General features: G+C 45.9%; 2 protein-coding genes across 8 annotated transcripts in view; both read right to left on the bottom strand.

Moving 5' to 3' along the window:
• zak (sterile alpha motif and leucine zipper containing kinase AZK) overlaps positions 1-20,787 on the bottom strand; it is a 34,322-nt gene extending 13,535 nt beyond the window's left edge. The window contains exons 1-11 of one of the 3 annotated variants that reach the window (XM_036545757.1): positions 20,675-20,787; positions 17,009-17,198; positions 15,469-15,556; positions 11,122-11,223; positions 10,125-10,190; positions 9,828-9,856; positions 9,270-9,407; positions 7,508-7,594; positions 6,193-6,267; positions 5,439-5,545; positions 1,823-1,958 (exon numbers count right to left, since the gene is read on the bottom strand). In XM_036545757.1, the coding sequence (XP_036401650.1) occupies positions 1,823-1,958; positions 5,439-5,545; positions 6,193-6,267; positions 7,508-7,594; positions 9,270-9,407; positions 9,828-9,856; positions 10,125-10,190; positions 11,122-11,223; positions 15,469-15,556; positions 17,009-17,167 (987 nt within the window). In that variant the 5' untranslated portion in view covers positions 17,168-17,198; positions 20,675-20,787. Of the gene's footprint in view, positions 1-1,822; positions 1,959-5,438; positions 5,546-6,192; positions 6,268-7,507; positions 7,595-9,269; positions 9,408-9,827; positions 9,857-10,124; positions 10,191-11,121; positions 11,224-15,468; positions 15,557-17,008; positions 17,199-17,577; positions 17,720-20,674 lie in introns of those variants that run through there. The other 2 variants (XM_036545758.1, XM_036545759.1) reach the window with 2 other exon arrangements.
• A 2,170-nt stretch (positions 20,788-22,957) lies between these two features.
• On the bottom strand, positions 22,958-71,243 carry rapgef4a (Rap guanine nucleotide exchange factor 4a). Of its 5 annotated transcripts, XM_036545012.1 has the most exons (31): positions 70,942-71,243; positions 65,927-66,069; positions 65,339-65,427; positions 64,021-64,167; positions 48,196-48,268; positions 46,705-46,760; positions 42,677-42,727; positions 42,445-42,551; positions 41,786-41,907; positions 40,449-40,632; positions 39,835-39,919; positions 39,684-39,744; positions 38,874-38,950; positions 38,135-38,281; positions 36,588-36,703; positions 34,266-34,351; positions 33,696-33,774; positions 32,779-32,929; positions 32,246-32,334; positions 31,038-31,068; positions 30,088-30,166; positions 29,486-29,632; positions 28,353-28,450; positions 27,883-28,008; positions 27,010-27,188; positions 26,466-26,556; positions 26,071-26,121; positions 25,562-25,649; positions 25,142-25,206; positions 24,992-25,046; positions 22,958-24,478 (listed from the first exon to the last, which is right to left on the bottom strand). In XM_036545012.1, the coding sequence occupies exons 1-31, from the start codon at positions 71,022-71,024 to the stop codon at positions 24,351-24,353; spliced, it is 3,084 nt and encodes a 1,027-aa protein (XP_036400905.1). In that variant the 5' UTR covers positions 71,025-71,243; the 3' UTR covers positions 22,958-24,350. The 5 variants fall into 5 exon arrangements, with proteins under 5 accessions (XP_036400905.1, XP_036400906.1, XP_036400908.1 ...); XM_036545013.1 differs by lacking the exon at positions 42,677-42,727; XM_036545015.1 differs by lacking the exons at positions 64,021-64,167; positions 65,339-65,427; positions 65,927-66,069; positions 70,942-71,243 and adding an exon at positions 61,852-61,997.
• Positions 71,244-72,089: the final 846 nt, after the last annotated feature.

Here is a 72,089-nt window from a genome sequence, read left to right as displayed (position 1 = left end):
GAGAGAAAGAGAGAGGAGAGAGGGAGAGAAGGAGGCAGGGAGAGAAGGAGGGGAGAAAGGGGGAGAAAAAGAGGGAGAGAGAGGGAGGGAGAGGTGGAAAGAGAGACAGGGTTAGGTTCAGACCACCAAGACCAGGAGGAAAATCAGAGGTTGATTAGTTTTTCTTCTGCACAGATAAAGTGATGATTTGGAGAAAAAAACACCACAGGACAGTGGTAAGTAAGTTTAGGAGAAAAGGTGAAATGAAATGTGAAATGAGGAAGAGCCCTGAGAAACAGCTGGAGAATGGCACCCTCAGTCTAAAACATACTGATATTTACAAATAGGCTAAATAATGTTAGCATTGAATACTGGTGTTACGTAATTAGACTAGATTATTTCAAATCTTGTATGTACTCTGGCGCAGTTTAGGAGTTCCTAATTCATCGTAGTATCCACCACATAGCCATGGGTTTATACTTGGAATTCCAACCAATGAAGATTTTGAGGTCAAATGAAACTAAGCAGACTGTATTCCTGCAGTTTCTCACTCCTGGTGTGGGTTAAAAAACACAAAAGATTCAGCAACCGTACAGCATGCTCCCCCTGTTCTGGGGGTATATGGGCAAACTTCAGTTTTGGCCAGTGTAAAACTGAAGAGCATGTAACACACCATGCACTACAAAGAAAGACAGTACTTGCTGGTTTTATATAATTACTCAGTGCCAATAAATGACACGAACGCAGCTGCACTCAAAACACGTGAGTCGGTGAAGAAGAAGCCATGTTTACCAGCATGTAAGAGCCAGTCTGGATGCTACAGAACCAACCCACAAGCCTCAGCTGAGTCTTTTCCCCACGTGGGTTGGTGTAGCTGTATTTCCCATAATTCCCATCCAACGTCACTCTCCGCACTTACAAATGCAGGGGTAACAGCGGTGCAGCAAGCCATTCGGTTGCATGTGCATGTGTGAGCGCGCAGGCACTGCAGCAGCGAATGCCAGCTCGTCTTGCTGTGACAGTGTGCTGTCTGCCGCATAGCAGGCTTTTTACAGAGGAACGGCAGAGTCCCTGAGCTCAAACTCACATGGCCACCTGTGATCTCACACGGTCACCTGCAATCTCACATGGCCACATGTGATCTCACATGGTCATCTGTGATCTCACACGGTCATCTGTGATCTCACACGGTCATCTGTGATCTCACAGTTTCACCTGTGATCTCACATGGCCACCTGCAGCAGCCCTGGATTGCAGCAGTGCGGAGCAGCCCTCACATCCACTGCACCATCCAGCACATCACCCCAGTCTCATAAACACAGAGGCTCCATCCAGCACATCACCCCAGTCTCATAAACACAGAGGCTCCATCCAGCACATCACCCCAGTCTCATAAACACAGAAGCTCCATGCAGCCACTCCACTCTCTGCAGTCAGAAACCCCCTTCAGCTGTCCCAGATCTCCGCCACGGAGAACTGTTGGCTCATGCATCAGCGCAGAGTGCAGTGCTACTGTGCGATGTGACAGGCAACGTGGGGACTTCTTTATGACAAGGTGACAAGGCAGAGATGGAGCCCGGTGACTGCATGTGCAGGTGAGGCACAGTGTGGTGACTCTCAATGCATTGGTGCACAAGTGTTCAGCATGTCTCAGCATGCTAGTGTTCAGTGTGCCAGTGAAGTCTGGTGTGATAGTGTTCAGCTTAGGCTCACGGGGGGTGTTGAGTGACTCATGGGGGTTTTGGACTGCTCCATCAGGGATGTGCTGTGAGTGTTGGTGGTGCAGTGTGTGTTGGTGTTGCAGCAGTGTTGGAGGTGCTCAGGGCGGTGTTGAGTGACTCACAGGAGTGTTGGACTGCTCCATCAGCTTGCGCTCCCACATCTTGAGGCGCCGCTCCCTCTCCTTCAGCTCCTGCTCCTTGGTGCTCAGGTCTCTCTCCAGCTTCTTCAGCCTCTCCAGCGTGGCCTCGATCTCACACCTGCAGAGACCAGACCGTCAGTCTCAGACCCGCACTCTCAGAACCCATGCTCTCAGAACTGCGCTCTCAGAACCACGCTCTCTGAACCACGCTCTCAGACCCACACTCTCAGACCCACACTCTCAGACCCACGCTCTCAGACCCACGCTCTCAGACCCATGCTCTCAGACCCGCACTCTGAGAACCACGCTCTCTGAACCACGCTCTCTGAACCACGCTCTCAGACCCACACTCTCAGACCCACACTCTCAGACCCACGCTCTCTGAACCACGCTCTCTGAACCACGCTCTCTGAACCACGCTCTCAGACCCACACTCTCAGACCCACACTCTCAGACCCACGCTCTCTGAACCACACTCTCAGACCCACACTCTCAGACCCACACTCTCAGACCCACGCTCTCAGACCCACGCTCTCAGACCCATGCTCTCAGACCCGCACTCTGAGAACCACGCTCTCTGAACCACGCTCTCTGAACCACGCTCTCAGACCCACACTCTCAGACCCACACTCTCAGACCCACGCTCTCTGAACCACGCTCTCTGAACCACGCTCTCTGAACCACGCTCTCAGACCCACACTCTCAGACCCACACTCTCAGACCCACGCTCTCAGACCCACGCTCTCAGAACCACGCTCTCTGAACCACGCTCTCTGAACCACGCTCTCAGACCCACACTCTCAGACCCACACTCTCAGACCCACGCTCTCAGACCCACGCTCTCAGAACCCACGCTCTCAGACCCATGCTCTCAGAACCATGCTCTCAGACACACACTCTCAGGCCCACGCTCTCAGAACCACACTCTGAGAACCACGCTCTCAGACTCACGCTCTCAGACCCACACTCTCAGACCCGCACTCTCAGAACCACGCTCTCAGAACCACACTCTCAGACCCGCACTCTCAGAACCACACTCTCAGAGCCAGCTCCTCTGGGACCACTAATGCCAACCCTCCAAAACATAGACCACGCCAAGGACATGTTCCATGAGACCTCAAACTTTTACGAAATTATGCCCTGGTCAAAAGAGAGCTGGCACAGCCGAAAAACACCCCACTCTTCCACAGCCTGTAACCTTAAATTATGGTGAAATTAAACCAGAAACCGCTGCCTAATCAAGATCAGGAAACACTACATTGTTAATTGACTTGGGCCTTCCCCTGCTGGCAATCTGAACTCTCTTTTTCATTGAAAGACTGGAGTGAGAGAGCAGCAGGAGTGTTGAAAACCAGGCCTGTCACAGCCCTAGATGCATGCTAGACTGCAGGCAACATGACGAGACTTGACAGGCTGAATTACCTGTTCTTGTTATTTAACTTCCTACGTTCTTACGAAAAGAACATATTAAACGAGGGCCCAAGACTCGGAGAAGGTGGCACATACCCTGCTACACGCGGACGAGGGAAAACGAACCAGTGAATGTGTGGGCGGGTCTAAGGGACACTCTGACAGACTAGCCTGACTGACACATTTGAGCACAGCGCGTGGTCTGCTTTGCCCAGCAGGTGGGGCTGTGTGGTGCATGATGGGTACCCAGCTCCCACAGTGGCTATTTTTAAACAGGAATGTGACGCAGCCTGAACCTCCCGCCCCCATCTCTCCAGTCCACCCCCCCTCGCCCTCCCCCCCCCTCCCCTCACCACACACACACACACACACACACTCACTCACAATCTTTCCACTCATGCTCGAAACTTCCCTCGTAATTGATTTTCATGCTCGCCACTTTCCTGACAAACACTCTCGGAATTTCTCATCCTCCTTACTTTCTCCTTGCCCCCCTCCTCACCAGCATCTAACATCCAACATTTCCTACAGACCCTTGGTCTTTCTCCCTTCTTCCTCCCTCTGTCTCTCTCCTACCCCTTCTTTTCCTTCTCTGTCCCTTTCACGTCTTTATTCCTGCCTCCGTCCACACCTGCAGCTGCACTTGCTCATTTTCTCCCTGTGCCCCTCGCTCTCTCCCTCTCTCTTTCCCTCTGGTTTAGACAGCTGCAATGGAAACAGTGGGGGAGAGCAGGAGTCTCCTGGCCTCTTTCCAGACACTGACAGGCTTAATATAGCCCGTAACCAGAACCTTCTGGGCCCGCGTCTCAGCTCAATGAGCAGGCCTGGATGTTCTGTTTTTCCGGTGGGAGAGGCCAGGGTGTGAGCGTGCACGCAGAAGCAGCACGTGTGTCTTTGAGGAAGTTTTCGGCCAACGTTCCTGAGAATTTTGAATTTGGAAAGATTTCAGGAAACACAGGCTAAGGCCCCTTAGGTTCCTGCAAAACCGGTTGGGTAAAATGCGGAGCTGATAGGTGGGTGTGATATGTATGTGGCAGAGGTATACCCACGCAGCCCTCTCTACCCCCCCCCCCCCCCCCCCAACCTGCTGCAGTGGCCATTAGTGTGCGATCAATCCACATCAGCAGCCTACCAAGGGGCCCTGATGAACGTTACAGAAACAGCCTGCGAGGAGAGCTACTCAATGTTACAGGGGTGACCTGCAAGGGGAAAGGACGAATGTTACAGAAGCAGCCTGCAAGGGGAGCTGGGTAATGTTACAGAGGTGGCCTGAAAGGGGCAATGATGACCACTGCATCAGCAGCCTGATGTGGCACTGTAGTGGCACTGATTAATGTTACAGGGCAGCCCTGATGAATGTTACAGAGGTGGCCTGTAAGGGGAGCTGGTCAATGTTACAGGGGTTGCCTGCAAGGGGCAAGGATGACTGGCAGGCTGGGAGAGGCCTCTGAGGAATACTGCAGAAGCTGCCTGCTAGGGGCCCTGAGACACACAGCCAGAGTAGAACAGCTGCAACAGCGCTTTCAGAGAATCAGGCTCATAACTTTTCCCGGCAACACCTGCTTCCCGCAGGTGATCCTGAGTCTGAACCCCTCTTGGTGTGGAAGGTGTGGGGGGTGGGGGGGGCTTGCTCTCCTGTGAGAGCAGTTATCTCCTCCAGCTGTCAGCTGAGCGATCCTGCCCCCTCCCCCCACACACACACACACACACACACCCACACGTGTGTGACACATCTCCCCGATTCACGGCCCATCCACAGGCCCCGCTGCGTGGGCCGAGGTGTCACACCGGGGCCCTCGTGGCGTGACAATCCTGGGGGGGAAACGGCCATGCCACGCGGGCGCCCGCGACGGGACGCCACAGGCGGTAGCAGCTGCTCTGCAGGCTCCGCCGGTTCCAGCCCCTCCCACCCCCGCCTGTGGCTCATTAAGCACTTTCCCCGGAAAAACCATGCGGCTTCTTTTTAGCCGTGATGTATGGCGAGAGGAAGCATCTGCAGATGGAAGACTCTTCACGCCTTGTCTCTATGCATTACACATCTATATCTGTTTAGATTGCACCATCACATTCATCCCACATTCTGTCGTTTTTGTTATTTTTTCTTGACGCAGCTGCAGAATCAGCCAAGGTTGAGCCTGTATCTCCTGTAAGGTTGTGCTGGTGTGGAAGCATCAGACAGCAGCCGTACCTCCACTCGGCCTTGTTGTGTAAGAAGGAATTGCACTGGTCCGGCAGCTGGCTGTCATTGGACATCGACTCCAGGGTCATCAGGATCTGTTTGAACATTGGTCTTTCCTAGGACAGAAAAAAAAAAGACGCAAGATCATTTCTGTCTGAAGGAGAGTCCTGTTGGCTCAGCCAACGTGATATCATACACCAGCAATCCTGGACACAGCACAACTAAACATAAGTACTATTTCTTGCATGCCTGACAGAATATATTCACTTTTATGTAATCTTTTTTTTTTCTTTCTGAAATATACATTGTGTTCAAACTAACTAAAACTAAGGCTGAAGTCGTCTGAAGCAGAAGAGGAGGACCCAGCAGCTGGAGCACTTCCAAACAGAACTTTCTTCCACGCAGAATACTAATATTAATGATATGAACGATAAGGTCCTCCAGGCATAAATTACTACTCTCTGCTACATTAAGCACATTAAATGCAACTATGTCATTTGACATGAACGCTAAAACCTTCAAAACCTGCCCCGTGTTTATGTTCCCTCCAAAACATTCGCCAGTCATTATCAGGAAGCTGATGCTTTGTTTAGCCTGAGCAAAGCGCACCCCTCCAGCAGGTCCTTCACAGAGGCGCAAGACCTTTCCATCACCTCCTTATCTCTGCATCTGGAGCCGCCAGCTCATCCTGCTCCACCTTGAGCGTGCACAGCGGGCTGATGTGGACCTCCTGTCCCACAATGCACTGGGAGGGGACCCTTACCTTGGGCTCGGTCAGCCAGCACTTCCTCATCAGCTCGGCGAAGCTGGCGGGGCAGCTACTGGGAATGGTCAGTCTCTGCAAACACAGGGGGGGTCAGAGTGTGAGGGGTCACAGCGTAACGCCCCTCATTCACGCCGTGTTACAACACGAGCAACGTTCTGCATTACAACACGAGCAACCCTCTGCATCTCTCAGCTTCACTCAGAGGGCCAGTGGCAGGAGTAGCACGCGGATGGACCCGCAGTGTGACGAGTTTAGCCACGACAGTGTTAAACTGCAGGGTGATTACAGTGACAAAATCCTTTCTGGATCTGAATTTGGCTCTAACTATTCCACACTGTCTAAGGCTGGTCAAACTCTGCACAACCCATTAACTCTGAGAACAGCTCAGTTTGTTTTATAGCAATGGAGCTGCAGACCTCCCTTGAAGTCAACGCACTGGCAGACCCCTCACCCTCTTTCTCTCACTCTCTTGTTCTCTTTCTCCCTCTCTCCTGCTCTCTCCGTGGCTGGGTTATTTCGGGAAAGGTCTCGAACTACGCCGGGGAGTAACGGTGAACGCACATGAACCACGCAGCCTGATCTACCACAGATCACTTGGCAGGGACTTCAAAAAAAGGGTGAGAATGCGCTGTTACAGAACCGCTGTGTTACGAGTCACTCCTGATTTTTCTGCATAAACATGCATGCCGGACAATGGATGAGACATGCTAACGGAGTGTGGTTCCAGAGGTTTCTATAATCTGCAAACACCGTATACCGGCTCTATGAACATGTGTCCCGGTGGGAACAGAGCACGAGGCCTGACATCACCCCCCTAAAAATACCTGGACTGACTTCACCGCGGAATTCATGAGCGCATCATATTGTTCCGTTCACTAAAGAAAGAAGTTTATTTTCTCAGAAATGAAGCCCCTGGAAACAAAGCTGCCCGTCTCCCACACTAATGTACAGCATCAAGCCTGACAAGACATAACACTGGCCTATTGTAATATAGTGTAAAATAAAAGGTGACCTTTGCTTTTAAAGTTTCTCCGGATAAGAGAGTCTGCCAAGTGACTAAATGCAAATATATGTGAATATGTGAATACACTATGAATAATGTGAACATACTATAAAGATGTTACAAAATTAGTAACTAATGTTACTAAATTTTTAAACAAGCAATTTTTCGGATTTTTTTCTTTAAGGCAAACAGCTGCAAAGTGTTCATATCAAGTTCCCTTGTGTAAAATGTTTTGTCAAATTCGGCTCATATTGTGGAAAACTAAACCTTTTTGAAAAAGGTCACCTGGATCAGGTGAGAGTACCGTACCTCGCCCTTCTCCACCACCAGCCAAGCCACCTGCAGACCCTCCAGCCCCTTAAACGGTATCTCCCGAGTCAGCATCTCCCAGAGCACCTGCGGGACCAGAGGAGGGGTGGTTACTTACAGGCCACGGGGGTGGCTATGAGAGAAAACAACGGGGAAAGTGTCTAGTTGGACAACGCTATCCATTACTACAGTTTGCTTTGGTTAGTTTGGCAAGTCCAACACATATAATAAGTATGGACATTTCCCATATAACTTTTATAGAGATGTTCTTGCTGTGTTAGTTAATAAAGGCTCATTTAATTTCCTACACGTGTGCTTTGGACAAACAGAATACACAGGACTTTTTGATACAAAGAAAATCATATATGTACTGTTAACAGGCAGCATTTCCATATATTTTATTTTTTTGCCAGAGTTTGATAGTGCTCTTCTCACAGCATTATTTTGCATTCCTGGGTGCATTTTTAAAAAACAACTGCTCCAGAGAATTCTGAGCTCAAATGAAATCAACATATTAAATGAAAAATGTGGGGTAAAGCACAAGGGATTTTTCAGAGGAGCCTAGCCTCAAACAGCAGGCTAACAATGATGAATGATACAGGCGGTGGGAAGTATCTCGTATTGCACAGGGATGTCTTACTGATGTTTTATCTTGAAAATGTTCCTCTTCTGAGTGAAATGTTTTAGGGAATTTCAGTAAACCCTGTGGAGGAGTACCAAACAGGCAGGGGGAATGGGAGGTGCCGTGTAAACACTCTGCCCTCTCGGCAGGGGAAAAACGTGGCGAAGAGGAGCGGAGACTGTGAGCGCGACCGCCGGACGTGTCCGCGCAGCCGCTGGCCTGACCCTGACCCCGCGCTGCCTGTCCGCTGACAGTTTGGCACCTGGGAGTCGGGTCTGTATGCGGCCGGGTGACACAGAGCATGCCCGTATCACTCTGTCACCATACACTCCACACCGCCTCCCTCACCACCGAGGAATGCAGGCAGGGTAACAGCACAGCATGCATACACACACACACACACACACACACACACACACACACACACACACACATACACAAATACAGATATATACACACTCATCCACACACACACACACACACACACACACACACACACACAAATACACACACACACACACACACACACACACACACACACACACACACACACATACACAAATACAGATATATACACACTCATCCACACACACACACACACACACACAAACACACACACACGTTTACTGGAATCTAAGAGCTCTTTACTTCATCTCTCAATATGGCAACCACAGTTAGCCTGCCACTAATATACTGTAGGTGTACCTCTTAATAAGAGAGAATGTGCAGTAACAACCTTTGGGATGGCAAACATTTCAACTGAAGGTCTGATAAATGTGAAAGGTGGCAAACTGGCCCCAATCAGTACAAATGCCCACACTGATCTCTGTGCTCCTTTAAACAGGAGTGCTAACTGGCACAAAGTTACTGTCTGTCTGACTACCGCTGTGTTACTGACCAGCCATTGTAAATCACTGCGACTGTTTATGTGACTGACAGGCAGCTAAGTCCTTCAGACTTCCAGCCCTCCAAGGTTTTCCCGAAGAGATCCCTTTTGCCTATGTTAAGTAAGGGCCAAAGAAGAGCTGGCTTTTTGCAATGTATCCTGGTACTTTGTAGAAGCATGAACATGTATTACAGGAGATGGTGCGTGTTTAATGGACATCCCTGCTGCGTGGGGTGTATCAGTGGGCCACTCACCACCCCGTAGGAGTACGTGTCACAGGTCTCAGACACTGGCAGGCTCTGGATCACCTCGGGGGCCATCCACGGGAACGTGCCCACCAGGGACATGTGCGTCGTGTGGGAGTGGAACCTGGAGGCCCCGAAGTCACAGATCTGTGGGTGACACAGCGAGGAGGCCCTTCAAGTTTAGCATAGCAGGGAACTTTTGCATACGCATAAACAATCCAGACACGCATGTGTTACCAAGAGAGCAGTTAACAAATGTACTGAAACTATGTGAAGGGGTGGCCATGTCAATGCCACAGCGAGACGCACGGTCATACATGAGGTAGAAATTTAAACAATTCTCACTAAATACTGTTGAAGCTTGTCTAAATATCAGTTCTTGCAGATGCAGTCATGATGGTGCAGTTCGCTCTCTCTCTCTCTCTCTCTCCCCCTCTCTTTCTCTCTTCTCCAATGGGCCATTTTTAGTAGTCTGACCTGGTAACATCTCTCTCTTAGCATGACTTAACATCTATATAAGGTCTGTCTAGGAATTCTTTTTTTTTAATTGCACGCTGTATACCGTACCTTTAGTACTTTGTCCGCGGTCATCACCACTACAACAGAACACAAGGTTCACAGGTCAGCAACATCAAAGATCAGTTCTGAGATTGTGTGTGCTGTTTACAGATGAAACGACATGATTCAGCATAAAGAGACTTTGGTCCATCTTTATTTAGAGGTACACCCCTTTCCCAGACTGTAAAACCACAGCTGGTTACCAACATTGCCATCATGGCTTTGGTCTACCCGCTGCTACACTGCTCATGGGGGAATCAGTCAAGCCAAGGGAGATGGGAGAAAAGACTGGTAAAGACTCCTTACCATTGCGGGATTTCAGGTCTCTGTGAATGACCCTCACCGGGGCCTCAGAGTGTAAATAGTGCATTCCTGGAGGGAGCAGGGAGGACAGAAACTCAACGAGGAACCATACGACAGCACACACAAAACTCACTGTGTCTCCTGTCTCACACACCACCTGTCCCACCATTTTTCACCATTTCAATAAACACATACAGGTAAATAACCATGATAAACAGGGGAATTACTTCAAAAAGCCAGTGACCATTTGGGTGAGTCTGTTTGTTCCAAAAAGGCTTTGGAATTAGGCTAACTTCTCCACAAGAACAGACGGAGTTAAGAGTTAAGTTTATCTCTCACGCAAGAACTGTCATCCTGATAGCCACTCCTTAGACATGGTATTGTACCAGATGCTGTGTTTTGATGGTGTATGTTCACAGTTTGAGACATCTGACTAGGAAGCGTTTATTAAAACATTGCTTTGCTACAGACACTGACATGTGCCAACAAAAACATTTTGACTCCATTTAAAAAAAAAAGAATTTCCAACACCACCTTCTACCCCACTCCTAACACAAACTTCTGTTTCCGTATACATGCAATCAAGCTTTGTGGACTTTGGTCATTTCTGATTATTCTTAGAGAGACCTGTGCAGAGAGAGAGAGATCCACAGAGACAAGCCCACACAGAGAGACACTGCCACAGAGAAAGACAGACACAGAAAGAGAATGACATACAAAGAAAGACCCTTACAGACACAATCATGCAGAAACCCACACAGAGAGACTCATGCAGATAGAAACCCCTGCGCAAAGAGAGACCTCTCCGAGGGAAAGACTTAAAGAGGGTGAGACACACGCAAAAAGAGACTCGCACAGACAGAGAGGCCCATGTGGAGAGACTCACAGAGGCCTTTGCAGGCAGAGACTCACAGAGAGAATCTTTCACATGCAAACAGAAGCTCACAGACAGACTCGTTGAGAGAGACACACGCAGACACAGAGACTGACACAGCCCTACCTTTGGCTATCTCCATGGCCCAGGTCATGACTTGACCCATGTCCATCTCCTCACTCTCCTCACTGGACAGGTATTCGTACAGAGACCCTCCGCTGGCATACTCTGCAACACAACACACGCACACACACACACACAGAGTCACACAAGTACCTGTGCTCACCATGGGAACGCAACAGGAATAGAACACATGGAGACAAAGCATCAGAGAGCAGGCCGCTACACGCCTGTACCCCCCTCAGTCATCTCTCTTTCACACGCTCAGAGGAGCCGGACGACACTCGACGGACACGCACGCAACCTTACGAGTTTTAAAAAACAACGAAAATTTCTGAAAAGGGTTTATTTTTCCGCGGTACGAGGGAGGATAGCGGCGTGCTTGCAGGAGCAGCCTGTCAGTGAGCCGTCACTCAGGAGATGAGCTCATTTATTACAGTGACTCGAGGAAACCCAGACACAGCTTAGCACCCTGAGAGAGAGTCTATCACCCTGTTCAAAGCAGACAGGACCTGAGCCCGCACCAGCCTACTGCACCAAGCCCGGCAGGCCGTCACTGGCTTTGCCAAAGCGACGCCTTGTTTGCTGTGAGGTTTTTTTAATCTTCCAGTGGGCAGAACTGTTGATTGCCATTCGGGGTTAATGCCCGGCCAATGATCACATCAAGCAAATGTCATCTCTCGTTTAATCAGCACAACTACACTAATTACCCTGTGGGCAAATCCGGGCAGCTGCTTCAACACCCATATACACTGTCCTTACAGGACAAGGAAGCGCTGGCATGCTGTTTCCAAATGATCGACTGTTATTGTACCAAAAACGCCCCACGGATTGCTAATTCTCATTTCGCTTATTCGCGAAGGCAGTCATGACTAAACGTCACAGCGCTTTCATGTTCCGAAAATGTTTCTGAAACCATGCCGTCCGTTCAGTGAGCATGACTCGTGTGCACTGACAGGAAGGATGAGGCAGACCTTTGAGTGCTGAACAAGGCCGAGAGGAACACGCCAGCGTCTAAGAATACTCTGCTATTTATCAGGGGCACAATGTGAACGGTGATGCATTAGAGTGACATGCTCAACCTCATAAAAACATCCTGGGTTGTGTTACAGGGGCTGTGCCAGGAAACACAAGTTTACATCAGGAACAGCCGCAACAGAGAGATCAAATTATAGACTGATTTTACACAGAGCCTCTGAAAGGATCTCAAGAGGTTTTACATGTTTGTATGTGTGTGTGTGCGTGCGTGTGTGGGAGGAGGGAGATTGGGGGGGGGGGGGAGGGGGGGGGGGGTGTTAGTCACCACAAACCACACCAATGTGTAGCCCACACCTGGGTGATGCATGGCAGCCATTTTGTGCCAGAAGGCTCACCACGCCATCAGCTGAGGTGGAGACAGAGGGGGATTCATTAAGCCTGCTAAACTGGAGGATTACAAGATGGCTAGACTGTGAGAGCCATATTGGGAATCGGGCCAGGATGCAGGGGAACCCCCCTACTCTTTGTGATAAATGCCATGGAATCTTTTATTACTGCTGTGACTCAGGACCCTGTTTATCTCAGATGAAAGATGGTGTCTTCCACAGCAAGGTGCCCCCGTCACCGCACCGGGGTATTGGTTTTTTAGCTAGGTCCAGAGGGCAGACTGCCCCCTGTTGGCCCATCAACATCACTTCCAGCAGCAACCTGATTCTCCACTAAGGTGTTCACCAAGCCTCCATCTGTGTTCTTCCATAAATGTTAGTGCCAAATGATGATCTCACTTTTTGAGATTCTAGTCTCCCAAAGACATAAATTGCCAAACCGTCGAGGCCCTGGTGTTTTCCTTCTTGGAACGACCGGGAACTTTTTTTAGCTTCTCTGCACTTGCTGTCAGTTGCCTAAATATGATTGGTCACTGCGCTGCCTGACCACTCCCTCTCTCACCTCTATCTGTCTACCTGTACTCCAACACTTTCTGCTGCTCTCTGCACGCTCCACTGATTACCAACTGTCGTTTCAAATCACTTCAACACTCCGGCACGCCACCACACCCCAACAGCAGAGATCCGACAGCACGCACCTCCAGAACTTCACTCCTCCTCAAACACCCACCCCCTGCTAAATCTCCCCAGATTTGGCCATTTTTAGTTATCCTCAAAGGCTTTTCGTGCTTTAACGTTTTAAGCGATGGAAAAAAATGTTATTTTTAGTTGTGCTTTGTACATTGCACATTGTAAATTCTGTTTTGGTTTTGGAGGCTGAGCTCATATGCCCCTGTACTTCTTTATTTCCAGATATTCACTGTGTGCTCGTTTAGAGCATAAAACAACCAGCACTTTCCAAACAGGCCAGCACTTCTTTCAAAGCTCCTGCAATGCAAAATTTTACAGTCTCCAGACAGTTTCTGGACAGTTCTCTCAGGGAGCCACACTGTTTCAGTGAGGCTTCAGAAGGAGAGTCAGGAGCTTCGATCACATTCTCAGTGTGTGACATTGCTACTCTTCTCATGAACGCCTTTGGAATCTTGGCCCTCTTCCACTTCCACAGCTCTGATTAACAGAAACAGCCTCGGGGCTTAGCCAAAGGGCAGCGATAACCCTTTGAGTAAACTTGTGTAAACAATGGTTGTAAAACTCCTCCCGTGATTAAATTAAAACAACGGCAAAAGGGCATATCAGGTTATATACTACATCAATATTTGGTTGTAGCCCAGTGCACCTGGCCGGTAAGTTGGCAGTAATTATTAACAGACGGCATGTCGGACGGTGGCGCGGGCGGCGTCTGGGAGGGGGTGGATGACAGGGGCCGGCCTGGCGAACGCGGCTCATTGCGATGGGAGAGAGAGAGAGCGCAGGCCCCTGATAAATACACAGACAGGGGAAATTTATGACACTGCTGATGAATGTGGAAACGTCGGGGTCAGGCCAGCCACCAACAATTTTCCTTTACCTGGTGCTAATTAGCTGCTGCTTTGATAAACAGAGACGGCAAGCGCCTTGACGACCGGTCAGGTCTCGCGCAATTGTACTGCAGCTGTCAGAAGAAGGACAGGGGCACATGACCTCGGAGGGCCTAGCACAGAGCTGGGTATACCTCTTTTACTGCTCCTGCCGGAGATACGCAACACAGTCCCGGCATGAATGCCAGCTTGGGTTAAAAGGCGATAAGAGCACGCATTTCAGTCTTTCAGGGACAGTGCAGTCTAACTGAGATCTTTAGGTGATTTGAATGCGCTCCTCTTGCTCCTAGGCCACACCCAGATCACTCACTGAGAGACTGTGTGACCTTTGCCCCTCACACTGTTCCGGGGCGTACGTACTGCATCACCTCCAGCAGGGGTCACACACTAGAGGTGTGACTTTTCCAGGCCGTGCCATCCCCTCTGTGTGTGTGTGTGTGTGTGTGTGTATGTGAGTGTACAGTATATGCTGTGTACATCCTATCCACTGAAATTCCTGAATAGGCAGCATGCTTTATTTTATTTCACTGCTACATCTATCCAAGATATGTCATGGAAGCCACATGTAACGAGCCCTCCACACCAACAGGAAATTTTCACTGGGTTAAAAAAATACAGTCATATTACATCATAGTAAATGGTAACTTCTATACAGCAGCTGCCATGCTAAGCTACCATGCTAAGAGGCCGTTCAGTAGCCTTGCAGGTAACCCCGCTAACCAGCCCTAAAACGATTCTGTCATTCTGGCGCAGAAACATAACTGCAAAGATCGTATCTATGTCAGATGAACTTCTCTCCGATTCAGTCTGGTTTGGAAGACAGCTTCCTGTTCTCTGATAGCAGCTTGATCAGTATTTTGCACCGATCGCCAAAACAGATGTACGCCACCCAGCACTGAGCCACCCTGAAAAGTCTCACAGGTCACCCTGCCCTCTGGTGCCAGTCTGACACTCCAGGGACAGAGACGCTGTTTGGGTGTCACCCGCCACTCATCATCTCCACCGCACCAGAGAATTACAATCATCAGCTCATTCTCTTATCATGGCATTCTCTGTGCCTAGCCAGAGAGGGCACCCCCTGGGTGTCACTGAGTGAAACTGCACACACAGTTCACGTTGGCTGCAGGCTGCCTCTTGGTTTGAAACATCATAATTAGTGCTGACCGCTGACCTCACACAGAAGAGCCAAGAAATTGCACTTACACCACTTATACACACTTACCAAAGGCACACAAACAGGGACTTTCACACTTTTCAGCAGGAAAAACACAACAAGGCTGTGACACAGGCAGGCAGATAGCATTAACCTACAGCATACGCAGCTCAAACAGTTGCCCATCGCTACCTGACTAATCCCTGCAGCCGCAAGCAAACGGCGAACTAGCCAGGAGAGTCTCCGGTTGCGGTCTTACCTGTGACGATGCCATAATTGGGCGCCTCCAGGACCACTCCGAAGAACTGAATGATGTTTCGGTGGCTGAGGACACTCAGGATTTCAGCCTGATAAGGGGAAACACAGAGGCCCACAAAGCTGTACGTCAGCAACACGCTCTGAGTGGACGCAGCATCTCATTACATCACATTACACTACTGTCATTTAGCAGACGCTCTTATCCAGAGCGACTTACATAGCTTGCAACTTTACATGTTACCCATTTATACAGCTGGATATTTACTGAGGCAATTCCGGATTAAGTACCTTGCCCAAGGGTACAGCAGCAGTGCCTGAGCGAGGAATTGAACCTGAAACCTTTCGGTTACAAGCCCTGCTCCTTACCGCTATGCTACATTGCCACCATACAGTACATGTCTCACATAAAATGTGGTGACATGATGACACTGGCTGGCCTGGGAAGTCTCTTCCCTGCATTTGTTCCCATTTCCTGTTGTGTCTCATCTCTGGGCTTAGAACAATCTGCAATAACGCCTACTGATCACGTTGAGCGCAGGAGAGAAAGAACCAACAGTCAACAGTCACTCATGACTGAACACACACTTAACGGGCACTTAGAGCTCAGAAAGAGTAACTGTAGCTTGTCTTATGACAATCGTACAAAAGGACAATTTGAGCTTAAAGTTACATCAGATTTTCTTTGGAAAAGTCAATGGGATATTTGTAACATAAGGGAAGTGTTTAGTTGGATTGAACAAGCACACACCAGATCTTGATTCTCAGCTGTGGAGCTTCCAACCAAACACTTTCCCTAGGTATGACTTTCTCATAAAATCACCCTGCATGTTTTGTAATGTAGAAAGACAATAATTAGCCATTAGCTAGACTGTAAAAGAATTTCACATAAACTGGGTTCCAAGAAATTTTAATTGATTATAAAGTTACAGGAATCCTGTGGGCAAAGAAGCCTTTGAACCGAAAGTAAACTGAATGCATGAATCAAATTGCCTTGAGTCCCCAAATGATCTGGCACAAAGATCAAGATAATTTTACAATTTCAATAAGGCTCTCACAAAGCAGTCTGTTTTACTGTTTTACTCCAGCAGAAATAATGATTTTGCCACATAACCTGTACAGCATGTGAACACAGACAGAATCTGACACGTGCATTGGAATCCTACATAATAGAGACAAAGGACATACTCACTGAAATAGTGTTTGAGATGTGTTTTTTTTTTTATCAAGACAATAAAGGTATCATTTCACAATTATTCCCAGGCTCAGAACCCATGCTTTAATTGGGTCTAATATGATCTCATTTGCCAATAATTCTGCTCTAAAGGATATGTTCCCAGCGTGAGAATATCTCTATATGAAAAGGCAACGCTCAAAGACAAGCGCTACCTCCTGCGAGCAGGAAGGGGGTGTATAATGACTGTGTGAGCGACTGACGGGAACAAAAGTCACCACAACCCACTAAATGGGAGAGCAATTAAAAACGTTATTATACAGACAATTAAAAAGTATATGAAAAGCGGCGGGGCAATTATGACTCCTACCTCATTTTCAATCTTCAGCAGCTTTTTCACCGCCACCTCTTTGTCCTGCGAGATCCACTTGGCTCGGTAGACGCTTCCGAAGCTGCCCCCACCGCAGTTCTCGTAGAAGTGGATGTCATCGAACTTGATTTGCACGAAGGAGGCTCCGAGAGACGACATCTCATAATGGCACTCGACACCAGCTCAGGTTCTGGAGGGCCGGAGAGAAAAGGAGGGAAATTGAAAGAGAGAGACAGAGAGAGGGAGAGGGAGAGAGGGAAAGGGAGAGAGAGGGAGAGTGGAAGAGAGAAAGGGAAAGAAAAGTCAAAGCAAAGCTAAGGGGAGAGAGAGGGAGAGAAAAGTCAAAGTAAAGCAAAGGAGGGAGGGGGAGAGAAAAGTCAAAGCAAAGCAAAGGAGATTGAGAGAAAAGTCGAAGCAAAGCTAAGGAGAGAGAGTGAGGGAAAAGTCAAAGCAAAGCTAAGGAGAGAAAGGGAGACAAAAGTCAACCCAAAGCTAAGGGAGGGTGAGATAAAAAGTCAAAGCAAAGCCAGGGGACAAAAAGCACTGCTGCGTCACACAAAAAACGCTACCGCGAACAATCTGAATCCGAGAGATGCCCCTTCCGCGCGGCCTACCCTTAAAATGCACACCGACGGACCGCTTTCAGACCGGCGCCCGCTGCTCGTGGCTGTAAGTGACGGACAGGTCCCGGCGAGTCCCCCCGGGTGTGACTGTCTGCAGCCCCCCTCCCCCGCCCCCCCACGGCGGAGCTGCTCTGTGATATGCCCGACCCGGGTCTGTGATTTACGGTACGATCCGCCCGCCCCGGACCAACAGCACTGAGTCACCGCCGACAGCGTGCCACCGAGAGGACGAGTATCCTCTGTCAGCTTGTATAAGGCCTCTGGCATGCCCGGCATGCATTCTCCCTGCGCTGTGATCACATCGCACAAAATATACATGGCCCGAGCCACCGAATATTCTGGCACACTGTGGAACGGACTAGGCGTACCCCGGCCGGCCAGATCTCCATGGCACTCATGGGGACGTGCACTGAGCTGTCCCCTTCTGAGCAGAGATCAGTCTTCCGCTGTACATTACCGGCCCATTTGCTATTTGCGTTCAGCCCTGTAACTTCTAATATTCTGTAAATTCCATCTGGGTTATAATTAATAATATGTGAGAGGCTGAAACAAAAACACCCAGCTGTTAACAAATCGTTATTCAAACAGTCATGCCTTTTTTTTCAATTAAAGAAAAGTCAAGGATAAAAGGGACTATAATGAAGATGAACTGCTGCATACTCAACTGACCCTAATCTGATCTATGACACACACAGCACTGTCAAGAGCAGAGTATTCCAAGGTTTTCAGAGGATTTCTGGACACAAGCAGGGTTAGGCCTGCCTCTGATTAATAGCTGTGGGTAACAGACCACTGCACACACGGTGCAAATGCAAAAATACGATATACATTATAAAATAACTTCCCAAATTGCTATACAAAATTACTCCAAAAAAATCCCATGAAGAGCACTACAGAAATTTAAAGTGAAATCCTCCAACGAAGTCCAGGTAAGCAGAACAGGTGAGTGTCAAGGCCAGATTTGAGATACAGTTGCAGCTGCTGTTGTGACGCAGCTTGGGACAGTCCCAAAGCTGATGCGCAGAAGCGCTGAAAGCATGCCTCGCTCCCGCTTTAGGCACCTCTGAGGGAACACCAGCAGATCGTCGCTGGGGAAGACGGGAACCACCAACGTGCGGCGCGGAGATCGCCACCGGCTTCTCAGCAACAAGCATGTCTTTTGTTTGTACATAACAATCCAAATACCTTGTAAAAAAATAATCCCTGTATTTCAGGAAATTGTTGTTCGGTTATTGCATCATACGGCTCATATACGCCGCTAAGCAATTATGGCTTTTAAGAAGCAGTTACCTGGATCTGAATTGGAACTGTTATCCAGAGCAGCAGGAAATGCTTCCATTGTCACAGAGGGGAGCCGGTGCTCTCTGGTGACTTATCGCTATTCATGCTATATTTAGTTTCCCACCACCATGCTCCAGCGCTAGAAAGGCCCCGTCGGCTTTCTGCAGCCACTCGAAACGCCGGGGTTACTGCGATGTGGGAAAGCCGAGGCGCTCCTTTCCGCTTGCTCCCGATCAAAAGTAAACACAGCACGTCCACCGCTCAAATAACAACTCCCGATCGGCCTCTCGGAGAAAGCAAATAATTTAATGAAAAAATGTACTGCAAGGCCACAAATGATTAACCCCGTGTATGAAAGCGTCTATATAAAAAAACGCTTGCAAGAGGAACACGCGGGCGACATTATGCCTTTGTCTTAACCGCTTGGCCCTCTTCCCATTTTGTTGCTAAGGGCCGTTTCACAAACCAACTAAAAACACAGTTTTTGCTGGAATGGCTCATATACCCGACTCAACAGGCTGTCCCAGTGACTGGGATCTGTCTTGGCTCTCTGGCCTCATCCAACAAACACTGTCACCTCATAAATACCGACCACAAATATAAAAAGATGAAATTAAAACCACCACCTTCTGGGATCCTGACCCAAACTGCAAATCTCAGGATCTTTCTCTAAAATGACAGCACACAACACAGAATAACAGGCTGCAGGTGTGACAAAAAAACATACTCAATGTATGCTATCTTTTCGTCCCTTACGGACCTCCCATAGATTCAGTTATCTCATGCATAACGGGTCTATGCACCAGACAAGACGTGTGAGTTGAAAATGACATGCTTGATGAATTCCTGAACAAAGTGAAAGTAAAAATATACTTAAAGGTGCACACAGCCCTGTCCATGCCCCGACAAATCTTTTTCTTGTCTAATGGAACAACATACTAGATATGGATATATAAATGTAGACGGGCATTGTTGGTTCGGGAAGCTTAGATCTTTGCTGTCATGATGCACATTTTACTAGGCTATTCAAGGTGTTCTTTTCTTGCTTTGCTAAATTGTTGTTCTGACACTGAATCCTACAGGATTAAGGGCCTCCACCAAGGAAATTATAATGCTGCGCCAAGTCTCTATTGAGGCATCGTGCTTTTCAGCACTTGACTAATGGAGCTATCATGGGTACAACCTCAAGAACGTCGCGTTTTGCAAGGGCACTACAACAGAGTACACTGTACGGGGGGCTCCGTGCAAACTTAATACCAGTTATTGCGAAAGGACTCAAGTGTTTGTCCGAGTCCAAAACATTCGACACGGCACTTTAAAGCTTTCTATGGTCCTTCACAAAGAAACAATGAACAAATGACAGTTCACGCTCACTCTATACTTAAAAAAAGGTCTATGTTCCCTCGTGTGTCAAATGCCTGCAGTACTTTCTTCTCACCTGTGCGACAGAGCTGAGGCGGTGAAAACTTGCAGTAGCAAACTCACTCAAACTATCTAAATGTACACTGAGATTTGGAAACAAAATAGGATTTAGGCAGTAAGTGACATTAACGTATTGAGCACCAACTCATTCCATAGACAGTGCGACTATGGTTACAACAGCAATCAACCAGGTGATGCAGCCCACGGCAGGAATAAATAGCTCGTGCTAACAGTTCATGCGGCTTGTTTCGCACCATTTGGTAGGAGCTTTCGCTAGAGCTCTTAATCATAAAAACAAAAAATAAAGTGTCAACTCAGATGGAAAACGGCGCTCTCCTACCTTTTATTTCTCTGCAGCGGATATCACGTCACACGTCACGTTTTTTTGATTAACACACTTCTGAAAGTTTGAAAATCTCGCAACCCGTGACGTCTCCTTCTCTCTTCGGTTATTCCTCGAGTTGCTCAACTTCTTCCTTAACAGGACTGCCCCAACGTTTAGCGTGATGTCTGCCAAATCCGCACCGAAATTCAGATGGCAATAGTGCCACCCATTGGAGAGACGCGGTAAACGTTTGATTGCTTCTCACTACAGCGCATGGTGATCGTCGGAGTTTTCGGTAGTATTTGTGGATTTGTAACAATTCTTTACCTTCACAACTATATTTTCCGTATCAAAACATTGGTGTCAAAACAAATTGTTGTGTCAATAATGAATAGCTCACATCTCATCACCCGACATCTACAGGGTATAGAGTGCCTGTTAGGCATATTGTTTTTTCAGGTCAGATATCCGTACATTACTGGTGGTACTTTGTTCAGTTTGTATTCAGTTCCAACTCAGTCATGGTCAATGAAACGTTTTACTGCATATATTTTATGGGAACTATCAAGTAAAGCATGAAGTAAAGTTATCTTAAAAGAAAAATGGTAGGGTAGTTAGGGGAGAACGGTGATGGCTGTCCTATTTGATTAAGAATAATTCCACATTATTTTTCTAATCCGTTCATTTTTGCAGGCCTTTCATTGCGCCAGCATGAAAGGGGAACATTCGATATAAAATATAAAACGTTATTTAACTTAATACATATATCCTAACCGGTTTAAATAATGGTGCCCGGTGAAAACTTCCCTATGCTGTTGTAATTATTGCAGAAAGGTTTTTTTTATATATCAGATGGTACGTTCAACATTTCATCTGATGAACCCAGAACAAGTGAGGCCCGATTGAACAGGAAAATAGCAGGTCCAAAACAAGAAATAATAAAATACAAATTATAATTCTAATTGAATCACTTCTCAGAAAAGGAAAAAAATAACGAAAGGCATTTTTTCTCCTTTTTTTGTAACCATAAAAGGAACAATTGCTGTCGACTGGAGTCAGTTGTTTCATGTAGACTCACTTCTCATATCGTGACTTTTCTCTTTATGCTCACTTGCAATACAATGCTCGTTATGATTACACGGTAATTTAGCGTGGTCTGACAGTAGCAAAGCAGTGAAATGGTTAAGGCATTTCTTGTACATCCTGTCAGTCACGGTAATCCCACCGCTGGCACCTGTGTGTTGCTAGTCTAGGATTGCATTCAAAGTATGGAATGCAAATTTCTTTAGAAAGAATTTTTGAGAACTGCTGTCGATGGGCACTCGTTTTTTGCCTTCCGTGTCCTCAGCATTTCTGCCAATATCTAGTTAAAGCTTCAAGGTACTTTTCAGGGCTCTTTAGTGATTTGTGCTGGAGTTTTACATCTGAAGTGTGAATTAGCTGTGCAGCTCTCAGAATAACATATGGGAAGCATTGTGTATTTTTTTTCCTCGTAAGTAACAAATATATATGTAAATGAAGACCACCACTTATGACAATAGGCAGTGTAAACAATGTGAAAACTTGCCCCAGCGAAGTTATAAAAATAATAATTTCATTTTATTAAGCGTGTTTCATCCTACTGGCGTTATTTTTGCTCCAACTTAGCTGCTTCAGTTGAACTAATCAAACAATACATGCCAACCCCAAACTGCAAAAGCGTTTTAAGTGCCAATTCTGTCACTTTGGACGTGAGAAAAACAACCCGGAGACCCAAAGGGTAGATGAGATTTACATTAAATGGTGAGGCGCTCAATTCCCAGACAAGTCAGACATTTATTGTCATGCGTCATATAATTGCGCCCTCTAGTTTCATAGCTTGGGGCACCATAGCAACCCACCGATAAGAAAACTAACTGCCGTCTTTCCTGCACAGAACACTAGCAGTTCATTCCAATAAACGCATTTTTCTTTCTTTTTTTCAGCGAACTGTGCGCATCTTGGATTAAAATTGTAAGTCACATGCGGGCAAAAAATGACAAGGAAATTGAGGTCTCTGCAGTTAATGCCGTATCACAGGAATGCAGACACATCGTCCAAGCGCTAATTCACAAACCAGTGTGACAGCGAAGAAATATATTACCATCTGCATTGTCAACTCTTGGATATTTCTGGAGCAAATTACTGGAGGTCACACTTAATAAGCAATGTGTAACAAAAAAAACATAATAAAATGAAATGGCCCAGTGTTCAGCAAATACATTTAATCGGTTTATAATATTTACAGAATGCACATAAAGTACAAAGTTTATAACCAGTTGACACTGTACCTCACAGACTATTCATGAGGAGCAGCATTTAGTGTTTTCCTCTAAACTTTAAAATTCATTGCATGCTGAGGTCAGAAATAATAAATTAAAACCATTTACATCATATGTGTAAGATAACAGTCACACAAACTCAAATATGTATAAATATAAATTCATTTACAAAACCACAGGAACAGTGCTGAATGCTTAGATGAACACCAGGATTCCAGTTCTGGAAAAAAGCCAAACAAGCAAAAGAAAATTCTGTCCTGCCAGAACAAATTAAGGCATACAAAGTTTAAATGTTCATAATAAAATATCACTGTAAAGGACAGAAGAGCATTTGTAGTTTCAGATATTTGATACTTCCTGGACGGTCCTTAATAACTCCCATAGGCTAAATGCTGTGATGAAAACTCCCTGTTGGAGCAATTTTAACATCGTTACATAATTATGTTACAAATGTCTGTCTTCAGGAAAGGTTGTAAATGCATTTATAGAACATTTGTGTTTTACATTTGTTACCTCTCCTGACAGTTTTTAAGTTATTGATTAATGGATTAACTTCATAATGGGGGAATTCGACTTTGTCATATATAGCGATAACGTCATTCTTAAGACCAGTAAGACTTTACATAAGTAAAGTCATTTAGGAAATTAAAAAAATGACAGAATGCTTAGACAGGAAATACCCTTCAACAGCACCCGGCTGTGTTCGAAAGTGTAAGTGAGAATATCTGAGGGGCGCTGTTACACATAAGCAGAGGAAAAGGTTGCTGAACATGACAGAAAAGACGAAGGACAGAAAAAGGACAGGAATGCTTCTGAATACTGGCATCGGAGGGCACTGCTTTCTTTGAGGAAACAACTCACATATGGACATGGAGTCAGGGGTGTGCGGTCGTCTGTGGTTTGCTCAGGGATGTGTGGTCATCTGTGATGTGGTCAGGGGTGTACAGACTTCTCTGATGCTGTCTGGGGCAGACAGTCATCTCTGATATGGTCGGGGGTGTCCAGTCGTCTGTGATGTAGTCAGAGTTTTATGGCAGTCTCTGATTCGGTCAGGGATTCAAGGAAGCCTCTGAAGTGGTCAGAGGTGAAGGGGTGTCTTAGGCGCTGTCAAGAGTGTGTGGTAGTCTCTGATGTGTGAACTGGAGTTTCTGATGTGCTCAGGGGTGTATGGTTCATCGCAGATGCGGCCAGAGGTTTGCGCTAGTCTCTGATGCGGTCAGGGGTTCACGGTTGTCTCTGAGTTGGCGTTTTCTGATAGGAGACCCCTGTGGAGCCGCCTCGGAGTTGGTATGTAACACATCGAGCACGGTCATGTCTTGGCAGTGGAGCAGCAGCGTGAGTATTGTGTGGTTGCTAGGCAGCGCCATTGTTTGGGGGGAGGGCGGGACAGCTCAGGTCCTGCGGGGCTCCAGCCTATGGGAGAGCTGGGACAGAGTCCTCTGGTTGTCAATCACATTCAGCTGCCTCACGTAGCTCCGCACGTCCTGGTGGTTCTTACTGGCCTGGGACACGTCTGGGCCTGAGACAGGTGAGGGAAAGACGAGGGTGAGGACCACACAACCTACCGTGCCTGGTCTCCAGACAAGGGACCCCAGGCTTAAATGTGAGGGGGTGTCGAACGTGTTCAGTATGAGCTTGTGTATCAGAGCGGAGAAGCTACAGCCACAGTGGACCGAGTCCCTGCCAAAGATCTGCCGTTACCATTTAGCTGTGACAGAACACAGATGTCTGAACAGGCCCCGTGCAGCGGAACAAAACAGGCCTCTGTAATCAGATCATCTCAGCCCTTCTGCGCCAAAGATGAGCGCACTGCCTCATACGCAAAATATAGCAACCCTTCATTTGAATTTGTGTGGCATAAAAAAAAAAAACAAGGCCCACGCTGGTGCCCAAACACATGTGATTCCCAGGAGCGGCACTGATATGATTCCTGCTCCTCTGTGCCATACAGGGGCTTTTTTTGCAGAGACGCACAGGAGACGAGCAGAGGACAAAAGCACACAGCGAGACGCAGGGCTGGCTGCTGACTTACTGAATGGCTGGCTCCGACAGTACCTCACTATCCTCACCGTGTTTGCGATCATCCTCTGAAAGGAAGCGACAGGATTTCACTTACAGACAGCCCCATTGACCCATCATAGCAGAAACCGGAGCACAATGCAGCACCACAGTGCAGACTTACCATTTTTTCAAAATTGACCAAACTGTCAATGAACGTCTTGTTGCCTTCGTGAGTGAAAGTCATGTCTGGAAAGACAAGGCACACATGTTATGTTCTCAACACAGAAGTTATGATAACAACAAATATGGACCCGGGATGAAGCACAGATATTCTATATATTGATGTGACAGTCAGCTATAGCTGCTTCATACTGATGTTCTATATCTGCCATTGCTGAAACACTAAGTGTTCAGAATTATTAGCTCATTATGAACATTCTAGAAGGGGTGTGGTCTAAAACATTATATCCATGGCAACACTGCTGCCCGGAACCTCCTAGAATAGATACTGAAAGTAAACATGGATGACAGGAGTGTGGGAAAAGAATTTCTGGTCGTGACTATCAATATCTGTGGCAGTGCAGACCCTGCATGCTCTCACCTTTGATGAGGAGGGGCATGAAGGGGATTATGGGCGGGTCCAGTTTGGCCACGGTGAGCCTGTACGCCCGGTGGTTTCGAGACGGGTCCTGAGGAAATAGGTCAACAATGTGAGCAACCTCCCTGCACTCCCCTTGCTAGGTAGGCACCTGTGAATGAGTCACAGTCTCGCTACCACCGAGACCACTCCTGTCTGTGATTCATACCTAAGGCTTAGACTCCACCATGGAGGTCACAGATAAATCCAGCTAAATCTAGAAAACTCCAAATATGGGTATATAATTTCAGCAGGAAAAAACGAGTGATATCAAGCCTTGGGCAGTAAGAAATTGACTTAAGCTAATAAGACTGCTTGTAATTGCTGTCTGGGGATTTCACTGTAACATACTGAATTCCCCTTATCATCCAATATCAACAGGACAACATTAAGTGTAATGTGTATGTGTGTGCGTGTGTGAGTGCGTGTCCAAGACAAAATGATGTACTCGAATGCTCTGTTTTTCAGCTCACCATTAAACTTTCAAACTCCCCATAGAACTTCTTGAACTTGCTGGGAAGTTTCTGCCAAAATGAGAGAGAAGAAAACGACACTGCTAAACAAGACAAGGTAAATCAGAGCAGTATACAGTCAATGATTGGTACATAACAGCGATAAATGAGAGTGGTACATGCCAGTGGTGAACGAGAGAGATAAACAGTAAATGTAAATTAGAGTGGTATGTGACAATGAGATCAGTATATAACAGCAGTAAATTAGAGTGGTATATGACAGCAGTATATGAGTGCTATATTCCACTGATGAATTAGAGTGGTATATGAGGGTGGTAAACAAATAGTACTGTATATGACAGTGGTATATGACAGTAATGCAGTATTCCTGACGGAGGCCCAGCACGGACGCCCACCTCCCACGTCTGGCTCAGTCTGCTGACGGCTGGGTTGCTCATGCCCATGATGATGGCAAAGAAGGAGTTCAGGTTCTTGTTTTCTTTACAGCTGAAATCACACAAACACAATCACACCTCAGACTCAGGCATGGGCTGGGCTCACAGGTTATGTAACATCAACAGCAGCTATGTAGCCTGTGCCTATGGTGGTGTGCAGGTATAAAATGTGAGTCTGGGAATAAGGCTATGGGGATATAGCTAGAAAGGGATTTGGCATCTGAGGGGGCGTGGCCATGTGCGTGCAGCTGTGAGTATAGGGTGTGGTTTTGTGTTGGGGTGTCTCTGGTAGGGGGTGTGGCCTTGTATATTGGGTGTAACTGTAGTTGGTGTGGCTGTGTAGGGTGCGGTTTTGCCCTGGACTGTGGCTGGTAGGTGGTGTGTCTATGTGTTGGCTACAACTGTAGTGGGTTTGGCTTTGTAGGGTAAGGTTTTGTGTATGGGGTGTGGCTGTGCGTATTGGCTGTTGCTGCAGGGGGAGTGGCCTGTGCAGGGTAGGACTCACTGCGCTGCGATCTTGATGAACTTCTTGAGCAGCTGCACACGCTTGCTGAGCTGGGCGCACAGACACACCTCTGTGATCACCCACAGCTGCAGCTCGTTGAACCTGCGCAGAAACAGGTCCAGGTTGGCCGTCGTCTTCCTGAAGTTCTGTCGCCCAAACGTGTGGTATATCAGCTCGTGCTAAAGAGAGGGCAGAGAACCCGGTCAGGCGGAGGAGAGTATCGCGACGTGTTTTGGATTCTGTGATCTAGTCAGGCCCGGGCACCAGGAGGTGCAGAGGGGTGCCGTTGCAATCCACAGGGGTACACAAAAAATCCTAAATACTATGTAGATAGACACTGGGATGTAAGGAGACAACTGGGGGTGCACTGAGGTCCGTCTGGGGGTGCAATGCACCCCTAAGCACCCCCACAGCACTGGGCCTGGATCTAGTGACTAATGTATGGCAGCGTGTGTACTTGGGCTTAGTTTCTAGAGTGTACTTCCCTTTGTTTCTAGGCTGTCTAGACAGGTTGTACAAGTTAACTTGTGGTAGGGCTTGAATAGTGTTATGTTCACACTCACTGGTCTGGTAGTGTCATTAGCACGGTCTGACACTGTTGCGCATTCAACTTGAATTGATACACCTCTGTTCTTTTGTGCTGGAAGTCACTCTGGATAAGTCTCTGCTAAATGAATGTAATATAATGTAATGTGATGTAATGTAATGTACTGTAATGTAATGGAGAACCTTGACAACAAAGTTAAGAAAATGGTAGTGGATCAAATGGTCTATTATGCTATATTGCTCAAGGAACAGTACTCGGACGGACTACCTGTAGAAGCCATCATAGGGAACTTCATCCCAAATACTATGCTCCCTGCTGGGCCCTACCTCGTGTACACAGTTGAAGAGTTCCCAGTCATAGACGGTCATCTGGTAAGCTAGGTCTTTGGAGCTCATTAGCTCAAAGCTAGCCATGGTTCCTGTAGTAGGTCCTTCCTGCTCTGGCAGTGGTGTCTAAAACAAAGTGCGTACAATGCCATTTTAGTTCATGGTGCAAATGCAAGCTCTGCCAGTTGATAAGATAAGATAAGAACAAGATTTAAAAAAAATAAACAACTACATTTCCCCAGCACATTTCAATAAATCCTCCAGGCCCAACTGTTACATAAAAAAATTATTTTAAATGTCAATTATGTGGATGAAAAAACAAAAAAGAATGCAACACATTCAAAACATTCATGACCACAAGGAAACTGCAATTCAGAGGGAGGCCTCTGAGGCCGAGGCTGATCTGTGTCTGTGCTTGACCTTCCTTCAGTCTGAATAGGTGTTTTTTTTCCTGTGAGAGATTTACGCACCAGTGAATCCAGCTGGTCCCTGGGGCAGGCGAACAGACGTCCGTTGATGCTGAGCGTGGAGAAGACCGAAATGTCATTGGGCTTCAGCACCACCTTGTCTGTAAACAGACAGTCTTACTGTTATGTCATTCGGACGTAAGGTACGGACTCTCAACACAACAGCAAGGTCCACCATTACTGTGAAATTACACATCTCTCAGTTTAACCACCTTCACGAGGCACATCACCATCGACACCTTATAAATACAGAAATAAGACACTCCAGAGAAAGCCTCTTACACTTTAAAATAGTGTTTTTAAAATAACCCACACAAGGCCCTCGACTTACCCCTAATCCTAGAGGCAGATATGGTTACACAGTGGAGAGGTTTTGGGGCTCCTGTTGCCATAGCAGCCGGTTGTATTGTCAGAAATAGCACTCAGCACCAGCCAAACCCCCCCAACTCCCCCCTCCACCCCTAAACACACACACGCACACCCAAGTCTGTAACACCCTCACTGTGGCAATTAGCGTATGGGGTGTGTTCAGGTTTGAAAAATATTGCCATATAACTGCAAACCTTTTCCTTTTTTTCTTACAAGCAACAGAGAGCAAACAAAGAACAAAGCCTTAGCGATACAGCAAAATAAAACCAAAACACAAACTACAACTTGTTTGCGATGGCATTATGATCTCAAGAATAACAGGCGTGCTCCGATTCAGATTGGCGTGGCTAAAAATACCCAAGGGTCAATCAGAGGCCTTGCGGACCTGCACTAAAACACCCTGGCAGAGGGGACGGAATATTCTTCCAACTCCTGGACAAAGGCACCAACAGCAGGGCTTGGAATGTTATAAGTTGCAGCAAGATTAGCAGTAATGCACTGAGATTCCCGCCTCCGTCTCCGCCAGAGCCACTCCTAGGGGGATGAGGGCCGTGCTTCGATATGCGCCGGTAATTGAAACTGACCCGTCCAGGACAAAAAAGCTAATCGTGTCCTCGTAAATCAATCACCACTTCATGATTTGGAATGGAAACATTCTGGGTGGCAAAAAAAAACCAAACCCCCCCCCCCCCCAACCACCCCCCCACCACCAACACCCCCCCCCCCACCGCTCGGTTTGATTAGCGCGTAGCTGCCGCCGTTCTCACCTCCGGCTGAACTGAGGCTGACCAGCAGGAGGTCCTCTGCTGACCCCAGCTTGTCAGCCACGGCGTTGAGCACCTCCCTCACCGAGGCGGCCACCGGCACCCGGATGGTGGTGTAGGTGTGGTCGGCGCAGTACACTTTGAACAGGACTGGAGACGGCAGGCAGACAAGCACCATCAGCCACAGAGCATCACCAGACCACACACTCCAGAGACTCAGAGCATTCAGGCTACACACTGGTAAAGTTGTACCTTTCTGTGACTGATCAATAAGAGTATTATGTTACATTATACTATCGTCATTTAGGAGACGCTCTTATCCAGAGTATAGTGGTAAGGAGCAGGATTCGTAACTGAAAGGTTGCCGGTTTGATTCCCTGCTGGCGCACTGCCACTGTACCCATGGGAAAGGTACTTAACCCAGGACTGCCACGGTAAATACCCAGCTGTATAAATGGATAACATTGTAAAAACTGTAACCTAAGTAAGTTTCTCTGGATATAAGCATCTGCAGAATGGTAATAACGTGATGTAACATAATGTAATGAGGTGATATATACGGGGGGGACATGTCAGAGGACACGTGAGCCGTTAATGACGCTTACTCTCATCGCTGCTCCTGATTGGCTGGCGCTTCTGCAGCCTCTCGTCTCCCATGCTGAACTGCCGCAGCAGGACCTTGCGCTGAAAGCGGGGAGAGAGAGAGCGTCAGAGCAGCAGGGTGGGAGCGGAGGGGCGGAGCTGCGGCGAACGGGACACAGGAGCCACCGCTGTTCCAGAGGGGCGGAGCCACAAGGAACACAACCCACAAGCCACCGCTGTTCCAAGGGGGCGGAGCCACAAGGAACACAACCCACAAGCCACCGCTGTTTCAGGGAGGGCGGAGCCACGGAGAACGGGACACACGAGCCACCGCTCTTCCGAAGGGGCGGAGTCACAGTGAACATGACCCATAAGTCCCGCTCTTACAGAGAGCTGCAACCGCAGTGATGTCACGCCCCACCTGCGCAGAACGGCCCTCGTTCCCCATGTAGAAAGGCTCAAAGCCTTCTGGGAATTTGGGCGTGACATCAGGGCCACTACAGTGCGCCTCACTTCCACCAAGGCCCATGACCCACTTTCTCCGGTGGAGAGCGTTGTGCAAGATGGAATGAGAGAACAACTGACTATCAGGTATATCTAATAACGCTTCTTAACTAATTGTGGCTGTAAAAAATGATAACTAATCTGAAATGTCAATAATCTGAAAATGAATACACTCTTCCAGTGCCGTTAGCAAGAAGCTGCTACCTGTATTATGCCATTTATAGTCAATGCTATGTCATGTACTTATTTACATACGCAACTTTACTGAAGGGATAAATAAATATTTAAATAAATATGATAAAAATCTGCGTTAGTCCTTTCATGTTGGTCTCCCTTCTATTCACATATTTAATTAAACAAATTGCCTTGTTAATAAGGTGAAAGAAATGATGTGGTCAGCTAGATAACAGGCAGGTTTTTGCACACACTGCAAGAACATTTATAAGGTGGTATCCGATTTTGACCTTACCTTTTTCTGGGAGGATTTTGCCTCGTCAGAACTGAAAATGAAAACCAAGTCAAGTGTTTAGAACTCGATACCCTTGTCCGGTAACAAAACATTATCACACCGTGTCAAATATCCTGAAAGGTAATGCCTGGGAACAGTTTGTGAAATTTGCGAACATTGATAATATGCACCAAAATCTGTCATGCACACCATTTGGATAAAAGTGGTGTCATTTTCCACATGCCACTATCAGCAATTAGAGAGTCATTAACGTTGCCTCATAAGTGAAACAGTATGGAGGCATCAGCAATTTCATGCTGCACAATTCGGCTCTGGTTGTATTCAAACGGAACAATCAGGATAGTGACAACAAAATGAACATTATCCAGCATCATCTGGTTACTGTGACCAATTACTGTATGTCTTGTACCTTTTTTAAGCAGGGATATTAGGGGAGGTATACTCTGTGAAGCAGGTCAGAGGTTGGTACAGCACCACTGTTGCATGCTTGTATTCAGAGGAACCATATTTCCCTACTGTCAGATTTTTTTTAAGTGTATTTGCTACTGTGCACTTTCCTACCCATGCCAGACGAGCCTTCACCTGGTCCTGGTGAGCACTGGTTGTGTGCTGGAGTGAAGTATTCAGCGCTGTTTGCCTGGCTGTGTATTTCCCTCATGTGATATCACAGAGAACGCTGGGAACACTTAAAATGATTCCCAAATTTCAAGGTTCTCTCAATTCAAGCCTGCATGGCCCCGGAGTAAGAAAAGAATTTCTGTGATTTTCTGTGATTGCTTAAGTGGCTTCTTCCTCTGGCTGCTGCCTTATTTTCAACCTCTCCATTTTGACCAGAGCATTTTTTTTTACAAAACTCCCGGCTGTTAGGTTTATATGGAGTGACAAAAGCTCTCATCTAAACTGCCCTCTCGCAAGTGAGTCTGAAGGCTACATGAATCTGTGGTCATTGCTGTCCCCTCACAATGCCACCACTTCAATCCGAATAGACTAAGTGTAACCCACCCGACTGTACAATGGTTGCCCAGACAGAAAAACCTCTTCAGAAAAAATTCACAGGAAAATGGAATCTTTTGTGTAACAGTTTCTATGCACAGTTAAGCACCTGTAACCCAGAAATCTGCCGATGCTATGGCTAAGATTCGCTTTGCACTCATTCCCAACGGATCAAAGCAGAGACTTTACTTTCAAAGTCATCCTCTTTTACATACTTGTGTTTAACGACCTTCTCCAGTTCTGGGAGCAGCTCTTTCAGAGCTGGGATCACCCTGGAGTCATCGCACACAGACACGTGGAACTCCTGAAACACAGAGGAGGCTGAATGGGGAGAGGTCACTGGGAAAGAGGACAGTCTCGCCTGGACACTGTGCACTGAAGACGGAGAGCATGAGAGGAGCCGAGAGAATGGCATAGACATCCGGGAGAAAAAAACGAATGATCTGAAAAAAGCAGGAACTACGTGCCCAACGTAAGAGGCATTTATATTCCAAATGAGATTCCATTTTAAATGCCAAATACACTATTGCACCTTTAAACATTTCAGCTTTAAATCCACGATTTGAGGTGATTGTGTGACATGAGGCGGTACAGGTGATCTTATGAGAATGAACTGTTCTGTAGTGATTATTTACAGATTTCTTTATATGCCGGTGTAACAAGCCTACTGTTTGCGATGAGGATGCTGGATGTGAGTAGGCCTGGAGAGAGGAGGGGGAGTTTGGAGGGTGAGGGGGACCAGACTGACCTCCAGGAAGGCCACTGAGGTCTCCTCCTCCTGGAGGTGATCCCCGCACAGGGTGGCCCACTGCAGCACCAGGCGGGTCACCCGCCGCTTGTTGTTCAGGGCGTAGTCCAGCCTCTCCTGCTCCGAGCCCTGAGACGCCTGGGCGTTGTAGGTGCGCTGTGGTTAAGGGGCAAATCGCTCTGAACACGATCGAACCTGAGACCCATGTCTGTTAGCTGAAAAAGGACCAGTGCCAGTCACAATCCTGTCCTGGTTCCCACTCAATCTCTCCCTCACTCCCTAACCAACCCTCTGTCTCCCCTTCTCTCTTGCCCTCATTCCCCCCCCCAACTCTCTGTCTCTCTCTCCCCCGAACCCCCCCCCCCCAGCCTTACTCTTTCTCTCTCTCTTCCCCCTTCCTTCCCTCATCCTCTCTCTCTCTGTCAATTCAATAATAGGTTTTATTAGCATGACAAATATACATTTGTGTGGCCAATGCAAAACAAACATTCATAGACAAAATACAAAGACAGCACACAAAAAGGACATGCTTATCTCTATTATCCATGATACAAAACTCCTTTTTTCCGTTTTTCTCTCTCTCTGTTCCTTTCTTTCTCTCCCTCACACAGGTCATAAACAGTATAATACTGTGCCATAAAAATGGAAAAGGACAGTGCTCAACACTCTCCCTCTCTCTCTCCCAGGGAGGCGTGTGTATCAGCAGAAATCAGCGTGGAAAAACAGAGGAGGAGAGAAAGATGATTCCCCCCCTCCCCGGTGAAGCTGTTCTTGAATCAGTGCCGGACGGGGGAGCTGATGATGCTTCCCCCCGGTGAAGCTGTTCTTGAATCAGTGCCGGACGGGGGAGCTGATGATGCTCCCCCCCAGTGAAGCTGTTCTTGAATCAGTGCCGGATGGAAGAGCTGAAAGGATATTGTGCCATGAGCAGAGGACACAGCTGACTGTTGGGCATGAAGACACAGTGCATGAGGACAAAGTCATCCAGGGCGGGATCTGTAGGAACAAAGACAGCGAGCGTCACACCTTCACCAACCCTCACGCCTTCACCAACGTGCACATCTTCACCAACCCTCACACCTTCACTAACGTGCACACCTTCACAAACCCTCACACCTTCACTAACGTGCACACCTTCACAGACTCTCACACCTTCACCAACGTGCACACCTTCACAGACTCTCGAACCTTCACCAATGTGCACACCTTCACACCTTTGCAGCTACTAATCACATCCGACAAAAAGCACAGTAAATATGAAGACTTTCAAACAACTTGAGTAAAATGTGCACAACCTTATGAAAATTTAAAAAACAACAAAAAGTAAATCATGAAAATTGAATTTGTTTTTAACAGGTATGTCAACATGCAAATAAAACTTTCATTTTTAATTAAATATTAATCTTTTTTTAAAAATTCTACTTTAATTCTAAGTTAATATTAAGCAATAATTGCACAGGGGACAAAGAAGAGAACCAGTCCTATACCTGACTCTGTGAACTGGGAATCCAGACGCATTGTCTCCAGGAAGTGCTCTAGGATCTTCTCTGGAGTTCCTGACATCACAGTGTACCTGGAACAGCAGAACTTCATCACATCATCACCTTCACCAATCCGCCATTGTTCTGACATCATCATAGCACAACATCATCAATGTCAACACTGCCAGTCTACTTCCTAGAGAATGTTTAAGATCTTCATCTGCACGTATCTGTAAAGAAAGGAGAAATATGGTATATGCAGTCTTCTCTATTCTAAATAATCTTCTAAATACAGAATGTGCAGCACTTAAGTGTGCAGCATCTGCATTTTCAGAGCACATCTAACTGGACAATGAGATGACTGTTGTTAATCGCAGTATAATACTGTGATAGGATGCACACTGTAGAGAAACCAGCCAGCAGCCAGGATGAGGTGCGATTGCGTTGTGCATCTGTGGCACAGGATCCCTGTGCACTTTATTTTCCTAAGCTATCCTGACATTTCTGTGCTGTCATGGTTACAACGGGCCGCTCAGGAGAGAAGCAAACGATGACCAAAACTATGGGCTTGAGGCGACACCAGTCTGCGTACCACTTCTGCTCAGCTTGGTGCCACTTCTCTTGGGTCGCTTGCCGATTCCTACCCGACCCAGGTTAGGACTCCGTTCGCTATCCTCACACACCGGCCCATGGGCCCACCGGCCCACAGGCCCAAATCACACCAGCTGCACAATACTGGGCTGGAAGTCCAATTAGACAATCGCACCTGTCGCAAATGAATTGTCACAGGCCATCTTTCTCAGTCATCTGCGCTATGTCAAACGTCTCCACTCTCCACGTCCACACTGTGCTCAATGAAACAGCAACTTTTCACTTTGACTGAGCTACTGCAGAAATGTTGGAGTCCGAGCTGACACACCACATGGGTTTTCAGACCAGGGAATAATAGCATCTGTCCACATTACATTATTATTACATCATTGACATTTAGCAGATGCTCTTATCCAGAGCAACTTACACGGGTTACAGTTTTTTTTTTTATTACAATGTTATCAATTTATACAGCTGGATATTTACTGAGGCAATTGTGGGTTAAGTACCTTGCCCGAGGGTACAGCAGCAGTGCCCCAGCGGGGAATCAAACTGGCAACCTTGTGGTTACAAGTCCTGCTCCTTAACCACTATGCTACACTTTCGCCTCATCCACATCTGAATGAGGCTGCAGTACTTAGCCTACCACCTGGAAGCTTGCTGTGCTCTTCCGGCGGCCACGCTCAGAGGTTTAAATGTACTGACAGCGGCTGATTTCAGCGCACATACATTTTACGTTTGCAACAGAATCGCTCAGATATGCGTCTCTGAGTAAAGCGCTTCTGCTATTTGCTGGGGCAGGCCGGTCCCTGCAGACGAATCACATCAAACAGCCATGTTCCCTCCAAAGCCCCCGAAGCTCCTAATCTTCCCCTTCTGCCCTGTGTGTGCATTTGCTTTGGTGTCTGGGTCTAGTTTGTTTCATGTTCGCCCTCTCAGACAGCTCCCTTGCTGGTTCTTGTGAGAAACAGATGCCAGGATAATGAGTTCTTGCTTTTGGATCAGTGCTGCGCAGACACTGCAGGTTTAATATGCTGCACTGAGCTACACTGATCTTTAAGTCAACTGGATGGTTCGTACATTCACTGTGGCCAGCAAGTGAGCCAATCTGCACACTATAAAGTACCATCCACTGATACAGCAGCTGTGAGTGCTTGCTTATGATGGGATTTACTCACTTACTCATTTCGTACATCTAAATTGCTGTTTGGTTTATTAGTAAGATAACTAGTTAGGTAGTTAGAAATTGTTACATTATGACAATTGTTACATTGTTGACTTGCTAAAGTTGTGTTATAACCCAGAGAGGTTATAAGAACATTGGTGTCACACTTTTCTAGGGCACCGAGCAGAACTTGTGGTGGGAGCATGTGAGTGTTATAGACAGGCTGCAGAACCTGTGGTAGATGTGTGTTAGACACACGGTGCAGTACTTGCAGTGGGAGGGTGTGAGTGTTAGAGACAGGGTGTCAAAGTGTGTTAGTGTTAGAGACAGGGTGTAAGAGTGTGTCAGTGTTTGAGACAGGCAGCACTACTTGTAGTGGGAGGGTGTCAGTGTTAGAGACAGGGTGTAAGAGTGTGTCAGTGTTAGAGACAGGGTGTAAGAGTGTGTCAGTGTTAGAGACAGAGTGTAAGAGTGCGTGAGTATAGAGACAGGCAGCAGTACTTGTAGTGGGAGGGTGTCAGTGTTAGAGACAGGGTGTAAGAGTGTGTGAGTATAGAGATAGGGTGCAGTACTTGTAGTGGGAGGGTGTGCTTCCATGGCTGGAGTTTCGGCTGTTGCTGGGGCTCTTCTCCAGGACCAGCACATCCTGATCATGCTCCTTCAGACGCACTGTGTTGGCCTCCACGTCCTGCACACACACGCCCTTCAGTCAGTCACACTGACACACAAAATCCCGCTCCAGAACCACACTAAACACAGACTTTACAATGATCTTCAAACAACATCTACACAGGAGCTCTCTCGCTGTATTCATTCATATCAGTGTACTGTGTATGTTAATATTTCATAACGTATCTGTGGACGGATTGATTAATTAAATGAAGGAGTGAATGAATAAATTCATTCATTATGATTCATTCATTCGTTATGATGATCTTGGCAAAGGCTTCACCCTGAGTTTCCCTTCATTCTGGGTACATCTTGTGTAATTCACATGTAGCACTGTAGCTGGGTAGTTTAAGTATCATAATAAGCATAATAAACAGATTACAGTCACCTCCACCACAGCGCAGAGGAACTTATAAACCTTCTGTGGGTTTCTGATCAGCTGTCTGGCTGTCTGGATTCACTCAGTAAAGAGCTTATAAGAGCTTTAGCAAGAATGAGGGCAATTGGATCAGACCCACACAGAAATCTGCACTGAACAGCCTCTGTGGATCATACAGATAGTGATCACTAGCCGTTCCATTAAGATCCTCATGTCAGATCAAAGTCAAAGCAGAGCGTACCAGGGAGAAAATCAAAGCAGCCTGGACTATCCTACAACAAATTCAAAGATGATGATGACCGACTCCCTCCCCACACACATACATGCTGCATATACACAGGGTAAGCACAGGGGGTGGAGCAGATAGTCTTCAGTGCATTATGACCTATGACTGCAAAGACATCAGCAACACAAAGTGCAATGCTGCTCTCCTACCAGCAGGGGGACACTGAGACCAGGAAAACACTGCTGGTACATGTTCAAAAATGACTGACAAACAAGAAGCACTATGCAGCCTTCAAGACATAATCAGTACATCAAGCCGTGCAAATACACGCTAGATTTATCTACTTCACATCTGATTTGCATCCCTAATACCTTTAATTTCTGGATAATGACTCTCGATGGCTGACACTCATAAAACCGCTTGGCTTCTCTGCGAATGCCCATATTCAACTCCTATGACATCCAGTTTGTATCAGTACAAAAAGGGCATTTGTGAGCAAATATAATACAATTTCAGCAATACAATCTCTACGCATGCTACACTGCCATGATCCTTTAAGAATCAAATACAATCAAAACTGATAACGAAGCAGAGCTCCTCAGATCTCTTCCTTACTCCTCAGAGTGAACGTATCCAGGTAGGTCCTGTACGAGCTCACCAGCACGAAGCCTCTCTTCCCATTGTCACGACAAGGATGAGGTGGGGTTTCCCTGAACTCAGCAGTCAGAGAGGAGGCTGGGCGGAGGGTAGGGGGTGGGGTGGGGAGTGGGGGTGCGGGGTATTTTTGGAAGGAAACAGAGATGACCGGGGGCGAGCCGGGGGAGGCCACGACCTGGCAGACTCACCCGCAGGATCCTGTTGAAGTCCTCCTTGTCCACCCGCAGGAAGTGACAGTTGTCCTCCCGCAGGACGATGGAGGCGGCCCGCGGGGCGTCGTTCACCAGGGCCAGCTTCCCGAAGTCATCGCCCTCGTGCAGCGTACACACGACGCCCTGGGGGGGGGGGACAGGGAGGCGCTGCACTGCCCGTACTCCACGCACGCGTTACACCAGAAAACTCACAATACACCGCTGTGTGCGCGTTACTCACACTAATGCTGATCCGTGATTGGCTGCGGCGTGATTAGCAGGACCCGAAACTGGGCTTAAATGGTTTAAGCTGGCTGAGGGGATTTTTCTGTGTTTGATTAGAAAGCATTGCAAAAGAAGGCCTTTCCAGCTCTTGTTCATTTGCTTTCTGTTTAAGCCCATCAGCGAGATCGGGGGTCACACTACTGAGAGTAATTCCCCATAATATTACAGCAGTTAGGAAGCGTCTGTAACAGGGTCCCAGGTTCAGCCCCAAAGAAAGACAGTCATGCTATAATGTTTGCTGATATATTGTGTTTATATTATGTGAAGAGAAACTGGAATGACACAAAAACGTATGCAAACACAATGATAGCCATTTCTACTCGGCTGTTTTTTTTAAATAAATAACTGCAACGACACACACTAACAGGTCATGCCGAAAACTCACAACACCATCTACTGTTTGCTAACAGTAATGACAACTGTCATTGCTCACTGAATACATAACACATACCTTCCCATAGATGACGACGTTAACTGATCCCTTCAGGATGATGTACCATGAAGTCCCCTCTTCCCCCTGATTAAACACTGAAGATGAAGAAAACGAGTCAATCAGACTGTCCTTAGAGTCTCTGTAGCTGTACATCAGTGGTTAGAGTAGCAGGATTAAATCCTGCAGCCTCTGACTAGCTCTCGTACACAGCCAGTTAAAGGAGGGAGAGGCAAAAAATAACAAAGCAGATTATAATATCACATTCAGATTTCTGAATGCAAACTATAATGCCCCACAGATTTTGTAGTGCAATGCTTTCACGTTCGAATAAGTGGTGCTAAATAACAGTGCAAAAGCAGTACTTGTGCCCAGACATTTGCCAAATGCAAATTCAAATCAGTACTCTTTTTATCTTTCATTTCCTGCATATTAAGTTATAAATTTGTATTTTTTTCCCTGTTAGGCAGTCCTGTTTTTGAATTGTAAGCAGCTGTAGGCTCATCTCGCCACAAAAACCTGTGCTTTCTCACAGGGGTGCTGAGGTGAGAGGAATACACCTGCACAAAGTGAGTGGCACTGCAGGTCACACAGCACAACATAACGGAGCGGCTGCTCGCTGGAGGATGGCATCACTCAAGCAAATCACAGGCACCTGGCAAATCTGGGGTCCCATTTATTGTCAGCTGATGACACAGCAGGGATCGAACATGGACTGCAGGGCTCAGCTTGACCAAGCCCAAGCTTGACCAGCTTGCCTTAACCTCTGAGCTACTCGGGAGCCCGGCAGAAGCAGCGATGTTGACACAGGCATAGAGATGCTTTACTTACACACTGTTCCTGCTTTGGCGTGGGACTCAAATATCAGCACACCCGCTAACTCCCTCTTCACCTGTGGCAGTGGACGTAAACAGGAAGATTATTCACTGATGCGCCATTGGAGCAACAATGTGGTATTAATTGTAAGACAATATGCACTCACAGTGGTGGAGAGGTGCGATAAGGCCTTTATATGGAGAAGCTCCTCATATATAATTTCTAAATCATCCACTGTTCTCTGGCCTGGCCTGCAAAGGAGGAAGGAAGGTATCAATGTAAAAAGCATTAAAATCTGATCAATCTATAAAGGGGGAAAATTTTATTGGCGAGATGGGCTAGCTGGCAGCCAGTGAGCTTCGTAGATGCTTGTGATAAAGGCTTTATGGACGATAAAAACCTGATTAACATTTTGAAACTTCCTAAGTCACTGGACAACAATGTAGAATTTGATAGGACTCATTCTCCACAGTGGTATACCTTAATTTAGAGCAGCTGTTACTATCGCTTTGTAAGATTCCCATGGCAAATTTCAAATAAACAAATTCACCCTGGTAATATGGACATGAGTAGAGCATCTTTAAATTGTCTCCCCTCTGTGTAGAGTAAAAACCTGTGAATGACTCAGTAGTGATGCAACAATAGATATCATTCAAATTTTACGATCTCCTACGCACAGTGATCACACTCGAACACATCCTTGTGGCACGTTTACAGCACATAAATCAGAGCTGCAAGCCTCCGTCCAGCAGAGGTCAGTCTACCTAAACCACTACTCACGGTTTCCTGAGGATCATGCGCATGTGGGCATCAGGGCCAATCTGGGACAGGAGGAGGAGGGTATCCTGCAGCTCCTCCTCACTCTCCTTCTTCTCCTCCTCAGTGGGGAGGGGCATGTCTTCCCGTTCGTCGTCCAGGAAACGGTAGAACAGATATTTGTCTTGGAAGTTGTGCTCCTGGTCCACTGAAGCCAGAATTCACATAATACACACAAAGTTTTCAATTGTGTATCCATATAGTTCACACATAACACTGATGGATACTCTACAAACTGCAGTTAAACAGCACAAAGACATGAGCGTACCATTATCCCTCACCAACTATGGGTTAATTAACCGCAGATTTGATTTTATCCAATCAGAAGCTCTGTCATTCACAGTTCAACGTGCACTTTAATTGGTCCAGATCTATAATGCGACCGAAGCCTGTGGCGATACAAGCTTGGTAGTTGAAGATGGTAGTATGGCTGTGTGCCTTATGGCAGCAGTTATTGTGGCAATAATTCCCACATTGGCACTGTCACAAATATGGTACCGAGGAATCAGTACTTATAAAGCTGTATGCCTCACCCCACTGAATGCAGTTTTTGTGCAGTTTTTGTAAATGCCCCTGGATGAGAGCATCTGCCAAATGAACAAATGTAAATGTAAAATGAAGCAGGTAAGCATGTTGTTTTAAATTTAGCCTGGTTGTTGTTTGTGTGTAATGTATAGGAATTCATATTTGTCTCTAAACTATCACTTCCCCTCACCCCCAGCCTCCCATACACATAGGCCACACACACACACACACACACACAGGCATGCACCCACAGGCATATACTTAGACCTAGATACATACACACGCATATATGCACATACACATTACTCTATGTAAGCATCTATGATTAAACAGCGCTGTCTCTGTCAGAGCCTGTGTCCTCAGTGACCTGCTTCTGTCAGCCTCTGTATTTTGTAGCTGTGATTTAGGTTCGTTAAATACATCCTTAACACTTCAGACAGTAGGAAGGCGCACATTTATACATGACACAAAACCCCTTCTATAAACAAACTCACAGCCTTCAATGGAAGGTTGCAAATGAGGATGTTTAACGCCACTGATAAATGTGTGTTACACTAGACCTCACTTATTCAATCCATTCCCCATGTCAGTCGATGGTAAGTCCCGTCTCAACCCATATTTATCCTTTCAACCTGCCCTCCACATGAAGAAGGCAGACTAATGTGTCATAAAGAAATGACAGGCCACCACAGATGCTGAGATTGAATGAGCATTGTGGGGCGGCCTGTGCTCATGACTGCCCTCTGCAGGTGGGCAGAGGTGGGTGCAGGTCTCACCGTGGTTGAGGACTCCCTCCTCCAGCAGCACCTGCCACATGCCCACGGCCTGGGTTCGAGAGTGAACACAGGGGCTCTGCTGCATCTGCCAGTCCACCAGCTCTGTGCCCACACAGCACTGCCTGCAAGAGACATGCACACATGCATATATAAATACACGTATATGCACACACACATACACACACAGACACATACACACATGAGTATATAAATATACATATATACACAGACACAGACACACACACACACACATACACATGCAAAATATACATATATACACATACACACAGACAGACATGTACACCCACATAAAAAGCACACATTCCTGCACTTATGCACACAACTCATGCACAAGGGCACACACACACACACACATGCACACATACAAACAGAGCTCTGGATTTCTTACAACAGCTTGGCTCCAGTCTACTAGATTAACTCAGCTTCCCGTAGTCTTGTTAAGGGTGTTATGTAGAATATGAACAGGAATTTTATCCCGGCTCGTATTATACTCTCTGTCCCTCTCACTCTTACATAACTCAATCACAGAGAATTCGATGAGCAGGGTGTTCTGACGACACTAATTAAAAACAGGCCGCATCTGTGATCAGTGGTGTGGACCAGAGCAGGACGTTCATCTGTGCGAATGACAGACCCACCTGTACGTCTTCAAATGGTACTTTCTGTCCCGGATCATGTGGGGGGCTCTGGACAGGATGGCGTTGCGCAGAATCTTTCCTGCCCTCAGGATTTTCTCAGATGGAACCTGTCCCAAAAGAAAGTAACACAGCGAGAGTGAGTTCTGAGCGGTGTGCAGGCCACACAAATCTGAAAATCCTTGCTTTTCAATGGGTAAAGGCAAAGGTCAGGCCGCTTCGATGATCTCAGTACCTGGAGAATGGATTTAGGGCGTGGTTTGGCTTGACTTTCAATGAGTGGGGTCTGAAAAATAAAATGTGAACACAAACTGAACAAAACAAAAAAAAACCATGGAAATGGATCAATAATGGATCGGACAGGAAAGGGGAAAATGACAAATGAGGAAGAGGTGGGATTTGAGGAAACAAGGCAGGAATGATCACCGTGCCCATGTATGTCGGACATACGATTTCCGATTACATAGAACAGACAACACTGTGCAGCCTTTTGCACTGGGGTTTTAACGGTCGCAGATCTCGGTCTGTGAAGCGAGTCTTTACAATGTACGACATGGTTCTGTTTTCAGGGGAAAGTCACCGTATGCATTATAGTCAGCTTATTCACTTGTGACTTGTAAAAGTGGCAGCCTTGTTCAGCAAATAACTTCTGCACTTAATGTTTCCCAATGTGACATGAAAGAAGTACTGTATGAACACAAAATATTAAAACATAGTGCCTCCCTTCCTTATTTTCGTTTCCATGACACTGTGTGAGCAGCACCACCCTGCCGTTTCTTAATACGACACTTTGCTGTAATATTGAACGTTATGTTCCCTATTGTTAAAATCACTCACACTGTGCTAATAACTAGTTGAAATTCTCACTCTGTCCCTATAACTAAAATGGAGAAAGTAATTTCCAAGGACTAATCAGACTATAATAATTGTATTTTTCTCATTACCCTTCCAAATTCGCTTGAGCTATGTACTTCAGCAGTCTGTCCTCACTCTCCTGTTCTTATGAGAGCTTCGTTCAAGAACTGCTGTCCCAACTTGCTCTCGTTTATGAATATTAATGAGAGTAGGGGTTGGATTGTGTCACCTACATCTCACAGCTGATTAGAAACGTCTTCTAGACAGTGACGAGCTTACAAATTAAGCAAGAATTGAATTAAACCAGCTCCTTGTCTGACAGCTACCATGCCTTTACCATGGATTCCAACTTGGTGCCATTCTTGCAATCTTGTAAACAGGACTGAAGAACATGCATTACTGATTGACAATTTTTCCAGCTGGATCAACTGATAAATGTCTTTGTGAAGGCACACCAGCACTGAACTTTGTGGTGTGGATCTTGCAGCCATCACGGCAACTTTGTACAATGCTTAAAAAGATTTTGCATCCCGTAAAGTCAAACATTGTCTTCTCTGCAGCTGGTTTCATTTTGATTCTGGTCATTCAGTGCTGCCACACTGTAAGAGCTCAGACAACTGGTCATCATAACAGGCCATGAGTATTCCAGTTTTTCCACCCACAGCAACTGATAATTCCTGCAAATCTGTCTAGCTTTTAAAGCTATTTATCATTTTTACATTAAACGATTCTATAAACTGTTTTATGAAAACTGTATACATTTTTAATGAATGTAACATTTATGGCAACATTATCAATGCCAGAAAGATGGAACCCCAATTAACATCCTAGCTGACTGAACTTGCTCATAAAATAATCAATTTTAAAACCTGTGAACTAGGTTACATTCAGTAGATTAACTGCTCAGCTTGGCTTTGTCTCACACATTTTGATTGGTATCAGGATCAGATGTGGAAAACAGTCAGTCACTAGAGGAGATGCTGATCTTCCCAGCGAGATCGTATAGAAGCCTCCAACCACCACATCTGTCTCAGTCACCCAGGAACCACGCAATCATTGCCCGCCAACGGCTCATCTCGGCACACTGAGGGACATCTGGGTTGGCCAAAATCCTCATCTACCTTACACCTGGAGATTTTCAGGGCAGAAGCCCCTGTGCACCCCCCCCCCCCCCAAAAAAAAGGGGCGGCTTGAGATCACTGAAAGGCATGCACTTCCAGGTCAACAGCACTGCTGTAAACCGCAACTACATCATCTAACACCGTGCCTCTGAGTCTCTGTGCTGCGGAGGTACCACAGTCACAATGAATGAATTCATCGGTTTATTAACACAGATCAATTTACCAATCAGCTTCTTTCAAAATGTAAATCCTTCAGTTTTGCAGAAAATTGAATATTTAGTGCCCTGAAAGTAGTGAAAAAAAAATCAATGACTGAATGAATTATTGACCACAGCCATGGAGACTACATGAAATCAGATTCCACTGGACCAAAAAATAATTACTTATTAAAAGGAAAAAAACACATATAAAAATCTTAAAAGGTCTGGATGAAAGAGGTAGAAAAATCCTATCATTACTGATGCCTAATTTCCATTCCATGACAGTCTCCAGGCTTTTAACTGTGTTCCAGCATCAGTATAATAGACTACCTGCTGCTACTCTGAACATGTCTGATCTTCAGATAAAGGCTCTTTTCAGGACACGTAAGTCTTTGAAACTGTTTTGGATGTAATTTTCTTCAGATCACACGCTTGGATCATGATGTAATGATGGTAATGAAGAACGCAAAATGATTATGATTATTACATGCAAATGCTGAACGCTGCAGGGTGCCAAACACCAGACAGGGAAAGTCCATGTTCTCAGTTCAGCCTCCGTTCAGATGACTGCCGGTTACAAAGCGGCAGTCAAAACCCACTCCTTTTCTTCAGCCCTGACCAGTTTATTGCCCCCCTGAAAATAATGCCTCAACAAAGCAAACAGTTTATTGAAGAGAAATAAATGTTGTTATTTTTCTTAGCAAAAACACACTGAACACTCAGCAGTGGAGCCCTCCTCTTTGCTTTACAAAGATGGCTCCTCCTCTTCCCTCGTCTGAGTATTGACATCGCTCCCAGAATCCCACAGCCTCGATCAGTAAATGCCAATCAATGACGCTCACTTAACTGCGCTGTTAATAATTTATCACCCCCCGCCTGGCCCATTCCATAACATAATGGCTGGAAATGCGTTTTCAAATACCTATAAAGCAACCCCCGCCGCTCCTTAGGGTTTTTAAGTGGTTGATACTGATCTGTGGACTCAATCAACATTTGACAAACTGCTTTGACTTACAAATACAAATAAAGGCTCCTGTTTTCTTCTTAAGCATTCTTCGTTTGTCTGTTACAAAATGCAATTTCATTTGATTGATGGACCTGCCAAATTGCCCGCATTTCTTTAATTGTGAGTGAAAGTTAAGGGCAAACATTGGCTGTGCTCAGGACTGGGCGCTGTGTGAGACTGGGTGGCCAATGGACATGAGAGAAAAAGGATTAAGACAAGACTGGAGAGACAAATTGACAAGAAAAGATGAACGTGCGAGCATTCAGAATGACAGCGCAAACACCATGCAAACATTTGGCAATAAATCTCAGAGAGAACAAACTCAGTCCCTAAGGTCACAAAAATATCACTCCGGCCATAAATTATGCTATTGTTGCAGTTATTTTTGAAACAATAACAATGTGCTTTGGCTAGACCTTCGCTTATTCCAAAAATCTCCTCCAAAACAAGACACAAATCACAATATTATCAAAACAAAAGAGGGACGCTCAGAAACAGCACTTTTTATCTGTCCAAAGGTTAGGAAACGACCACAGGGTAAGGTGGGACAGGAAGCGCTAAAAACGTCCCGACAAACCGGATGCAGAGTCACCACCACCCCCCACCCCCACACACCACGCACCCCCGCCACCTTATTTATATTTAGCCTGACGCTAAACAAACCGCACATTCCTCGCTCACTTTGTGTTTTTAAGGAGGCCGGTGACCGGCGGGATGTTGGCACATCGGTCCTCGCGTCAGAGACAGACAGATAAGCATCGGCGACATTCCTCCGTGACAACCGGAACTTCGTCACTGGCCGTCACAGCTCAGACTTACACAACCAGAGTAGGGTATTCGTGAAACATGTCACTTCTGATTGGTGCTTTCTTTACTTTCCCACCGTGCCACGCTGCGCTGTTAATGACAGTTAACCTCACTGTGTTTTGCAGTATTTTACAGTAAACTTCACACTATCAGGTTGGGATAGTGCCAGTCTGTCACCAATACATTACCTTGAAACCCAGTTTAAACATGTGCTGTCAGTGAATAGTACAGTTTATAGAAGGGCCTCACTATTCACATAAAGGGGATGGCTTACCTTGTTCAGGTTCTTAGGCAAGGCATTATTGCTCATATTCTCTTTGTCTGGCATTCCTGGGGGAAAGAAATAAAGCCGTTCTCACAATAATCCAGCACCCTTCACAATGTGTGTCTTTCAGTCATCAATGCCAAGATTAAATCAATACATCCGACACAATATCAAGGACATTGCTGTGCCTCTGTAAATCTAAACCAGAACAGAACAAGACACTTGAATACAACTTAAAAAAAAACAACTGATGGAAAAACCTCTTATTTAATGTCACATGCAAATGTAGACACAGCAGCACACAATCATGGCATATTTTTATTTATAAATATTGAGAGAATAAAGACATGAAACCATTAATCAATTTGCCTATTACATGGCACTCAATTTCTTTAAGTGCAATCTGATTCACAGTGGAGGTCTATTACTATAGCATATACAAATTAAGAAGTCACAAGACAATTAAAATAATTAAAGGCTGTTTTGGCACACAGATTGGATTCATGAACAGTTACCACAGTACATCTGTGACTGTAATCCCGCTGTCTGAGCCTATCGCTGTGGTATGGATCAGATTGGCACAGATCTGATAAATGTCTGTATTACCCTTTTACATTTATATTTATTTATTTCTGACATTTTTTTTAACTCTCAATTAGTCCTCAACATTATTGCTGTGCTGTTGTTATAGGACGTATCGCACACTCAAAGTATCTGGAAAAATTACAACATGAATACTGTTCAGGAATGTTGATATTTGCTTAGACTTAGACCAGTGACCTGATTTTCTTAAAAGGTCCCTTGAGAGGGGTTTGTAATGCAGGCTTAATCATGGTTTAGGGACATTTGCTGTGCATCTCCAGACATTTCTTTCAGTTCCCTCATCTGGCATTCAACATATATCCCCCAGACAAAAGAGCACATTTGCAAGCCATTACAGCTGTTCTTTTGCAGTCGTATCCACCACTGGCAGTATAGGTCCATTTTCCTTGCCACTGTCACCATAGGCCTGCTCTTGGCAGTTCAGACCCAGGATCTCTGCTACTTTATGCCAAAATCCCTTAGTGAAACGTCCAATACAAATACAATTGAATTGAATTTAATTGAATTCTAAAGTGGACTACGATAGCACTATGATAACCGGCGAATTAGTACAGGTGAATTGAATCAGGGTTTCATTGGACAGAGACTGGATATAGACTTAAGTCCAGTACTCTGTCAGGGTTTAACTTTCTTTTCCCAGCTCTTATCTGCGTATACAACCTGTATAGGTTTGAACCCATTCAAGAAAAAAAATAAATATCATATCGTCAAAATGCACCTTGAAAAGTGTTTTTTTTAGTTACAGTTTTAAACAATTTTAATAACCTGAAAACATTTAAACTTGAGGTCTTCTCCTTTCACAGTTTATCAATTTCAAGTGAGGAGGTGAGCCGCTGACTCCACTGGGTGGAGCTCGGGTACGGGACTGAAAGCTGGAGGAGGAGAGGCCACACTTACTGTCACTGCCTGGTCCACTTTCCATAACACCATAGGGAGGGGCGAGGAGTCCAGCCATGCACTGACGGTATTTCTGCAGGGACAGAGAGCAAAGGAAAGCCACAGATGAAAGGGAATAACCGCTTTGGAATAACACGCTTGTTTAAAGATTGGTCTTTTAAGAGTGCTTTTTTTTCTGCAGTTGCTGCTTCATACATTCCATATCTGCTCATAATCACCATTTTAATTCCGCTGCCTGTAAAACACATATTCCATCACTCGTTTTGAGGAAGCTCTCTCTCTCTCTCTCTCTCTCTCTCTCTCTCTCCCACCCTCTTTTTTCCATTTCTCTTAATCAACATGACAATTCAGGTTATGCAATTATGCAGCTGAGCCTCGCAGCTGGCCACAAAGAGCGTTCAGCGGCTCTGCAACCTGAACCCTGTTTACGCGAGCCTTCAAACAGCTTCTGTGTGCTCCCCATTCCTCTGCCTGATGCCCACAAATAAAGCTTCCTATTGGCCAGTTTTTTTTTAGTCGTGTTATACAGATCCACGCATCTTAATCTGAGGCTATTTTTAAAAATATATGAGGAAGATGAGGGCTCTCCACACGCCCTTGTGTCTAGCCTTCTTGTCTGGTCTGATGCAAAGCAGGGTGGGGATCCTGTCCCCTGGGATGATGAATCAACTTTCTGCATAAAGTAATATTTGTATAAGCATTTGTGCTGCCAGTGACTGCATCTTGAATTGTCAGAGTCCCAAAGTGTTTGTTTAGACTCCAGGACAGAAAGTAACGATGAGACAGCAAAAGTGAAACTGTGTAACAGGACACAGTTCACTCTGAAAGGACGAAGCGTCTCCACTCTGTGCTCTCTAAAGCTGTGAGGGTATCATACCTGATTACAAACGCAATATACACACGTCCCACTTCCTCAGGTGCTGAACGGAGAGCAGTGCCCGACAGCCAAAAATCCATACATCTACTGTGGTGGTGCACGCCACATCTACTGTGGTGGATATAGATCTTCATCAGGCTAAAGACAAACATCCACCCTGTCTTGACGCAGCTCCACCTCTGATTGAAATGTTGTCACAGCGCGCTGCCACACTGGAATGGTTTTTGGAGCGAAACGGACAGAACCGCAGCATCAGTGCTAACTTCTCCCAATCCAGCGCTGACGCTCAGGCCAAGACCGGTTTGAATTCAGTGCGAGTTTCAATCGCGCCATTTCACCACCAAACTGCTGTCATCTCCATCTCCGAGTCATCTGTCCATCTCAATCTGACAGACAAGCAGAAAAAAACGTCCTCTCTCAGCTATTACATGTGACGTGATGTCAAAGCACTGTAAATACTTGGGGGAGGGGGGCTCCAGATGGAACGCCGACATTTTATGTCTTTCTCTTCCATATGGCTTCAAACCTTTGTCCGTTTACATTTGTGTCAGCGTTGATGTATATACCCCGAACAAGGGGTTGCAATTAGCTCTGCTGCTGCATAACAGCTTGCAAATAAAAGAGTGGATTAGAGCTCCTGCTAGAGGCATTACAGTGATGTAATATTTAGTCCACTGATGTACACAAATGCAAATCTTGCCATTTCTGCCGCTCTAACGTGGGGAACGAGACAAAATGTTCCCTGTGAACTGAACAGTGCATTTGATGTTGATGCAAAAGTTCAATGTTGTAACGGTTATAGTACCGAGAAAATAATGTGTTTCTGATTGTGATTTAAATCAGCATTTTCAGGGTGAGTCAACGATGAATATGAGCTGTTCTTTTATTGCGGTACAAAACTCAGTCATAAACCTTAATGTTTATATTGTCTTCATGACTGCTATAACCGAAGAAGCCCAATATGTCATCTAAAACAACTGTTTAAGAGTACAACCTGTTGAACTGTTCGCAAATGGTGTTGCAAAAAACCATGTGTTTCAGGTGTATTCATCAAATGTCTCTTCCTCAACATACATGACGTCACGGGACAGATCTCAGTGACTTACACATGCAGCATTTCCTTGTGTCATTACATTACATACAACACACATATCTGAGCACTAACCTCAAGGCAATTCATTAGCAGATGGAAATCTGCCATCAAAGATTAAATACAAAATTCAATTCTACGTGTAGCAGTCAGCTAATGAATTTAGCTCCTCTCAAAGGTAAACACTATTTTCCTTCAGTTACAGATGCCAATGAAAGTTTCAGTGTAAAAATAAATGAAAAATGAAAAAGAAGTAATCCATCGTAACAGCATCCAAGTAAAATTTCACAGTTCCATTTTACTGCTTGTCCAAAAATAATCAACGCACATACTCAAAACTATGGCCATGATATTAATCAATAAATGACTCTAAATTTGACAAAGACACATAGAGTATCCACTGCTTAAATAAGGATGCGATTCTAGACCAATATTTTCCAACAGGTCTACAGTATCATGCAGCAACACTAAATTCTAATTATGATTGATCAGAAAAACACATTTTTGCAATCAAAACTTGGCTTCTAGCCAGCGGGGCTGCTTCAGCAAATGCATGATATTAAGTATTATTTGATTAATTATTAAATGTGTGTATTAATTACATTCATTTTGGTGAGGCTCAGGTTTGTAGGTAATCCTGTGAATTGCAGACACTTTGATACACAGCGAGACCTGGGTTATTTTAAATGGCAGAACCCAGCCCTGTCGGAGGGCTTGTCTAAACCAGGGTTCGAGTAAAGGTGGCCCTCTGTCAGAGGTGGATTAGAGGACAAGTGACAGGTGTGCTCAGTTTCCACAGTGCCATACCCCCTTCGGTTGCCGACCCCGTACTCGCCAAGTTGGAGAATTAGAACTGCATGCTGGGATTAACTGTAAGGAAACAATCTGCCAACGTAAAGACAAATATACTCAATTAAATATGATGTCAGAGGGGGTGGTCCATTCAGAACTGGCATTTTTCAGAACAGCTGTCACACACTGATTGGGCATTGTACACTCAAAACCAGACAGTGAACCAGATAACATCTATGTTTCACGCTCCTTTGCAGAACGTGTGAGGGAAAAAAAGAGACCACTGAAGCCATAATGCCCAAGTTGTGGTTCTACTTCTTTTTTTTCAATTATCTTTCACCTTTTTATGATCATTCTGACCCTTGTCATGTCACCACAGTAATTGGAATCCATTAGAGGAAACCAAACTCTACCACTGGAATTAGCTGTGCACACTGACTACATCCATTAGCACCTTCTCACCAAATTACCACCCATTACCTCAGCCCTCACTAGATTGCACATATCAATTTACTTCACACACTACTGGGAGGGATAATACTGTACTTAAGAATACACAGCGCAATACTTGCTGCTGGTAAACTAGTCCCATTAAACACTAGGAGTGCATAGTGCAACACTTCTGAAATTAGTGCCCCCTTGAATTACTGAAATGTTCAATTTGAATCCCACTCATGTTCCTCCTAAGAGCTGGAAGGTGTTTGCAGGAATTGCTCAGGTGTGTCAGTGGAGCTTCATACGGTGTCCATAATGGAGCCTCTTCTGCAGGTTTCCCAGTAATTTGAGTGCAGGTCAACGTGGCCTGCTTGCCCATTCGGCCTTGCAAAAATGCTAATTTCTCCCATGTAAAAAAACAAGTGCCACTAGATAACAACTAACCCCCCTTTCTACCCTTGAAAGTAATTGTGGAGCTCTGATGTCACAGGATATGACAGGCCGTCAGTGCCCCGTTAAGAACAGGCACACCTAGCACAGCATCATGGGAAATATCTTCATTGTTGTGTCAGCCGGGCTAAACGATACTGTCATTTCCAGAGGGGAGGCCTGTTGCTTGAAATCAGCAATTACCCCCCAAATTAGACTGGCTCTTCAAATAGATGGGAAGATTACCGTCATGAGTCAATGGAAAGATCTGGGTGACATCAAAGACCCCCCAGTCACATCCCAGTTCAGGGTAACATGCACTGTTCTACACTGTATCAGACAGAGGTTCAGCCTTGGCATTCCCCTTCCTTTATGTGGTTTGAGTTAGATCTCACAAACAATGAAGCAGTGGTTGTCTGCCCCTCAGAATTTGCTCAGGTCTTCTGCCATGTTTTTCTGTGTCTGTACTTCCCACAAAGTTCATCCTCTCCCCCTCACTGGTTTAGATGCATACAAGTTTTCGCTTAAGTTTTAGACGGGGACAAGAAAGCTTCACCTGCTCCGACTGGATTTTCACGTTATTTTAGGCAACTTCACTCCCTGGCCCCAAAAACCCGAACAAGCCTAAGGCATTATTTTCACATTAAAAAGATATTTCACTCTTCCATTTTTCAAACCCGAATGTTGTCGCAAAAGCTAGAAATGCATGTTTAAAATCTGACTGAATGCTTTCACATTATTTATTTGCAAACAGCCAGCCAGCCAGGCTGTAACTGTGTGCCAGGCAGGGTTGGAAACCGGCCAGTGGAAAAAGCCTGAGGAGAGACATCCTTCCCCTCCATCACCCACACTTCTCTCGGAGGGCATCCCACAATGCACTTCTAGCTCCAGGAATGGCACAGTTTGGTTTCAGTCCATTACAATTCAGAATTCAGAATGGACAGACGTAATTAATGGGGTTTAAGTTAAATCCTTAAGTTTTTCAGGACGATTTTACTGTGATGCACCAGCCAAACAACCGCTGCGTGTGATGATTTTTGCCTGAAATAAATAATGAAATAACATTTATCGTGGCATTACGCCGGGATAATGAAATCTTTTGCTTGTAATCCCATCATGAAGGCAAGGCTTAGAGGGTTACAATCTGAGCCATTGTTCAGGTCTGTATCCTCTCAGTTAATAAAAGAATCGAAGGCATAAACAGGAAATTAAAATGGCGAGCTTCAAACGCGAAGAAATAGTGCATGACAATTTTGGCTGGGATCAGAATATCTATAAGCAGACGTGCTCATTCCCCTTCAGAAGAGAACATTCTGCAGCCACAACGATGAACAGAAAAACAGGGCAACTTCAACTACTACTGCTAAACCATGACCCAAGACAGCTGTACCCTAACACCTTCTTTAAGACACTTAATACAACCATCAGCTGTAGATATTAACACAGGCTGGTGTTCAATTAAAAAAGTATTTATTCAACAGCATCCGCTCTCCATTGTTAATGTCTCACAGTTAACACGAATTTGTGTCTCTGCAGTGCCACTGAGTTCCTGTCCTGAAACACAAAGGCTATAATCTCTCAGCAGCAGCTAATGAGCCGGCATTTATCCTATGAGGGCAGAGGAGGGTTTGTCAGCACTTTGTTATGACAGATGTGGCCACCGCAACTCCCTCACAAGAACCCCGAAAGACTGAGTCATTTGCCCAGTTCACACTAACACCGAGCGCACGCAGGTACGCCAGCCCCCAGGTGCGAACGCCGCGAGAGAACCATGCGCTTGCAGTGCCTCTGTCGTACTCCAGAGAGTGAAGTGAACTGAATGCTGATGCAAGCTGTCAGCCCCCCTGAGAGAAAAACACTGGCAAGACTTTATCAAACTTTCATAGTAGAAATGTGTTTTTGTAAAACCAGCTTTTCATACCTTCAGCCAAAACAGATCTAGAAAAGAATATCCAATACCTCTTTGAGTGAAGAATGCCTACTGCTTGCAATAACTGCAATGCAGAACATGATTGGACAAACCGTGCCAAAATCCATGCTGGGTAACCATGGGAAACATGAACGTCATTGGTTTTGGCTTATGCTAATTTGAATATGTAACTTAGCTGGGGTCGGGCTTATTGATGGGACCCTGCTGGAGTCAAAACAAGTCCCATGAGAACTTTGCCAGCCTCCTTCAGAGCTAAAAGTCAAACTATACCTACATACTCTACCTGTCTTACTTCTATGGCTGCAGTGTAAACATTCAAAATCATTTAGACATTGCTTTAAATATGACAATACACCACAAACCAAATAAATTGAAAGAGAACATCCATCTTTCTTATTTTTTTACATGCATGAACACATTTTATCCTTTCTGCATCTTAATACATGAATGCACACACATGCGTTGAATAATTCGCCCAGAATTGCATAATGTTGAACATATACTGTACAGGTGGCCCTTAAGTAATTAACCAGGCTAACCCATGCCTCATCCTCCACAACAGCCTTCTGTTCACTGTACAGGAAAAAATAAATCACGAAGACAGCTGAAACATTTAAAAATGCCATGCTAATAAATCACCATTATTATGAAGTTTTTAGAAAAACACAGCCATCACATCAGAGTCAAAATGTGCAGGCAGAATTTTGCAAATGCAATTCGTAGTTTGATATATTATGGGCAAAGTCTGAACAACAACTCACCCAGGAGAGGTATCAGTGCCCCATAAGGACTGACAGTTGATCTAACGTTTCCAGAAATGTGAAATGTGCTCATCCGCTCTGAAGAAACGCGGGACGTGCCTGTATCCTACATAAACTCCCGTCGGTGTCTGCCTTCCCGGTGGCCGATGCCCTGCGCGCACAAACACACACGCGCCTGCCTGTCCTGCCAGCGCGAGCGTCCGATCTCCCGTCCCTCTGTTCAGCGCGCTGCGAGCCGCCCGCGCGAGCCGAACGATGCGCGAGGGGAAAGATGCGCGAGGCGGACGATGCGCGAGGGGAAAGCAGTTGCTAGGCGATTACTGTATTACAATCATCGTGCCCCGCTGAGTGCTCTTCCTCTCCGGCATCGCTACTACGCTACTGGAGCGGAGGAGAGGGAGAGCAGGGGCTCGCGGGGTCCCGGAAGGCAACAGCGGCAAAGAGCGACGTCAATTATTCAGACTCTTAAGTGGTATTTACAATGAACGCAGATGTGCACTTTTGGTGGCCAAGAGCCTGCATAAAAACACATTGCATGTTCTGCACTAGGACAGCCCCTACTGAAGACATCTAGCTGTGTGTGGCACCTAAAGACTTAAACATAGTCAGGAAACTGACCGAGGTAAACTGGCATTTCATTACTTGCAGATCAAGCTCTAGATTCTAATGTCGGTGGCTCTGAAACGGAAATAGTACACTCACGTACATGTCATTTATTTCTGAGACTAAAGATGAGCTCTCCTTCATTTCTGTTATTATTTTAAAAACCAGTGTGCAGAGCAGCAAGCAATTTACAATAAAAAAAGATAAAGCTTTGGCTGTTTCAGCTAAGCCTCAATGACTGTCCACTGAAATGGACCAAAATGAGTGAGACTCTCACAGCACAGCACGTTCCCACATCTATTTCACATCAAACAGCAATTGCTCAAAATCCATCACAGCAGCGATTGCTTTAAAACGAAACAGAGCACCACACGGGGATGGTGTCTCTGATCTACCCACCGATTAAACGGTAAAAGCACAAAGCCATATCCGACAGGTCCTTCTAAAATAATCACGCTGCTATTGTATGACCATCAGGATTGTAACATCCCATAATTGTGTGGGTCGCTTTAGTACAAAAATGTCAATTCAAAACCATAATTCAAGCCTTAGATGGGAAAAATGGTTGTTACAGGTATGATTGTTTGGCGTACAAAATACTTGGCTCACATTCCACCACCGATTAAAACGATGTAGAGAATATGTTAAGCATCTTCCCCTCCTCTCAGGACAACTGCCCTGCTCTTCCTGCCTGCTGTGGGACCGATGACAAACACCAACTGATTGTGCCCACTGGAAGGACAAATCGCCAAGGGGTGAACCAGAATTGCCTGCATTGCGTAACTCTGCACTCCATCGACAGGTCAGCTGTAGATTATCTGAACAGAGCAGACTGCATTAGGGGATTTGGGAGAAGAGACTGAGAACAACCAAGTCATTCCTTCAGACATGAGTGGAGGAGGAGTGGTATTTTCCCTGAGCATAAGATAACCAAAGGCAGACCGTTTCCTTAGGCAGGAGTTAACCCGCATTGAACCCTTCCCTAAGGCATGGGCTATAACCAGGCTTGGTCCTTTCCCTAAGGCATCAGATAACCAAGGGCATGAGTTAACCCGCATTGAACCCCAAGGCGTTAGGCCCTCCCTAAGGCATGGGCTAGCCCAGAGTGGTTCTTTCCCCGAGGCATGTGTAAACCAGGAACGGTCCTCTCTCTGACCGATTGTGAATGGAGGGGGGTGGAAGATTGCGGATACTGCAACGCCTGCTGCTGAAGCATCTCTCGTCTTCTCCACACCGAGCATGACCGTGACCATGGCAACCTGGCCAGGCGCACAAAGCCTGCACAGGAGGTCCTGTCAATCACAGGTGACCCCACACATTCATTTTTCATAGTGGAATTCTCACTTTGGCTGATGATTTCCAAACCCTGGTTCTGTTAAAATGGCTTCACCCAATCAAAGGCTGCATGCACAGGCACAAAGTTTGCAAGGCGAAGCATCCATTAAATTACTACAAATTAAATTATAATAACAGCCTCAGCTCCATACATTCACCCCAGCAGCCCGGGAGAGAGATGACGATGACAATCTGCAAGGAGAAGAAAAAAAAATGACGAGAATGAAGGAGTTTTGTTCCAGCTCTAATACGACACATGCTCAGAGTTATGAATGTACCATTGTGCTGCATGAGGTCTCGTCCCATTCAAGGATTTAACAAGCAGAACACTGCCTTAAATCTTTGTTTAGTATGCAGAGATCAAACCGTCTGCCACATGAAAGGTTTTGAAACCATTATTATTAGAAGTGCTAATTGTGCCTTGTTTCTTTCTCTTACTCCCAGGATGAATGGAGCCCAAAGTTATCTTCTTTCTGGGTCTTCTGAGATCTTATTGACCGCTGTTGAAGACGACAGGAAGACTCCCCCAACACTAATCACCCAGGGTCTCTGTTTCATTGGTTCAGTTTAATTAAATTTAAGGGTATAAAATAACAGAAAGAGGCAAAAACATAAAAAAGAAAATAGATGCAGGTGAAAAGCCTTAACAGGGCTTGTAAGGAACCACGCCAGACAATTAGAACAGATTACATAATCATACAGCCATACAAAAAGGATTGCATAACCGTACTGACATACATAAAATATTGAACAAATTACACGACACAAGGAATAAAGTTCAACGCAAGAAAAAAAATATAGTTGGCTGCTAATGGGAGAAAGAACAGCTCCAAGTGAGGTTCTGGTTCAGAGAAAAGCCTTAGGTCCTCTACACTCCTACGTGTTTATGCTTCTGTCCCAAAACAACAGGTCACTCATACCCGCATTCCACTCAACCATTCATCTGATGATAATCACATCAAATAATAATCCTATCAAATAATAATCAAACAATATAATCATTTTAGTCCTTCCTGGCCAAGTTAACTAGTACCACACTTTTACAAGTTTCAGCCTTTTGTCGAAATAAAAAATCCAATTTTCTTTCTGATAAAAGCGTCCCCTTCGTAAATACTGTACAAGCAGCAATCTGGCTGAAGCCAGCCGCGGGCAGTGAACAGGACTGAAACACACAAATGAGAGATGAATCTCACTGTGCCTCTTTGTGCCAGCTGATGGATTTTGCATTTTAAGTGGCGTGGCCTCATCAGAGGCTTTTCTCTCTCCTGCCCGGTTGTTACCGCAACATTATAAACACCATCAAAGCGTGTGTGTGTGTGTTTGTGTGTGTGTACGTGTGTGTACGTGTGTGTGTGTGCGTACGCACGTGCGTGTCCGCGTGTGCGTGAGATTGGGGATGATGTAATGTGTAGCTTTGATTCTTTATCATTCCATCTGATTGAATGTCCGGCCAGGAAGAGCGGCTTTAAGGTAAGATAAGGACGCACGGAAGCTTCAAAGAGACTCAAACCTTGCCTCTGAGCTGAGGTGAAGCAAACACACCGAAATTGTTCTTTCATGGCACAACTGACGTAATAAAAAACAATTACAGTGACACTAAATGGCATAAAAATTCATATAATCATGTGACCACACATGCTAAATGTGACACGTTATTTAATGTAAATTGCAGCTCCAGTGCTTTTTTCCAAAATCTGAACTGTCCTCCTATAAAAAAACAGTGACACTACCATGGCTCTGTTTTCAGGATCAGTCCTGTGCTTCTCTGTTGTGTGTCTCCTGTTCCTGTAAAGGGACTGCAGTTTGGGTCTGAAAGGGGACACTCACCCCCCCCCCCCCCCACCCTACCCCACCCCCTTCCCCACTCCCCTGAGGGCACACTGCACACTGTGTCTGTGGCACTTCCTGTTATTCCTGCTGACACCGCAAACTGCCCGCCTGATTGGCCAGTGCCTCTGATACACGTTTTGTGCACTCAGCCACCGCTCACCGCCTGAACTCAGAGCCAGCCTCTATTGCTGTCCTGTGGCACACATCCGAACCCCTGCTGAGAGGCAGGGGCGTGTGTGCGCTGCAGGGGAGCGCCCACCGATCCGCCACGCGCCTTAACTAATGCGCGTTTAACTAATGCGTTATGTAAATCTGGCGTGCCCCGGAGGATGCTGGGAAACAAGGCAAATGATGAATCAAACGACTCCTCCGGGCCTATGAGAGAGCTCCCGCCTCGATTCCATGTCCATGCGCAGTGTGTGTGAGTATGCGTGGGGGGGGGGTGCTGTGTCTGCTCCACTGAGCAAACACGCTCATGGCCCCCAGCCCCAGTAACACAGTCCGGGGTCTGCACGGGCGGGGCTCGGCAGCCGCGTCCCCGTCGTCAGAGCTCAGACCAGCAGAGTAAACACGCTGTCAGCTCCATCACGTTTCTGCAGCTCGACCGCTGCGGCTGTCAGATCCGCCGATTTGCTACAGCATCGTCCCCCGCTAGCTGACTTCCCAATAACTGTCCCCGCGACGGTGTCTCCTCCGAGAAGCGAGCGCAAACCTCCCGGCGCCCGAGCGCTGATCAAAAACCCCGTTGCTGAGCAAACACCAGGCTGAGAGCTTTGAAATTACCGCGTGCAAGACTGAGGCATTTCACAGTCTGGGCACCATGAGTGCAGAAAAAAATGAATGGCTGCAGTTGGGGAGAGAACATGTGCACACATGGTATTTAAAACCAGAGTGCCTGATGTGTTTTGAATAACTAACACAGGCCTATGAATAAAGATTCATGCAGATTTGAAGCCCTTCAGTACATCCAGTCAGTGCTTCTGCTCTGGCCACTTTGTGGCAGCTTTGCCCAAGGCTCTCTCCAGGTAAGTCAAAATGTGTGGGAGGCTTAGTGCCTCTTCCTGGGGCTACCTCTGCTCCAGGCAAGGGTTCGAGTCCCAGTCAGACTACACAGGAGACAGGCCGAGTGTCCTCAAGGACTAGAACCCAGTTTTGCCACTTTCAGGCGTCTACCGAGCGCCCTTGACCCGGACAGCTGCAGCTCCCACAGTGCCCCTCCCCATGAAACAATGCTTTTGCCAACTCTGCGAAAACACTTGACCTAAACTTCCTCCTGCTCCGACTCTTTCCGAGCGTGCCCGGTGACGCAGTGACTGCCGCAATCAATTACAGGGCTGTATGCACAAGGGAAAGATTCTTCCACATTTACACTCTCGTCCCCTTAGTTTGGCTGCTAAAGACGAGGGTTCAGAAGGTCAGGCAGAGACACGTCCCCATTTCTGGAGCGTGAAGCAGCCAAAAACATTAACACACCCCCCTGGACATAACAGGACCATTATCTCCATTTGTTTCTGTCACACAGAGAGCCAGGCTGAGATGTAATGAGGTCTTCCTTCTTAAGAATAGCTCAGTTTTGGAACGCAGCCACAACTCTCCAGCAGAGGGAAAAGCGGTCTAAAATCTACTCCTACTCGTCTTCCGGAAGGTCCAATTCAGTTAATACACATCACTTTATGTCCTGCTGTCTCTGAAGCCTATTTATGAGACCTGTGTCATGTCAGCACCACACTCAATGCAAATGTTACTCAGATATTCAGAATTATCAGAATGTTACTGTGATTATCAGCAGGTAAGAGTCCAGCTGGAACCCTGTCCTCTCCACCTGAGTGGGATCTTACGGTTGAAGGATAGCCCAGGTGTGGAGGCTCTCCAGGTAGCAGTGAGCCAACACACCCACTCTCTGAGCTTTTGGTAGCAGTCCCAGACAGAGCTCCTCCATAGCCGTGGGAGAATAAGGGCCCAAAGCTGCAAAGCTTCAGCTGGATTATGTCAAAGAAAGATGCTGTCTGCTCCGTTGCAAAGAGACGTAATCAAAAACAGCTCAATATTTTGAGCATCTTCATTCAATTTTATTTTAAAATAAACTTCAGTTTTATAACAAACCTCCAGAAAGCACTGTAACATGGTGCAAACCAAGCACTGTGGTTTCCCTTGATTTTTGCTAGGGAAACGTCCTTCCAAAAATTCAAGTAATGCACACAGCCTTTGCACCTGCAAATTAAATTACAGCTGACAACAGAACTGTATTTTCAATAATCTGCTGTAGAGGTTTGTTTTTATATTATAAAGCATCAAGAGAAACCCATCAAGGGCATCACTGTCAGCCACAAATGGACAATTAATCAAATCAATACCAAAGACATCAGATCAATATTAAAAGTCGATACAATTGATTTTCGTAAAAATGCACATTCATAAATAAAGTGAAAAGTGATACTCGGTATACTGTGCGTGGGACATCAACAGCAGATTGACAGCAGTGTCCTGCTGGTACCTGCTTGTGAAAACCTAGTCAGCTTTTTCTCTACACTCCTGTACAAGGCCCTTGAACCAAACTGCAGTCTCTTCTCCAGACAGGGACGATGCCACTACAATTTTCCTAACGAGTGCAGAGCCATCACAGGTCAGAGCGAGGGAGGTGGCACTATAAAGCAATAAAGCAAACAGCTAGCATGGGCATTGGCCGAAGGATAAAGAGGCTGCTGTCAGATCTCAATGCTTTTGACCACCATTAAGGCGATGGCAATGAGAGCCAGCGTGTAATTACCTGATGAGGCATAAGGAACACAAGCAGTGTGCATGAGATCTTTAAAGCTGCATCTGTGTCTCAGAGGAGGACTTTGCAAGGGAACATGCATGTTCATCCAAAGTGGAGACTGACAGTCACTGTAAAGCCAAAATTCGGCGCATACCATATTTGCTAAACACGGGCTACAATAGCACCCACCATTAACTGCCAAAAGCAACCACAATCATATCAAAATGTAAAGCAGCAATAACTCGATCAAAAGTATTGATTGCAATATACGCCTGGAAAATATTAATACCACATAAAAACTGTAGAAAATATAAGGAGCCATGAGTACGCTCTACAAAAACGTTCAATAGACCAGCCATTTCAAAAAACCTTTTCTTAAATTGAAATGATATTTCAGTGCTAGCTGCCAAATTAAAACAGCAATGCCAGACACATTTTCCCCAAGGTTCAAATAAACTGGGTGGTTCATGGCACCTTCCTGTTAAAATAATTGCATTTTTCATTTAGAATTGTTATGAAAGCACCAAGATCTCAAGCTCATCCCTTCAAAGCATTACACATAATGGCACAAAAAAAATGAAAACTGGAAAAATAAAACGACCCTTTCAACAAAAATAGATGTGCGGCGTTGCTGTGCGTCACAGTTTCTGAGAAATTCAAAGTGCGCACACTGACATTGTAACAAACTTTTAGAATTAGACTAAAAGCTCAGCACCCCGGGCAGCAATCTTTAAGTTACTCAAGTCAATCTTTTCTCTCTCCACTCGAAAAAAAAAAACAGACGATCCTGACCCCGGAGGGCAACAATGTACTTACACAACAGACGATGGGACAAAAACACAATCAGCCAATTGAGCGTGGATGCACAATCAGCCCTTGGCCGGCGAAGAACGGATCACCTCGGACAGGACGTGTCACACAACCCCAGTCTGGGGACTCAGAGCACTCCACGTGGATCTCAGAGGGTGGAGAGAGTGGTCCGGCCTCAGTGCTAATGGGTGACCGACGGCCCATGCCTTTTAGAGACCCACGCCCAGAGGAAACCGGCTCTCTCGCTCAGGAAGCCAGCCTAGCGTCTCTCCGCGAGGACAGGAGCCTCCGGGCTGTGTGTCACCTCCCTGCAGAGTCAGTCCTTTCCTGCTGGAGTGGGCTTTGGGTCGGGGGGGGGTTGACTGGGGAGGGGGGATATGTCGGGAAGTGGGAGAGGCTGTGGACAGTCAGGGGCGTTTCTCAATGCCCTTCTGATGCTGCTGGACCTGCCTCCTCCACCTCCTTCATACCCTGTTCAAAGACTCAACTGCCTCCTGGGATGGCCCCACTATGTGCTGCATTGCAGGGTCCTCATATGACTCAATCACATTTATACACACACATACAGTACACACACACACACACACATACACACACACAACACAACGCAACACAAAGCCTAGCTCTCCCTCTGGACGAGTCAGACAGAGAAGTTCTGACAGAGGTACCTCTGAAACATCATCAACGACATCACAATGCCACCACAGCAGCTTCAGTCCAGACATTTCCAACCAATCACAGGCAGTGACACAAACTGATCAGGAGGGAGGGAAAACACTGGCACAGACCTCAAAAGACCCATTCAGCTAAATTATGACCACGGCGAACAGGGCACAATTACCCATGAGGTCTGTGTGGATCACATGCTCAAGTGTTGGCATCGACCCAAAGCAGGCTGCAGTATGAGTGCGATATGTGCGTGGCAAATGAACATAAACTGCAGAGGAAATTCAGGACAAAGCCAGGTCTTGCTTTGGCAGAACGATTCAAAAGCAGTGAAGCAGGTCAGAGAACAAATGTTTCTTTTCCTGGAAAGGATGTCAGTCTATCACAGCGTGATCATGCACACAACTTACAGACACCAGCAAACATAAAACGCTTGCCTGTGTAGAGTGGTGGGAACCTCGGCCACTCTTTAAATATGAAAACACACACTGTCCCCTGGTGGCCAAATGCTATTACTGCATACTAACTCAGGTAAGGTAATTCAGGGGGTACCCGGGGGGTGGGATCAACTGCGAAATTACTTTCCACTGTCTTTCAAACAGAGACCCTTTAAACCTATTATGATTTCTATTATTAATGAACAGTATTGCATTTTATATAATTATCCCCCTTTCTGACAATTGTGTCCATACCATATTAATTTTTTATTGTTCTTACTTACATAAAAACACTGTGCATTAATATTTTTTTATATTGAATGGATTTGCTATGTATTACATGTGCTGTTAATTCATGACATTGTGGATTATTGTCTTTAAAGATGACAGTCAATAATAATCCCAACTACAGTTAGAACAATGGCAACAGAAAAGGCATTTTAAATTCATATCATTTTATGTCTAATCCCCATATACAGCCTCCACATTATATATTCATTGTATCAGTCTCCACTTGATTCTTCAGCAAAACAGATACTGTATTCTTTTTTCTTCACATTACCTCTAAACTTTTCAGCAAACACAAAAAAACACAACCAGTTTGATGTGTGCCTATCAGATGACTTGGGCTGTGTTTACAGAGAAACAACATGATTTTCCTGAACTCCCTCCAATTCGTCCTCTTTAAGAATGAAATGAAGCAGTCCACGGTGTGGTTGCTGAGGCTGAAATTTTAAATTGATACATCCTACGCAATCCTCCCATCTGTTACTCTGCCAAACTGTCACATAAACGATGACATTTATATCTACTGATTCACCATTATTTAATGAGCAATATTGCAGAGACAAAATATTTAGACATAACATATTAAACTGTGCACAGTTACAATAGACTTTCAAGGACAGGATTTATCACTGTACTACCAAGACCAGAAACTGAACCGAAAACCACTCAAACCCAGACAACCAGGCACGCTTACCCTGAATGAACTGCATCACAGCAGTCACCTCAACACTGAAGGCTAACCTGTCCCTCAGGGAAGGCAGCGGGTGAAGAAGCGTGGCCTCACCTCCCACAGAGACTTGAACTCCTTCTGCTCGATGCGGAGCAGCTCGCTGTACTCCCGGGTGACGATGGTGGCGTGGCGGGGCGTGTTGTCCAGGATGGACTCCCCGAACGCCGTGCCGATCCCCAGTGTGCAGATGGTGACCGCGTCCTTCAGGTCGGGGACGAAACAAAGGAAAAGGGGGATGCGGTGTCAGAGCACGGACGGCCTATCGTGCGGCTCGGCTGGTCTGTCGGCTGGAGACGGGGGGCTGTGTGTGTGTGTGTGTGGGGGGGGGGGGTTGCTTGATTAATTGAGACGCGCTCATTCGCTCACGGGCGCGTCGGCCTGTCTGGGCCCTCTCGATACGGAGGGCCCTCGTTCGGAGCGGTCCCGGGGGAAGGGGCGAAAGCCGGCAGCTACGCGGGCAGAACGGCTGCGTTACGTTCAAAGGGCCTCTCTAATCACTCCAATCAGCACAAAGAGAGCGGCGAACGTGGCCGGGATAATGACGCCAAATGGCCACTCAAGTCCCCAAGGTTAGGAATCTCACACACGGAAAAAAAAGAAAAAAAAAAACGGTCTGAAGTAGTCTGTGCTTCAGAGCTTTGTACTTGAAATGGGCTGAGGGTCAAATGTACAAATTTATTTCCATACACATCATGATGGGGACACAAGCTCATCCATTCAAATATTTCTACAAGATACCCCAATACACAAAAAAATGACCCACAGAGCATAAGACATAAAGAAACAGCAGTGAGCTATTATAAGATTTCACCCCACGACGGAAGAGCATTATATTCCCAGGAAAAGTGCATTCAATCCGAAAGAATCAATAGTGAATCCGGGCAGAGTGTAATAGAAGCTTTATCAGCTGCTCTTATTCACAGCAGAACCGTAATCCCTCAAGACTGGGGCGAAAAGCTAAATATACTGATCTCAGAACAGCATTAACCTGCTTATAAACACAACAGGTTTAGGGATTACAAGACAAGGAGTCAAAAGAGTGCTAGGCCAGTGGTTATAACTGTAATCTTTACAATTTTACTTGTAATTATTATTATCATTTACTACATATATATTGCATATTTGACAGCCTTACCCAAGGGGACCTACAGACAATACATTGTACATATAATCCATTTATATGGCAGGATGTTTCATTAAGAATTTTAGGTTAAACATCTAGCAAAAGGCTACGATGGTTGTTTCCCCATCGTGTTTATTAGTCCACTTCCCTAACAGCTGAGACACACTGCAGACCATTTTTTGAATGTCGTTCTTTCCGCAGACAGTGTGAGCTGTGTCGTGCTTCTGGGTTACCCACTTCCGCGCTTACCTGGTGGTTGGCCGTCTCGGACACTTTGACATCGAGCGAGCCGGACAGGACGGCATACCAGCTGGTTCCGATGTCCCCCTGCCGGTACACTGAAAAAGAGCACCTCACAATCATGACCAGCATTGCATAGGCTCCCAGTCAAACCTACATTACGTTACATTACATTACATGCATTTAGCAGACGCTCTTATCCAGAGTGACTTCCATCACAGTAGAACATAAGTGTATTCATTCAAATTTAAACGAGCAGCAGTGTCAGACCAGGCTCACAACACTTCCAGACCAGCGAGTGTGAGCAAAGCACTATTCAAGCCCTACAACAAGTTAACTTGTACACTCTGACAAAAGCCAAGTACACTATGATACAACTCTACACGCCATGCCTCCACTGAAGTGAAACCTCCCAGGCATACAATGAAAAACATATCCCTCAGGAATCACCATTCAAAACAGTCCATTTTTATCTTATTTTCTAAAGGCATATCATTATATATTCATAATCAGCATGCCTCTCTCGTCAGGGAGGTCACAGTTTGTACGATTTTTGAAAGAAAGAGAGTGCGCTGTGCGGAAACGGAGGTGACCTACGGGTGATCCCTTTCTCCAGGCATTCGTAGAAGCCGCACAGGCAGATCTGCTGGAGGAGGCTGGGGTGGAACTTCTCGAAGGCCTTCACTTCTTTCAGCCGGGTTAAAATGATGTCCACATCTTCCCCGGATCTTTCTGCGGGCCTGGAGGGAGGAGCACATCCCTGTTAGGTCTGTGACGAGCCTCAGATTAAGTGGGAAAGCCAGGTGAACATACCTGTACCTGCTGCATGGCCCATCAGACCAACCCAGATAACTAAGCACCCTCAGATCTACACTACTTTTGTCAATTCATCCCAAAAGACTTGCTCTATACTTTGCTTTTACCCACGTGAAATTAACGGCAATGGCAAAACTGTCCTATGTAACCAACATAAGAGATATATAAAAAGACATGTAACATTTTATATTATATCTGTATCTATCTATATCAATATCACTATATGTGGCAAATGGCATAGAGCATTTATGAACGTTGCGTTTATGGCGACTGATGTGATAATAATGACACGTTGCCTAACAGTCGGAAACACAGTCTTTGCCCCTTCCTGTAAAGGATTCTCTGTCGCCATATTCAGGCACCATGCAACCTTCCTCCCAGTCAGACCTGACCCTCCTCCCTCCACACACCTCGCCAGTTCCCGTAGCAACACTGTGCCAGGGTCTCACGGCTGGGCACTGATCTCCCTGCTCACAACGCCTCTCCCACTAGAAGCACACCGTGGGGTCAAGACAACAGCCAGCACGTTCGGGGAATAGCAAAACACTTCCATTTCATCACTGCCAGCAGTGCAATGAATAATTCATGAATGAATAAATACACCCGGGCCAGACGATGAGGAAATAAAAAGCCGATCAATGGGCCACACATATTTATAGCCACTTATCAGACTTCTTGTGTCTCAAATCCATTTCGCGTGGACATATCTGGACATATTTTGTGTTGACATATTTGGCGTTATAAAACAGAGGTCTTTTCAAAACCACATCAAGGCAACAGGACATATTGGACATATTTGGTATTATAAAACAGAAATGTTTTCAAAATCACATCAAGTGCTATTCTTTTTTGCGTGCCCCTCTTGCTAGAAATACACAATCCTGCCACCATTCTTTCACAAGAGTCCATGTTACAGGGAAAGACAGTACTGTAGCTACCTCTAGAGTCCCTGCCTCGCTAACCTTTACCGCTATCATGAGAGAGCAGCACTATTTACTTGACCTATGCACTGTTCTTGTCTTCCTGCTATGTGCTCTGCCTGAAGGCCACAGAATTATAAATATTTGAGAGGCTAACAAATGTCTTTCTGCATGCTTTAAGCCTTAGGACATATGCTTTGTAGCTGCAATACTTGATGGCAGACAAGAGCTCTTGTTAAATATTAATACACATGGTGACAGCGTTTTCTATATACTAACAAAACAAACGAAATCGCATACAATATGAGTAAAAGCAAAACTACAATTGTGAGGGTGATTGAACTGCTCTATAATAACACTGCATTACAAGTATCTACACTACACAGCTACTTTCCTAACTGTATTGAATGCTCTTTTCAGGAAGTCGCTCTGGATAAAAGCATCTCCAAGCGAACGAATGTAAATGCAGAGCTGTGGTCTCAGGAGGCTATTTTAAAATGATTTTGTTATCAGGGTTTGGGTCTAATTCTAGCTGAGCACACAGATACCGCCTCGGAGGAGCTGGACTAAGAGCTCTGTTGAGGGAAGAAGGCACAGAGAAGGAAACGCAAGAGAGGATCATGGGAGGAGGCGAAAGCGCAGCAGCAATCCTGTTGCCTGCAATACAGACAGAATGCTGGGAAAGCAGCTTTGGTACTTCTGCATCTCTGGTCTATGAAAAAAAAACATACAGGTTTACCTCATGATAATCAGCTAGAATGTTTATTTAACTGGAGCTTGAAATGAATTGCAAGTTCTTTTGAAGACATATTTGCAGATGAACCCCCAAGAGAAACAGAGATAATTTGTACAACAGAAATAAGACAGCGAGTGAATACATTTTACAAGGCTAATTTGTAAAAGCTGGGTACACCAAAACCAAACACTTTGTTTTACTTTTTTCTGCCTGTGAATCACAGCTCTAAGAATGTCTTTCTTAGGATTCTCAAGATTTTATCCCCTAATTTGTGCACAAATGGTTAGGTTTTGATGATTCTCAAACAAACACTGCAACAGATCTGATTCAGCATCAATAGCCTTGCTTTGCAGAGGCCTGTGTCGGGCCTAAATGAGGCGCTGTCGCCCACGGCTGCCGGACTCCGGAGCAGCCGGGACACCACATCACTGTGCAGGGAGATGGACTAATAGGCAATTACACAACCAGCCGACAACAGCCACCAGACAAGGGAGCTGTTAGGTTAAAAATGCACCCGTTACAGAGAAAGCCGATATGTGTGCAGGAAGATGGAGGGTTTCAGGGGAGTATCTCGGAGGTGTAGTGGGTACTGTGTAAATGGACTCACAGAGGATTTGAAAGGCTGGAGGAATGGGGCCATTTCAGCTCTCTGCTGCCTGCTGAGCAATGATCTTTGCTTGTGAGCAGAGCACTGTGGTGGAGGAAAGCTGGTATGTACCACAGTTTGCCTATGCGCCACAATACAGCTCCTGTTGGGCTTAGGCAGGAATTGACTTCAGGTCCCTCTCTCTGAATTCACTCTCCAAATACACAGCTAAATCCAACCAAAAATCAGGAGTGGGATACATTTGAATCTGCATGAGGTGGCCTAATTAAAGGAGGGAGGCTCTGCTAAATGTCAATGTCAGGTTTCGGAGAGTGATGCGCTTGCCCATGGGTGACGGTGACCCACAGCAAGCTCAACCCATTTCGGCTGCTGGCTTGGAACAGAACCGAACTGCCTACGCACTTTGGACCCGTTCAAAAAGAGTCAAAAGGTCCACTCTCTCTGCAAACATACGCAAAGGACATGGGCCACCAAAGGTTTAGTGAAGGGACCACAGGACCACAGGAACAGGCCTTCCTGAGATTTTGCCACTTAGCATGGAGCACTTCTGCCAGGGGTGTGTGTGATACAGGAAAAAGAACCAGGGCCGTGGCGCCCGCCGTATCTGTGCATGAGGAGTAATCTTTCAGACAGGTAGCCTCTTATCACGCCACGTTTAACAAATCAGGACTGGCAAGTTTAATGGTCTGGGGCAAACTGCAGGAAAAAAAACAAGTCACGGCCTCCCACCTCTATTACCTGAGATATTTTTAGCTCTGTCGTCGGTGGCTTTGGCCCTCCCTGCTCCTGTTCTTTGCTCCTCGCTGGCTGTTTAAACACACTGCTTTGTGTACACAGCGTATCACTGCTCACAGGTCTCAGGGCTGCTGGATTGTACTGACCACTCCCACATAAGCTGAATGTCAAAACTGTGTTTTCTGTTTTATATTGCTGAGTTGGCTCAATGAAGGAACCATGCAGTGCACTTTTCATGTCCTTCCTTTTCATGATTTTCAACTCCTTTCTATTTCCTGGAGTTTAAACATGGAGTTTTTTTACAGTGTGTCATTATATACAGTGTATCTCCACTGTATGTAATGACTTCACATAAATGCAGATGACCAGTAAAGATATCGGGACACATCAATATTGATCCAGAGTGACAGGGTCTGGTGTTAATATTGTAATGTTAAGTCTTAACAGGAGTCCTTCTATGGCCTGTCACCCTAAACTGGAGGAGGATTTGTAGAATAAATGTTAGAGTATTGATTCGCGGAGAGATCATCCGCTAAATCTTTGAGCTTCCCATGTTCAGGGTCCCATTAAAAGGTCATCGCGAGGAACCCTGGGTGCGTCATAAATGCATTATGAACTGATCTGAGAGCGCGCTCCCCGCGGTTCACATCACCATGGTAATTAGTAAGAGGTCGGCATGATGCTTCCCATCTTAAATATTCCAGGATCACGCTGTGGGGACCGGTGCGCCTGTTGTGCAGCTAGCCGAACTCCACAAGAACATTTGAGTAGCTTCTTTTTTGTTTAAGGATAAGGGTAGAATATTAAACATTCATATTTCTTATTTTCATTGCGTTAACAGTAACTACTGAAAAAGGAGACTTTAGACATAATAAATTAATGTGTGGTGAGATTATAAATTATGATAATGAAATTACAGTTAAATAAATTATTCATAATTTAAAATTATAATGTGTTCCGCTAGTCACAAATGGGAAACATGCCTAAGATCTTTATAAGTCTTTATGAAAAAGAAAATATTTCCTATAGTCAACATTTATACTCCTCAGATCATGCTTATTTTTACAGAAATACAAATACTGAGGCATGCAGGTAAACTGAAATAACCATATCTTCAAGTCCCGTGTTCCTGACTAATTCAGTGACAACTGACATCAAACCAGAATACCGTTTGCGTAAATGAAAGACCGATTATATATATCCAGACATGACTGTGAAGCGAACGATTAGCGGGTAACCCGAGCGGCAGTGTGATTCAGGAGCCTCCAGCGGCACTCTGCGGCTCTCTCTGCCTCATCCCGGTGACATTCGCCCGACACATTCTGAATCACAAAGACAGCCATTCGTAACCGTATATTTCACAAGTAAACAACAATCGCTCAATTTTCCTCAAAAGCACAACATAAGTAGTCCACGCCTTTCGCATAAACGCATCGAAATTACAAAAATAATGTTGGCTGCACGAAACAAAAATCAAAATATGGCAGTGCATTTGTCAGATTGTAAAAATACGAATTGTCTACAAAAAAAAGCAAGCAGCATCACCAAAATCAATTCAGATAACCCTGTTTGACCCCAAAAGATGATGAAATTTTTATGAAAAAAAAAAAAAAAAACACTTATCCGCGGTCTTGACGTTTTTAGCAGCCTAGCATACAATGGTGGCGAGAACCGGGACAGCACAGGTTTCCGATGTAAGGTTTTTCACAGCACTTCTCTGCTTGTGGTGAGTAATGCGCCGTCTCTGAAGAATACGCGAAATTCGGACATGAATCACGTTTAAACGTCTTCCACTCACCTCTTATCAAGGCAAATAATCCATTCTGCGGACGCGGAAGAATGGGCAGAACTGTGCGCTGCTACCATCTTTGGCGAGATCATGGACCCGGTGTAGCTGGAAGACGATTTACATCACCCTCAGTTGTTAATGGGCTCTCCCTTGTTTCCTTCGGTCTGAGAACGCATCGCTCAAACACCTAGTGGCTTGCCCATCTCTGTGAACTCGCGGTTCTTCCAGACGCCGAGACAAACGGAAACACACAATCCCTCGGCTTGATAATTAAAGAAAACCTCACAAGGGATTCGTTTTATTCGATGGTCGTTAGCATCAACAGTTTTTTTTTAACGTAAAGGAAAACCGCAAAGTGCGTTCACGCACGCGGAGGTAATTTGTCAAAGTTATCTGGCAGTTTACCAGTATTTATATCTGCAAACTGCCTACCTGATGACGGTTTCCCTGGAAACAGCTGGGATTCCCTTTATAACTTTCCCCCATCGCTCAAGTGAACGCACATTACAAAATGTTTCATCCTACAAGCAGTGCCTGACCCTTTAGGTCTGAGTATATGTATGCGTACCGAAGCTTCGATTTTTGTAAATCAAGTGTGGATTGAATACCGATGCCAGTGACAACGTGGCACTTTACAAGATCAATATGTATTCATGCAGCCAAGTGGCCAGTCCTCCTCAAAGGTGTCACTCAGAGTGAAGTCGCTAATAAGCCATTTTCCTCTCTCCACCTACTCATGCCCCTTCATGCTCCGTCAGATGCCAGCACAGCACCCAGAGAAGCTCAGTGGCACAGCATGCTGGCTTTGGAAAGTGGGCAGGTGGTACTCCAGGGATGCTCCAGTGTAAATGCCTGGGTGAGAGGTGTGAGCAGGAGGCTGCGTTTCACAAGCAGCAGGAGGCCGCAGAGCTCGGATGTTTCATCACCACGGCGACGCCTCTGCCGAAGGCAGGCGCGGGGGAGGGATCGTGGAGCTCCCTGGGGAGATGTGAACAGAGAACGAAGGATAGTCACGCTGTCAGTGTGGAGGAATACTCCCTGCAGAGTGCCAGGGGAGCCCAGAGCAGGCCAGAGCTGCTGACCGGTTCCCAGGGGCTGGACAGACAGGGGGGCCGGGGTCACCGTTCTCTTTTACACAGTCTGCATTGGGGCGCTGT

This window comes from Megalops cyprinoides, chromosome 14 (genome assembly GCF_013368585.1).
Source record: "Megalops cyprinoides isolate fMegCyp1 chromosome 14, fMegCyp1.pri, whole genome shotgun sequence".
Classification (NCBI taxonomy): domain Eukaryota; kingdom Metazoa; phylum Chordata; class Actinopteri; order Elopiformes; family Megalopidae; genus Megalops; species Megalops cyprinoides.
This window is presented reverse-complemented; position numbering and strand designations above follow the sequence as displayed.

Coding starts and splice junctions, on each gene's coding strand:
- rapgef4a (XM_036545012.1), bottom strand. CDS start 71,024: ATGATCTCGCCAAAGATGGTAGCAGCGCACAGTTCTGCCCATTCTTCC. Junction 39,920..40,448: donor CGCATGATCCTCAGGAAACC/GTGAGTAGTGGT, acceptor CCTCCTTTGCAG/GCCAGGCCAGAGAACAGTGG. Junction 30,167..31,037: donor CAAAATCCTCCCAGAAAAAG/GTAAGGTCAAAA, acceptor CCCCGCTTTCAG/CGCAAGGTCCTGCTGCGGCA.